The 72,089-nt window shown below is 36.9% G+C and overlaps 1 protein-coding gene and 3 pseudogenes across 1 annotated transcript; 3 read left to right on the plus strand and 1 right to left on the minus strand.

The window, feature by feature from the left end:
• The first annotated feature begins 9,930 nt into the window (after positions 1-9,930).
• On the plus strand, positions 9,931-11,018 carry LOC126973751 (uncharacterized; annotated as a pseudogene).
• A 16,986-nt stretch (positions 11,019-28,004) lies between these two features.
• Positions 28,005-29,725, plus strand: LOC126978070 (uncharacterized; annotated as a pseudogene).
• A 132-nt stretch (positions 29,726-29,857) lies between these two features.
• LOC126971561 (uncharacterized) lies at positions 29,858-31,489 on the minus strand (annotated as a pseudogene).
• A 713-nt stretch (positions 31,490-32,202) lies between these two features.
• Positions 32,203-35,051, plus strand: LOC126971567 (uncharacterized). Its single transcript, XM_050817876.1, is given in 1 exon segment — positions 32,203-35,051. A coding segment is annotated over 1 exon segment (630 nt). The 5' UTR covers positions 32,203-34,337; the 3' UTR covers positions 34,968-35,051.
• Positions 35,052-72,089: the final 37,038 nt, after the last annotated feature.

Below are 72,089 nucleotides of genomic sequence, written 5' to 3' on the forward strand. Positions count from 1 at the left end.
AATTGCATCATGAAGTTAAAAATAAGAGCGACCATATCATTATTAAGAAAAATATTATGTCATTCAATTCATTATTAAAAATTATGTTCAAAATACGCAGTTACTAAATACTTATTTGTCAATGTTACTTCAAGGCTTCAAAGTCATTTTCTATTAAAAATTCACTGATATTATAATAACATTTATGCGCTAAATATATTTTAAGTTTATGTTTAAATTCCCTTTTAGGCCAGTTTCTCACATGCTCTGGTAATTTATTATAAATTTGTTGTGCCATGCAGATTATACTTGAGTGTTTTAAAGTGGTGTTTAATTTCTCCAGACATAAGCGATTTTCAAAACGTAAATTTCTCGTTCGGCCTTCGGATCTCGTTTTGTAAAGGTGGGGGTTGTCTTTTACGAAGACAGCTACTTCTAGAATATGTAGCGCAGGTACCGTTAAAATACTGTGTTATTTAAAGTAGGGTACGCAACTTTCTGTCCTTTTTAATTAAAACATAGCTCTTATACAGCTTTTTTGTGAAAGAAGTACTGAATGGATCTCATTGAGAATTCTTGTCCGAGAGCGCGGTGTAAGATGCCAATGACCGCGGTATAGGTGGTCGTGAGCATGGCTCGGTCAAAGGTTTGATGAAGCGGGGGACCACGAAATGATAAATTTTCGTGGGCGAAGATTATCTGGAGCATCAACCTCTCCTCGTAAAATTCGACACATAATTTTTAGCTGGTCGCAAGTCCGCCTGACCTCCAGGGAATTGAAACCTAAACAACCTAAGAGAAATTTGGTTGGTTACATGAAAGGTTTGTACCGGTATCTTAGAAGGGGCTTCTGCACTTTTTCTAATAATAGTTCGTACTTTTTCTCGTAAGGATCCCAGACACAGGTGCTTGTTTCCAGTTTGCTGCGGACTAGGGCATAATATAGTAATCGTATAACGAATGAATTATGGAAGTCTCGAGAGTTTCGCAGTACGAATCCTAATGTTATGAATTAAATGATATTATAGAAATAAGTTATCGCTGAATAATGCACATTACGAGGAGCACACTGAAATGATCGGGAATAGAATATTTCTGATTGAGTTATAATTAAACCTTTTTTAGAATTCGAATACTGGCCTCTTAGAGCCATAATAACATTCATACAATTAAAAAAAAGTTCAAAAACAAAAACTATGTTGGTTTAAAGTTGACACGTCGTTGACAGAAATAGAGCTCACGCGTGAACATTTCCGTGCCATAATTTATCACAATTTTCGTCGCGGCTTATCTCAAGATAAATGTCTCAGCGAACTTGTTTCAATTTATGATGTTGAAGCACCGAGTCAAACGACAATATACCGCTGGTATGCCGAGTTCCGACGCGGTCGTGTTTCGCTCAGCACTGTTTCTTCTGCAGGTCGACCAAGAACAGCGGTCACGCCTGAAAACATCGCAGCTGTGAACTATTGTATTAGTTGACCGTCATGTGACATACGAGCAGATTCAGGCTATTATCAGTATAGGAATGAGTGCAATTCAGTCGATATTACATAATGAACTTTGTGTAAGAAAGCTAGTTTCCCGATGCTACCCCACAATTTGTCCGAAGAGCAAAAGGCGGCTCGTGTAGATTGGTGCCGGAATACTCTGCAACGCTTCACTGGAGGGAAGTCAAATGCCGTTTATAATATTGTCTCAGGTGACGAATTAGGAATTTATTCATACGAACCTGAAAGAACACATCAGTCAAAAGTTTGGGTCTTCGAAGACGAGGTCTAACGAAAGTGGTTCGCTCCCGCAGCGTGTCAAAGAAAGTGGTCGCTATGTTTGTCTCGAAAAAGGGGCATGTTGCTACAATTCCTTTACAGGATTGCAGAACGGTTACCGCTGAGTGGTATATCACGGTTTGTTGGCCAATAATTATAGCCGAACTCCGAAAAAATAACCCAAAACGTCGCATGATCTTACATCACGAAAATGCGAGCTCATACGGCTCGGAATACAAATGATTTTTTGAAGCAGGAAAACGTGGAGCTGATTTTCTTTACATTCGCTAGAATGAAAGATTTATTACGCGGTCAACGGTTTGAAGACCCCGAAGCAGCTGTGGAAGCGTACAAATCAGCAATTTTGTCAATATCAACTTCAGACTGGAATTACTGTTTTACTGATTGGTTTGCATGAATGGAAAAGTGAATTAAGTTGAACGGAGAATACTTCGAAAAATAATAAAATACAATTAAGCTATACCGTGCATGTGGTTTTTCTTATACCCGATCATTTCAGTGTGCCCCTCCCTAGTTGTAGCTAAAACACCATCCCAAGACACCGATGACATTAGAGTTACGAGTTGTTCTTGGTTATATTTCCCAAAGTTCCAGTCTCTGGAGGAACATATGTTACTAGGCTCTAATCGTTCAAAGTGTTTGGCTGTACGAATATCTATTCTGACGTTAAGAGGAGGATGATACAGATCAGGTTGATCCATGCCCTCCGTGTCAGATACTATACCTTCTACACGGTCTTGGACAATTACTATATCTAGAATACTCCCGTGAGAGTTTACAATATTATTTCTTTCGGAGAGGCCGAAAAGTGATAAAAAATATGAGTAATAACGAAGTATGTTAGAGGATGTACTATTTAAGGTTAAATCTCCTAAAACTACCACTAATCCCTTTAATTCAAGAATATAACTTTCTATTATAGAATAATCTATATATACAGAATAAATTCTTGTAGTCTTCATCACAGGCACTGGGTTTTATATAAACGACAAGTGTAAGTATAGAACGACCCTGTATGGTACATGAAACCAATAAATCTTCTCCCGTGCTCGTTTCTAGTTCACGTCGTCGCTGAATGAGTATACCTGAACGAGCTAAAATCATGACTCCACCACACGGCGACCCTCTGTCACCTCGCAATACGCCCTAGTTGCCACTATGCTGCTATGTCACAGTTTTGTAACAATAGATTAATAGTCCAAATTTTTGTTTTTCTTCTAAGGCCGCGAACGTTTTGGTACCATGATATTGAGGGCAGCATGATCTTTTGAACTATTGCAACTGTTAGTTCGGGTTCCGAAAGGTCTGACGTCTGGCTTCCGAGTTGTCTGAGTTTCCTGATGATTTACGAAAATTAATCCAGGTCTTGATTCTCGCATTGATTGGCCAGACATCTTCTGAAAGACATTTTTCGTAGTCAGCCACTGGAAGTTGCACCTCGAGCAACCGGTTGGTATGCCATTCACGACTCGTGGTCACACCAGTATGACTACGAGTATTTTTTTTCCTCGTGGTCACACCAAGGGTTTTACTACACCCTGTTGGTAATTGATATAAGTGATGTGTCAATTTCTATTCTTACATCGACATTCTCGTTAGTTTAGATAACGAAAGATCAAGGATGGAAATTGTTTTTTCCTCGTCTTCACACCACGGGTTTAACTACACTATTTTATTAAGATATAAAATTAGTTAAAACGTTAGTGGTGTAATAAGTTCCATATGTCGAAATAGGCAAAGATGTATAACTTTTGTAAAATTAGGTATAGTGTGACAGTTTATCTCCTAACTAGACCAATAAAGTTCTGAAATCAATACTTCCGCTTTTGACCACTCCGTCCACATAATATCCCATGTGAGGGATATCCACATATTCACCCAAATACTAAATAACGACACTTATAAATCCTCTTAGGTCATTTTAAATCTATTTAATATGACCTATTTGTTTTTTTAAGTGTCAGTCATTGTCGATGTCACGTTTTGCAGTGCAATCTTGTTGCAATATTTTATGCTGTTGGGATAATTGGGTGGTTGGGTTTTGTTGTATAATGAACGTCAATATTACAAACAAAAAATTTATAAAAACCTGTCACAAATCTGGTATTGTCGTAACCGCCGTACTAAAATGAAATGTAGTGGTACTATAACGATTCAAGTACGTATATAATTGAAATTCTAGTTATTTGACTAGAAATAAATTTTTAGTTATTTTTGGTGATCTCTTACATGCATTCTGTTAAAGAAGTTGAGCATAAGTCTGACTGCAAACAAGATAAATCTAAAAATAAATCTGCTTTATCAGTAAATGAACTGAAAGAGGTGGCAGCTACTATGCCAACAATCTACAGAGAACAAAAAAAAGAGCAGAAAAGCAGGGCATAACACTACCATCGTTTGACAGCATTAAATGTAGTCTTTATACTATTTTTACATACTACACGTAAAACGAAACTCAATGTTAAGAAAACTATCTATAAAGAAGTGGCTGAAGTGGACATACCCGCCACTTTTGAAGAGTTTTTGCTAGCAGATTATCAAAATGGCGATAGTAGGATAATCATATTTGCAACAAATGATGCCAAATCAAAAATGGAAACTATAAACAAGTATTTTTGCGATGCTACTTTTAAGAGTGTCCCAGATCCTTTCGCTCAATTATTTTCAATCCACGGTGATTTCGGGACCACATCCAAAAAGACTCACGTAGTGTCGTTGATTCATGTTCTTATGAGTAACAAAAGTGAAGAGTCTTATATAACGTTGTTCGACATCATAAAAAGCATTTTTCCCACTTGGTGTCCTAAAAAGTTCCACGCAGATTTTGAGATTAGCGTCACCAATGCTATATCAACGAATACGTTGATACTTAGAAAATACTTTGTGACTAATAAGTCACAAAGTATTTTCTCTGATGTAGTTATAAAAAAATGCTACTTTCATCTCTGCAACAGTTTGTGGCCCAAAGCAAAATCGATTGGTATAAATGGAAAGTTACATAGACGAATTGTTGGTTTATGCACAGTGTTACAAGAGACAAATTGAAAAATTTATCATTAATCAACTGAAACTTATTAATAATAATATTTCTTTAGGCCATTTTATGGAAATACTTCGTTAATTAATATACCTATATACAAAAGTTATTACACCACTACCGTTTTAACTAATTTTATAGCTTAACAAAATAGTGTAGTTAATTAAACCCGTGGTGTGAAGACGAGGAAAAATCAATTTCCATCCTTGATCATTTGTTCTAAACTATTGAGAATGTCGATATCATGAGAATAGAAATGACACATCACTTATATCAATTACCAACAGGGTGTAGTAAAACCCTTGATGTGACCACGAGGAAAAAAATTACTCGTAAGTCACTGGTGTGACCACGAGTCGTGAATGGAAGCCATAGACGACCGAGAGGGGCGCGAGGGGTGCTGCCCGGCGATTTGCTTATAGCTTCGAGATTCACGGGGATTTGGCTTGAGATTGATTGGCGAGGGCAGCACGACGGGTTGCAAGTCCGCCTCTGGCGTAATGAGAATCTCCGCTTTCTTGGATTCTGTTTGTCCGTCTTTGCTGGTTACCATATAACACGTTTTAGTCAATTCCACGGCGTTCTTAAGAGTTGGGCATCGCCAAGACCACTTTATGGCGAACTTTGCGTAAGAATCTTACTTTAAACCCATACAAGATCAGGCTCACTCAAGAATTGAAGCCGATGGACCATTCGAAACGACATACATTCTCCGATAGGGCTCTGGAAAAGATGCGCCAAGATGATCAATTTCATCGCAAAATCAACTTCAGTGACGAAGCTTATTTCTGGCTCAATGGGTTTGTTAATACACAAAATATGCGGTATTGGGCGTGTAAAAATCCACATGTGCTTATGAAAAACCAGTTCATCCACAAAAGATAACTGTTTGGTGCGGTTTGCATGCCGGCGGCGTCATAGGGCCATATTTTTTCGTCGACGATAGTTGTCGCCACGTTCCTGTGAATGGTGATCGTTATCGCGCCATGATTATCGATATTTTTGGCCCGAATTTTAATATTTGGAATTGGACAGCATGTGGTTTCAACCGGATGGCGCCACAAGCCACACAGCACAACACCATTGTTACAAGTCAAAAAAATAAGTAAATTAAATATTATAATTATTATTTTAGATAGTATTAATACAACATTATGTAATTGTTATAATATATAAAAAAAATACGTATTAAAAATAAGTGTACCTTTGTAAGTGTACCTTTGTAAGTGTTACTTAGTCAAATAACTGGTAAAATCTTGTAAAACTTCTCCACTGAGCAAAACGTATTTTTCGAGATGCCACTTTCGAAGTTGTGTCTTAAATACCATTAAGGAAGCTGCATCGTTCTTGATCAAGTTTGGCAGGCTGTTATAGACAGATGGACCCATTGTATAAACTGATCTCTCCGATTTTCGCAGCTTATGGTCTGGCGTGACCAGTTAGTGTGTGAGATTGTTGCTGCGTAGAGATCTAGATGTATTAACGCCTTTCCGCCGGAAGAGGCTTATATCGTAATATAGATCTCTACGTATCGTAATACGTGTACAGTGCTATTTGATAAATCAGCTCTTGAGAGCTAGACGCATGATTTATAGTTCTCTGTTCCAGCGAGCAATTATGACTGTTGAGAAATTTCAGCTAATGCTAATGCACTTACACTTTGCATCTCATTTACGCCAGCAGAGTCGATCATTGATGCAACTGGTTCAGATCCATCTATACCAATAGTTTTGTCAATCGGTGATTGTGGCTTATCTGTAACATGTTCACTCTCCGATACTAGTGGATTTTCATCGTTAATATTAATGACTTTTTTATTAATAGGTAGGTTGTGGTTCATCCAGTGGCTGAAGCTCCGTATCCTCACAGAAAGTCTGGTGTGAATCATAATCATCACTGTGATGTGCGGGTACGGCTGGTGACAAATTGACAGTCTTTTCGTGAATAGGATCGATATGATTGACTGATTAATGTCATAATCAATAAAGTCATGGTCTTGAAAAACATGTTTCTCCTCTAGCCAAATTCCATTCACACGAAAGCCGTTGATTACTTGTTCTTCAAATGTTCGATCATTGGCTGAATCTTGTGGCTTGAAAATGGAGGCAATGATAATCATTGATTCATAATAACATGATTCTCTCGCGCCAAATCAATAAGTCCAATATTTCGAGTGTGACTAGCGTAATCATCGAATACCGAGTAAAAATATTAGTTTGGTGGATCCACCCAGATGGGCGGCATGCGTTTACTGAGCCAATAGGTGCTGCTCCCATTAGAAGTTGGTGATCACGTTTACGGGGAAAAATCATAAATATGTAACAAACGACCCGCTAGCATTGATGCACAATACACATGTTACTGTCGAACCTCTTTCAGCTGAAGTTAAATCCTTGATTTGTCGCTTTCCGTTCTCGGCGAGGATTTTGTGCATTTTAGAGGTTACCACCGTTATACTTGTCTCGACAGCATTGTATATGTTGTTAGGCATATATTTGTACTTGTCCATAACTTCTTCCAACAAGGTGATAAATCTGTTGACATTTTCTTTATTATATCCTTTCAGTCTTGCAATGGAAATTCCAGTGTGTTGGCGAATAGAAAGATTTGGGTGGCGTTTCAAGAACAATCGCAACCAAGTTTTGCCAGCTGACTGATTATCATGTGAAAAGTTTGTGAAAAAATATTATTTTATACCAATTGAAATGCCAGAGACATTATATCGCGTCGAGTTAATCCTGCTTCTCCCATTCGAAGAACATATTCAGCTAGATCATTTTCTAACTGTGTGGGAAGTGTTGCTTTTCTCCCAAGTTTCATATTGGTTATTTCCTGCAAAGACCCTTTTTTTGTCATAAACGAATCAGAGTAAATTGAGGCACACCGTAGGTTTTGGAAGCTTTTGATTAATCATTTTTTTTTCTTTGATTACAAGTATTGTCATTGTCATGGAATGTCCCATTGTTGTCTTTTCCATTTTTCATTTGTTGATAATGTCACACTTATATTCCAGTTTAATTTTGAATGTATTCCATGGGCGCATCCTTATCCACATTATAAATATAAAACGTGATCTCAATAATGGCAGCTTTGCAACGACATTCCGGCCGACTAATTGCCGTGCCCTTTTTACCTACAAAACGATTTCTTAAGCGCTTTTTGTTTTGCAGTAAGGCCCAATCATCCGATCGATCGCTGCTTTGTCGCTTTGTACTCGTCGTCGACGACGGCCAGTACAAAGACTTTCGTGAATCTCCATTTTGTAATTTCGCCGCTGCTGCGTAAGTAGACGCGTTGTTTTCGTCATGCTTTGACACCGCAGTAACTATTCAAGGTCTAGTGGTGTCCTTTAATCCGCTTGAATATAGGCCGGTATATAAGCTCTGGGATAGTAATAATAACTTCTTCTGGTCCTGAATATACCAAACACTAAACAATCTTTTTAAATAATACCATTCAAAAACACCATATTTTTATATTATAAAAGTATCTTTTCAAACACATTCCTTTAAAACTTCTATCATAAAAATCTTGCAATTTGTGACCATTGATTTAATAGACGTTGGTATCTTTCTATTAGGCTGCCAGTCCACCAGAGCGGAGCGAGGCAGCGGAGCCGAGAAACGGAGAAATATTAACCAATAGGATTGCACAAAATCTCCGCTCCTCTTAAGTGGACAGGGACTTGCGAGCTAGTTTAAAATTTCATATAAAACCGGTATGCGGAGCGGGGAAACGGAGCGGGGAAACGTGCGGGGATGCGGAGCGGGGAAACGGAGCGGGGAAACGTGCGGGGATGCGGAGCGGGGAAGCGAGTGCGGGCGCGGGCGCACTTTGCGCCAGCAGTGTGCCGCCGTATTCCGACCAGTGCGTATGTGACCGAAGATAATGGATGAAAAACTTATTGAAAGTGTGAAAAAGTTTCCGTGCATTTGGAACACATCTTCAGAATTTTACAAATGCAACGAAACAAAAGATGCTGCGTGGGACCAAATTATCATTGAAACAAACATATCGGATGGTAAATAATATGTATCTTTATTCTATAATACCTTCTAGTAGGTACATATTGATATCTTTTTTTTTATTTAACAAAATAGCCTATATAATGTAATAGCCTAAATAGTTAAATAATGTCCGCAGCTGGCCAAATTATCTATATCTGTCTCACATCACTGACTATTATAGATTCTTTTCAAAATTCGAGTATCTTGCCATGGTACCTTCCCCTGATTATTAAAGTATGAACAATACATTTCACGAACTTGATAACCATCGTTACTAGAATGTTGTGTTTCTATAATATCACCAACTGATAATAATGATTGCTCCATGTTATTTTCAATATTGTTTATATAATTAGGTTGTCTTTGAATTAAATAATTGTGCAAAACACATGTTGCTTTTATTACCTTATCAACTGTTTCTATTTTGCATTCAAAATCTTTATGATACACGTACCACTTTCTCGTCAATACACCGAAAGTTGCCTCAACAATACGACGTGCTCTTGATAATCGGTAATTAAAAATTTTTTTTTCTGCGTTAAGTCCATCACGTGGGTAAGGCCTCATAAAATTTTCCATTAATGGAAAAGCTTCGTCTCCTATAAATACGAACGGCATTTTTGCTCCACCTTGATAAAATGGTACCGGCTGAGGTAAATTCAATCTCTTTTCTTTTAGACTCTTTCCGAAAATGCTGTTATCAAAAATTCCTGCATCAGAAAATCTTCCCATAGATCCCACATCAGCCATTATGATTTTCCTTTTGGCATCAGCTAAACACATCAATACTACAGAAAATCTCTTTTTGTAGTTGAAAAACGAGGACCCGGTTTTCGAGGGAGCCTTGATATATACGTGCTTGCCATCAAGAGCACCTATACAATTTTTAAATTGCCATAGTTCATCAAAATCTTTTGCGATTTCTTTCCAGTCGTTTTCTGTTGGTTGTGACATGACAAGAGGTTGCAATATATTCCATAAAGCATCACAAACCTCCTCAACAATTCTTGATACACTTTTCAATCCAATTCTAAAATTCTCTCCCATCGTTGTAAATGACTGGCCGGTTGCTAAATACCTAAAAAAAAACGTATTTAATTGTACTTCGCGTAAGTGATGTAATATTTTTGTCATAAATAGACCATGTAATACATTTTTGTGTTTGTTGATTGTTTCAGTTACAACTGCCAAGTCGCGATGGAAACAACTGAGAGATAACCATCGGGATGCCTTAAAAAGACAAAATGCAACAAGGAGTGGACAGGCTAGAAAACAACGAAAAGAATGGAAATATCAAAAAGCCATGTCATTTTTATTGCCTTACATGAGTAACAGAGACCGGTCAACAAATTTTACGCCCCTGGACCACTCAGTAAGCGAAACTTCAAATCCGCCAAATACCATTGAAGAGAGTTCACGGGAATCATGCAATTTTTTGCCATCAAATTCAAATAATCTTCCTTCTGCCGATGATCCTAAGAATCCTTCAGCTTCGGAATCTCTTCCATCAACATCCAAAAAAAGAAAGAACGATGAAATTCTAGATTATTAAAAAAAAAATCAAGAACGCCGCGAAGTGTTGGAACGAGAACGGATAGAACTTAAAAACATGATGTCAGCCAGTGATAAATACGATGAAATAGACTTATTTTTTTTAAATTTGGCTGCATCGACAAAAAAGCTGCCGTATTATTTTCAACTTCAAATTAAAAAAACCTGCTTTAATGCGGTAATGTCAGCTGAAGAAATTAATCTTCAACATAGTTGGTATTCTCCGAATAATTATGGTTATTCTACAGGCTCAACACCTACATCAGATAACATCAACACTAGTATCGATACTCCTAGTGCTTCAGATAATATCAACACTAGTATCAATATTCCTAGTGCTTCAGATAATATCAACACTAGTATCAATATTCCTAGTGCTTCAGATAATATCAACACTAGTCTTAATATTCCTAGTGCTTCAGATAATACCAACACTAGTGTCAATATTCCTAGTGCTTCAGATAATATTAACACTAGTATCATTAATCCTAGCGCTTTACAAATTCCAACAACCCAGGATATTGAAACATCTGCAGCAGAGCCAACAGAACCCAATGAAAATGCGGTCAATTTTGAGACAGATTACGATTTTTAAATTAATATAACATGGCTTCTATAACTGTATGCAAAAATAAAAGTTACTTTGATTTAAAATGTGTACTTACTTTAAACACACCGCTAATCTTTCACGGCTACTAATTGAATTTCTGTAATTTGTGTCTTGTTTCCGAATATATGGTTCAATCAGGGAGTGAAGTTCATAAAAAGTACATCTTGAAACTCTATAAGAATTTTCGAAAGTTTCTTCATCAGCTGTTTGGAAAAAAGTAAAATATTCACTGTGTTCTGAACGATGTTTGATATGATTTCTTAACCAAAATCTATGTTTCCTCATAGAATTGTTCAAATGGTATATGGTAAGTATTTCGGCTTCTTCTGACTCCAACTCTTCTTCCTCAAGCAATGTAAGGTAATAATGTATCAACTTTTTCGATGGCATGTCTGCTATCACTGACATTTCGCGTAGAATTAAACCAATCGCCCCACGCCGGGAGCTCGAAATCACTCGTCGCGTACTTGCTGCCTAGCTCCGCATATTGAAAAACACAGCAACTCCGCTCCGCATTACTTCCTCACTCCGCTCCGCAGCCTCGCTCCGCTCCGGTGGACAGTCACAGTACGCAACTCCACTCCGCATTAGTCCGTTTCTCGGCTCCGCTGCCTCGCTCCGCTCTGGTGGACTGGCAGCCTTAATATAATACAAATGTCACATTATTGTGTACAAACAAAACTAGGCTTTCTTTCTTTGTGTGCACAATAACTGACCCTGAACTTGAAAATAATAATTGTGAGTTTTATCAAGTCTTAATGCCCTGTGTTTTCACATAGATAAATATACTTGATAGTTTCTGGTATTGTGCAGAAAATGGACATTTTAGTTCCAGTAATACATCTTCTCCAATCAGCCTGGTGTGCTTGCTAGGTACTGGATTTCTTTTAAAACAATAATACTAGAGGGTCCGTAGCTACTACGTAAGTCGGCACTTGTTAGGAGCCGATCTAATTCCTAGCCAACAGATATATTTGAAGCGTTTAAGCAAAAAGCAATCCATATATCGTAACTTATAATACCACACTTTTGTGAATGAAAACCAATTATGACTCCGAATGGTTTAATTGCTTGCTGCTCATATTTGAGCCCGTCCTTTATTGCTTCTGTCATCACATCACAATTTTTGCGGAGCAGCTAAACTAGTTACAGTTTCTTTTTGGTGTCATTATTAGTGCCATAAAATATTTTGCCAAAATTTTAGCATTGAAGGCGTAATAAACGTTTTTTCCAATATTTCTCATTCATTTTAGTTTTTTTTCAAGTTCCTCAATACAATTATTGGCCTAGAGGCCAAAAGGAGTTGAGGACCTGTATGCAATGCTCCCTAGTCTGCCTCCAACACGAATTAGTCCGTTCTCATCAATAAATGGTGACAATGGATGAAGTTTATTTTTATGGAGCAATTTTTTCCATGACAGAAGTAACTGTCGTTCTTCAGCAAACGATTCGTCTTGTGCAATTTTTAATAGAAAATTGTTGGAATTATTGAATTCAGTTGCTGTCAAATTACCGATAACCTTTTCAGAGGTACAGGGTGCGGCAGAAAGAACTCCCCTATTTTAGAAGGCAATAAAAACAAAACCTTATTAGATACAAAAAAATACATTTTATTAAAATAAAGTGTACAAAATGCCATTTACATTTCTATATTTACATTAAATTAAAGCCGTCGGGTACGGGTTTTAAATAATACATTACTTAAATGCCGACCTTCGTTGTTGATGCATTTATTAAGTCTCTCTCGGAATGTGTCCATTACTCGGCGAGTCATTTCGGGCGGAATGGCAGCAATCTCGTTTGTTATTGCTTCCTTTAGAGCATCTATGGTTCTGGGGCGATTCTGAAACACTTTGGATTTGAGATATCCCCATAGGAAGAGATCGCAAGGTGTCAAATCTGGTGAGCGTGGAGGCCACCCGATAACACCTCGTAGCGATAAAATGTGTCCAGGAAACATGCCTCTGAGGCTGTCAAGAGATCGCCGAGATGTGTGCGAAGTTGTGCCATCTTGCTGAAACCAAACATTGCCAGCTTATATAAAAAGTCCAGCAAAATATCGTCCAACTTTGGCCGAAGAAAGTTTTCCAACATTGCACAATAACGATCACTGTTAACCGTAACCACCACCCTGATGAACCGCACACCAAACAGTTACTTTTGGGCTATGAAGTGGACGTTCATGAAGTTCTTGGGGGTTATGATCAGACCAATATCTAAAATTTTGTTTATTTACAGCACCTGACAGATGAAAATGGGCTTCGTTCGAAAAATGGATGAAATTTGTGCGGCACACGTTTGTAAGAATGTCTTGACACAATCTTGTTCGGGTTTCAAAGTCTCTATTACTCAATTCTTGAGTCATCACAACCTTATATGGATGCATCTTCAGATCTCGATGGAGAATTCTGCGAACGCTGCGGTCCGACAAGTGTAGGGCCGTAGCGTGTTTTCGCGCTGAGCACCGTGGTGACTGCTGAATTGAATCTCTCACCAACGCAACATTTTCAGGCCCTGTTGCAGTGCGAGGACGGCCAGGAGATATTCTTTTTAACGCAGAACTTGTTTCTCTAAAATTCTGAGTCCATGTATAAATCGTTTTTTTATCAGGAACAGGGTCATGCGTCAAGTGAACGCGGAACGATCGCTGCGTAGTTATCGGCGAACCGCCATTTTTAATGAACTCTTCAACAACGAATGCACGATGCGCACCCGACCAAGCCATGGCTAGCACTGACAATGGCACGTACACAGCAGTCGAATAACACTACCCCCACCACTCTGCACCATTTCCACTCGTAGCAGCGCAGCTTTAAAATCGGGGAGTTCTTTCTGCCGCACCCTGTATCTCGACAATTTGGTACCAATCTAAGAACGAGTGCCGTAATGCGTTGTACTTTTGAGAGTGAAGAACAGTTTTTGATTCGATTGAGACGCAGCATTCCCCTTAAGTGAGGCACACAAATAATGAAATTTACTGATAGGGTCAATGCTTTCGTCAGAATGAATGAGCGAAGTGTGAGTGAACCCAAAAGAGTGAGTGAAAAGTGAACCCAAGCCAGTGATGATATTCGCAATTAAAATGTGGCAAGTCTATCTTAGGTAGTTTAACAACCTTACGTTTGTGTGAGTCTGGGGAATCTTCAGAGACTGCTGCAACTATGGGTTCTTGGGATGGGATTGACAGCTTACGATGGCTAGCGATCAAAGCCCGACCAGCTGACACGAGCGAATCGTAAAGCATCTCAAACGTGTGACGCTCGTTTGATTCATCGTCGGATGAATCGCACAGCTCCTCTATCTCATTCTGAAAACCGTCAAATTCATCGTATAAAGCTTCTATCTTATCTAGCCGCATTTGAAGCTCGATTTGAATTTGCGCAGGGTCTGCAGTTTCATCACCACTCTTTAAAGATTTTAAGTAATTACTGAAGTTAGTAAGCTTCCCTTTAATGGTAGTTCTTATCTTTATCAATTGCTTGAATTGTTTTTTAAACAAATTTCAAAATATTTGCACACTATGAAAAAAATGACGCCCTTAAAAAAGCTCATAGCAATTATAGTTTTATAAGATTTTTCTGCCGAAAAATTGAATCTGACGATGAAATTAAGAATTGCTATTAAATTAAGTAAGGCGTTAAATATTTGCTTAGATGGCTGAGGTATCGGCAAAATGATTATAATAGAAAGAAAGATAATAAGAATGAATAAGAAGGATGATAAAGAACGATCTCACGATTTCCGGGAATCCTCTTGACAATTCCTTAACTATTGGCTGTTTTGATGTCCGATTATGTCAGCTGTTATTATTATAATGATTCAGCAATGTTCACACCGGGAAACCAAGTCTAAGCACAACACAATAATCATTACTAAATAAAAATAAAAATTACTTTAAAGTTGAACTGGGTTGTCGGAGTCTTGATACCGGTACACCATTATCCATAAGAATCCACTATCCTTCGGTATTATTTCAATGGCCGAGAATTTCTGCTGGTGTTCTCGATTGGATACACAGCAATAGTTACTTAAGAACTTCAAAAATCAAAGTTTGGAAGTCTGTCGGTTGTCAATTTATGACGGATATCCAACAACTTTGAGCGGGAAGCTGTTTGTCACATTATTTAACGAACAGCTGATCGATGTCGGCCATGTTTTTTGCATTCGAGTGCTTAAAATAGGTTTATAGAAGGGTTCTAGCTACTATAAGTCACGTCAGCTTTATTGAAGAGATAATGAGCGTTTTAGCTCTAATATGCGATTATGAATACCTTTTTTTAACATGCGTATATAAGCGATGTTTTAAATGGAGATTTGTGAATTGTGAATAAGATAGTAAATTACTACAAAATGAAGCGAATAGACAAAATTATAAATACAGTAGAATTCATGTATAACGACTTCGCTTATAACAACTAATCGGTTTTAGCGACGATAATCTTTACTCATGTTTGGTTTCGTAGATAGGTACTAAGAAAATATAACCGTATAGTGCGACTCCGGTTTAAGCGATCAACTGCTTATAGCGACCAGTATTTATGATAATACGTCCGGTTAAAACGACACACGCGAAATGTTTTGTTTACCTACGCACTTCACTTCCTTATTGGCTCACAGTTCGTGTTTGTCACCTGTTATCACAAGTTCATAAAGCTCGACAAAATGAGTTCAGTGAAGCGAAAGTGTTTTACAATTGAAGAAAAAAGTGCAATATTACACCGATTGGAAGCCGGTGAATCAAATGCAACCCTCGCAAAGGAGTTTGGCGTAACTCATTCTACATTATCCACAATAAAAAAGAATAAAGATAAGATTGAGCCGCTATTTAATGCCAATGTTTTGAAATGCAAACGTGTAAGGACGTGTACTCATGATCAGGTGGATAAGGCATTGTTACAGTGGTTCAAACTTCAGCGCGGCCGGGGAATACCTGTTAATGGGCCCTTGCTACAAGAGAAAGCAAACTTTTTTGTTAGACAGTTAGACATGAAATGTGTTCCATCAGTTGGATAAACCGTTTTAAAGTAAGACACAACATTGTTAAAGGAAAGATTAAGATTGCTGGCGACTCTTTGTCAGTTCAACAAAGTGATGTAACCGAGTGGCTAGAAAAAGTTTGGCCAATGAATTGGCCAACAGATGATGAAATTTTTAATGCAGATGAGAGCGGGCTGTTTTATAAATTAACCCCGGACAAAACGTTGAAATTTAGAAATGAAAAATGTAAAGGAGGAAAATTATCAAAGGAGAGAATAACTGTGATGGTAGCAGCTAACATGAGTGGTACAGTTAAAAAAAAACTTCTCGTAATCGGAAAATCTCAACGCCCCAGATGTTTTAAAAATGTACGGCATTTGCCAGTGGATTATGAAAGCAATCGAAGAGCCTGGATGACTGCTGACATTTTTACTAAATGGGTTCGCGCTTGGGATTGTGAACTTACAAAAAGGAACAAGAAAATCCTGCTGTTAGTTGACAACTGTCCTGCACATTCCCACATAGCAGACTTGAAAAGCATAACTCTGGTGTTTCTGCCTCCAAACACGACATCAGTGTTGCAACCCATGGATCAAGGGATTATTCGAGTTATGAAAACACATTTTCGTAAAAACCTTGTCCTGAAAAAAAATCCAGCTTCTAGATGGCTGCCAAAGCACTAGTTTTGAGTACCCAAAGATTACTGTTCTTGATGGTATTCTAATGATTCAAGATGCCTGGACCCAACTCAAGCCGAGCACGATTTTTAACTGTTACAAACACGCTGGTTTTGTCCGAAGCAACGTAGAATGTAACCATAACTTCAAACGCAGATGATTTTAACGAAGAAGACGACGTACCGCTGAGTGTTTGGGCAAGGGCTATTGGTAGGCATCACTTACCCATAACAAATGAGGACTTTGAACAATACGTGTTTGTCGATGATGCTGTCGCCACTTGTCTGTTCTCTCAACCGTCTGATGAAAACATTGTGGAAAGTATCATCGCCAACGACGCGAATAGCAAAGATAGCGACGATGATGATGGCGAACCAGAGGAGATTCATCCGACTTTGAGTGTGTCTGAGGCGTTGAAAGCTGCAGAAACACTCAGTGTATATGTTCAGACAAACTTAGATGATGATCTTATGAAAACAATGATGTCACGGATTCACAATGCCGTACGAAGTTCTTACTACCGAACAAAAGTTTGTCAAAAACAAACTCAAATAACAGACTTTCTACGTTAGTAACACAGATCTTTGTCTGAAGTGATTGTGGACATATGTATTTTATTTCTTTGTATTACAGTACATTATGTACCTATGTTTGTAATTTGTAATGTTTAAGAACTATCTAAATAAAGCATTTGTGATTTCTATGAAATATTTTATTTAATTTCGCGTAATTAATACATATGTTTGTATGCGTAAGTTATATATGTATGTACATATGTACAAGTTAAGTTATGTATGTACTTATGAGATAATCCGTCCGTTTTGTGCGTCGTCCGGCTAGTACGACATAGTATCGCCGGTCCCTTGAAGGTCGTTTTATCCGGATTCTACTGAAATTCTACCAAAAATCGAAATGAATTTACCATAAACATGAATCAATCAGCGAAGCGTACATCAAAATTTCGCAAGAATTCTGAAAATCAAAAAGTAAATACTAATAATATAAAAATACCCAGGAGTGGCGATAGCAAAATAGAGGAATGTACAATGGCTGAATTGTGGGCTGTCCAATTAGATTACAAAGACTTTCAGGCGATACGACCATTATATGTAGAACTAGGGTCGTCTTTATGAGTTCTAAAAACGAAATAAATCAAATATTGCTGTTAAAAGAAGCAATATTAAACCCGATTATAGATCAACCTATACCTAATGTGCTATGTGAAAATACAATATCAACAGCCGCGCCAAGTGTTGCTGCCTTGGGAAGCACTGAATCTGTACCCAACTTATTTTGTCAGGAAACAATATTAAAGACATCCCGTTGAAAATAATAAACCTACGCTTAACTTAGCCTGCGACAAATCAATGCCAGATTCAGAAAATGACATCAGCTTTTATGAGGATTCCGATGACTCGGTCTTTTATAAAGACTACGTGCCGCCTCTATCCTCTCCATTGACCGATTGTAGCATTAATACAGTTAATAGAGAACATATACCAATAGTATCAAGACAAGATGATAGTGACAAAAATAAACAACATAGTGATGATAATATAGAATATTATCAAGAAATCAACAGATCAATAATCCGGAAAATAGAGATTAAATGCAACCAGACAGGACGAAATGAAAGCAGTGTAGTACAAGATTTTTGCACAGAAGAAAATACAAACAATTAAAATATTGACATTCAGTACACTAAACAGAAAATGAAGAAAAATGAACACTAGTCTAAATGAAAGTAAAAAGGCCAAGCTTGAAGAAAAAGAATTAAAAGAGAATATTAAAAGCCTCAGTACTCAGAAATGCCCAAAAAAAATGTAACGATAAATTCACTCATGATATGCGGTTGAAGATCCACAGAAGACACAACCCGATTTGGTTGAAGAGAGCAGTAATAGCAGTTCAAGCGTGCAAGCTGGGAACGTCCGTTCGGAAGCTCAAAACGAGGAGGACGTCCCTTCTAACTCCTCACAGCAGAATCCAATTGTTCCAACACCAAAACGTTGTGCCATGAACCACATTAAATAAAAATAAAGTATTGGTCAACAAAGAAAATCAGAAAGAAGAACACGAATGAGACTTATTTCGTAAAGTGTTAGCAAAACAAATCAACGGATATCCTAAACTTGAAAGAGAAGAAATAATGTATGAAATTCATAGTGTTTTGATGAACAAACGTCGTCGGTATCAACGGGAACGAGTGATGCAGGGCAGATCATACTCTGTTTCTTCTCCTGCGCAAGTTATACTCAGTTGTCCTACGAGTAGCAACACTGTATATTTAAACAATCACCGTCACCAAGTTATGTAATTGACTCCCCCGATTCTCTGCCGCAAAATAACCAACAATCGGAAAGGAATTAACATTATATCAGAAGAAATTATTCAACCAGAAACAAGTAGAGGATGTTATGAAAGCTTTGGAAATGTGATAAATGACGATTTTCTTCCATCTAATTTTATACCTGATTCTCACTGGTTTGTATAAGTAAGTTGTTGAAGCGATAATAATATTGGTAAGTAATAAAATAATGAAGTTTACTTACCTTTACTAAATCCTTCAATATTATGTTGAGTGCCAAACATACTTCAGGGATAATAGTCGATATAAGTTGGCTTGAAATTTTAAATAGGTAATGCAAACTTCTATAGCTGTACTCTGTAAGCTAAATATCTCAATGTTACTGCTAAGCGCACTTTCGTGGAACTGCATCCCTCCAATAGGTATCTTGTTTTGCAACAGTAGGACATCCGAACAAAAATAGAAAATTCTCCAGATGGTTCAGCGTTTCCATGCTCGCCCTAAACAAAATTAAATAAATGTTATTAACAGGTATATAATAATAAGTTAATATTCCCAAAATATTTATTTCGAATATATCTTCAATTACTTTGTTCTGTTTCTGTCTATACACAGCATCCACCACCTTCTTTTGCTCCATTTTTTTTAATAACTCTACTGCGATGCACTCTTAGGTAATAATTATAGGTGCTAATTAAGTATATAGCAGCAGCCGCTACTGTCTCTATATCCATCTTTTTTGCGGCACAAGTTACTCCTTTCACGATTGAGCACAGACTGAAGACAACAGATGTGTGGACGGATCGCAATTTATCCGAAGATATGGTTGCGGATCCATCTCCCGACACATCCGTCGATATGTAGAGGAGGCAACAGACGAAAAAGTTTGAGACGATGTAATAAATTGGACGATGAATTTTGTGTATGTTCTTCTAAGTGAACTTGGATCTGATCATACGGAATGCTATTTATGGCATGAAGGAGAAGCTAACAGAGGCGCAGACAAAATCGGATCTTGCATACTTGATTTTATAGATAAGAAAATTGTACATTATGATGGACCAGGGATTAAAATAGTATATTTTTCAGACAATTGCTGTGGCCAGAAGAAGAATAAATTTATTTTTTCAGTGTACATTTTCGCTTTGTTAAAGTATCCCAAGATAAAATCATAAGTACCTCATCACCGGCCACACACAAAATGAAGGTGATTCTGTACATTCCACACCATAGAAAAGGCTATTAAGAAAAACCTTCAGTCTGGCCCCATTTATGTCCCCAGCCAATATACACAAATTATCAGAACCGCAAAAAAAAAGGTGAACCATGCCACGTGAACGAAATGAGCTTTTAAAATTTTTTTTCAATGAAGAGTCTATCAGAAGACATCGGCTTTAATGCGAAGAATTTGAAAACTGCTGATATGAAAGTTTTTAAGGTGACCCAAGGCGAACCTAACAAAGTTTATTATAAACATTCATATAAAGATGGTCATTTTCAAGGAAGCTGAAATCAGCCGAAAATAAATCAACTCCGATAATATTAACATTAAAAGGGCGTATAGATGTGGCCCTAAAATAAAGGGGAATAAAAAGAAAGATCTCTTAAGTTTATTAGAGAATAATCACATTCCCAATTTCTATTCTTCTTTTTATTCCCAACTTCAACGAAACTAATCAAGTTATTAGTTATGTGTTGCACAGAAGATATTGTATATAATACGTTTTAAAACAATTATTAGTTTGAATATATATATAATGAAATCAGAAGGAACCGTAAAACGGCGCGGCACCGTCGCACGGCGCCGTGGACGGTGCACCGCGCGGTGCAAAAAATGGCTGATAATATCGATATAGACTTTTTTAATTCGTTAGTAGAGGGACAAAACAAGTGACAATTTTAAGGACAAACATCTAAAAGCAGAAGGGTGGAAAGATGTTTTCCGGAACATTTTTGAATCATTTGATGACAAAGACAATTCAGAAAAAACAAAACTGAGTGAGTAAGTACTAACTATTTATTTATCTTTAATGATTTCGTAGGTATATTTCCGTGAGTGATAACCGTAGGTATGTACCGTAGTCTCATCAAGCTATACGCACCTTTTTTTTGCGATATAGCCCTTTCGCTTTTGAAATAAGATCTATAGCATTGGTCAGGTTGATGAGACCACTGTATTTACTAAGGGCTCTTACTAACTAATTTACTAAGCGCGGTGGGTCGCAGATGCAAAACAAAGAGAACCATGTCGTACAATGCTCGTCTTTACTTGTTAGTATTTTATTATTGACGTCGTCGCTTTACACACAGAAAAATAACAAATTTGTTGTTTTTATTTAATTCTCAACATATTTTCCTATTTATTTACCTTTTAAACCTTCTCTAGACTTCCACAAATAATTCAAGACCTAAATTTTCTAAATCGGTCTAGCCGTTCTCGAGTTTTAGCAAGACTAACGAACATAACGACATCAATTCATTCTTATATATATATTGGATTGTATTTTTTTTATTTGTTTTCTTTTTTCCTTTCTCATATACTTTCTTATATTTTTTTTCTTTTCCTTTTATTATCAATAATATAAACGATTTAAATAACAATGGATCAAGAAAATATTACATTTAGAAAAACTAAAACTCTTCTGAGTTCATCCTTTCATACAATTGATGAATCGGAAAACCTGGATGAATCCAACTCCATCGTCAACAATAGCCTACTGAATGTATCTTCAATGAACAGTAAAGAATATCACTTCCACGAAGAAATAAAAAACTTATCACTGAAGCTGGAAAGTGCAGTTAGGGAAATAGAGATTTTAATCTCTGAAAATGGAAACCTTCAAAAAAAGATAAATGAATAGGAAAAAAAATTAAAGAATTATTGAACGTTATATATACACCAAGAAATCAAGAAAAAACTACGATGAATAAAAAGCTGCATAAAGAAACATTAAATTATTCTTTTTTTGAACGAAAACGAACAACATACTTCATTGCCAATACCTACAGAGAAAAAGGGCGGGAAACTTAAGATCGGTCGCACGTAATTTTGTTAATTTTTCATTTTATTTTTAAATTTCATGTAAATATTTTGATATTTTGATCAGATAAGTTGTAGATTGTATATATTTTAGTAGTTAGTTTTTATTAAAGTGTTAATTTGTGTAAATTTCATCCTATTGGTAAGTCTTCTTTTCTTCACTTTTCTATGATATGATGGACCCCCCGGATGATCCTGGGGGGACAGCCCCTGATATAGGTCATGTAGTGACAATTTCTAATAATGACGAAGGTAGCACGATGGATACAGATGGTTCTGTGTCTCAGACATCTAGTGGCCGTAAAAGAGTGTCAGCTCGACCCAGAATATGCAGACACTGTAGTAAAAGACGCCGAAAACACCGTGGTGATAAGAAGGATATTAAGGAAAGTGATTGCAAATGTGTAGACATTAGTGACAAACAAATTCTTTCCAAAGTCGTATCCTGCAATAATTCTTCTATAGTAGTAGAGACCATACAAAAAAATAACACAGACACTCCACAACAGCCACAGCCCCCTGTTGCAAGGCTGTTATATAACTCATTAGATGCTGCTCCTTTTGTTGTACACATTCAGAAACAGTATTCATCTCCCGATGATAATGTTACTTTACATCCAGTTACATTTGGTCGTTTTCTCAAAAGAAATTCTATTAAAAATATTGTAAATGGAAGTTTAAAAAGGATTGGCCGGAATAGGTTATCTATTTCTTTTTCTAAGTACCAAGATGCAAATGACTTTGTTGAAAACAAAACTTTAGAAAATGAAAAATATAAGGCTTTTATTCCATCATTTTCCGTGAGTAGAATAGGAATAGTCAGAGGAGTACCAGCTGAGTGATCTGAAGAGGAAATAAAAGATAATGTTTCTGTTCCTATTGGCTGTGGCCCAATCATAAAAATTAGGAGAATAAAACGAAAGATGATGATTGATGGACAAAACCATCTTAAATGTACTGAGTCTGTGGTATTTACTTTTGATGGGCAGTTTTTGCCTAAACGAGTATATATGTTCACTTCTCTTACTGTAGACTTGTATATATATCCTACTATTCAATGCTACAATTGTTGTCGATTTGGTCATGTGAAATCTCAATGCAGATCTAAACCAAGATGTTTTAGATGTGGTCAAGGACATAGTGGTGACAACTGCTCTGTTCAAGATGATTTTATATCTTGTTGTTTATGTAAAGGTTCCCATATTGCAACTGATAAAAAATGTTTAGAATATGAAAGACAAAGAGCTATAAAGGAATCAATGGCTAAAAACTGTATTTCCTATTCAGAAGCTTCAAAGATACATCCATCTGTCTCTCGAATTTCATATGCAGATACATTACTCTCATCACCTAACATCACTCCTAATACTTTTCCAACCCAGCATCAACATTCAACACCTAAAGCTATAAACAATACTTCATATAAAAAAACTGTTTTTGTTAAACCAAAGCCTCCACCTACACTTAGCAAAGGATATGACAAATCTGCTCACTAAGAAATTTTAAGGGATTTTAATATTCCCAAACCCTCTAATGGATGTGCATTAATTAACAAAGTAAATGAAAATCCTTTGGAATCCTCAGTAATTGATTTAATTATTTCTCTTATAAAATCTCTTAGTCAATCGAATGAATTTTCACCGTCCAACGCTGCCTTATTAGTTTCTGCAATTACTCAAATTTATAAACCAAATAATGGACAAAGTTCTTCAATGGAATTGTCAAAGCATCACTCCAAAAAAAAGTGATCTTATTTATTTATTAAATAAATATAAACCTTATATCTGTGCTCTTCAACAGACATGGTTGAAACCAGGATCTTTATTTAAGATTCGTGGTTATTCATGTCTCAGAGAAGATCGTGTGGATGGGCATGGCGGAGTAGCCATGCTTGTGAAGCACCCTCTTTCCTTTTCTCTCTTCTCTATTCCTTCTCACAGTAATGATTTTTCTATTATTGCTGCTTTAGTTGAAAATATCTGTTATGTATCTATTTATATACCTCATCCTTCTTCTGCAATCTTAAATGAAATTAAAGATATTATTTCCATTGTTCCGAAGCCTTTTATGATCCTTGGTGATTTTAACTGTCGCCATGAATCCTGGGGTTACTTATCTTCTAATAGTTATGGTAACACATTAATAGATATATTTGATTCAGTGAATTTGTGTATATTAAATGATGGTCGTCCTACACGACGTTCTCATCCTGACGAGGGCCCAAGTGCTCCAGATTTAACAGTCACTACACCTAATCTTGCTTCTTCTTTGTCCTGGGATCCATTACGATCTACAAAAGTAGATCACTACCAAAAGATAGTGATCACTTCCCACTATTATTATCATTTCCAACCTGCAATAATAACAATAAAGTATTACGTAAAACTTATTCTCCTCGTTTAAAATATAAGCTTAATGATGTTGATTGGGATTTATATAAAGATCTAATAAAAAACAAAATTATTACACTTCCAAAAATTAATCCAGGTACAGAATCGCAGTGTGCAGATTCTTTAGCAAGAATCTTTATTGAGGTTGCCAATGAGATATTTCCAAGTAAAAATAGCTCTTTGGGTTTTATTCCTTCTCCTCCTTGGTGGGATGACGAATGTACTGAGGCAGTAAAGAGAAGAAAATATGCTGAAATTACATACTGTCAATGTTCCACTGATGAGAATTTTGAAAATCTTACAAAGAGTATGTCAGAAACTTCAAAATTTCTAACGAAAAAGAAATTTGATGGCTGGAAAAATTTCTGCTATTCAATATCACCTGATGTCAAACCATCTCTTGTATGGCAAAATATAAGAAGGTTTAGATCTGCATACAAAGATTCATCTCCAAAATCAATCCCTTTTCATTTAGTTAATAGCTTTTTAGATAAATTGGCTCCACCTTTCGTTCCTGAAGACTTAATAATTGGTTACCCTGTAATAAATATAAATAATGATAACTGTTTTGGTTTAAACAGTATATTTTCTCTCACTGAACTAAAAGGTGTATTGTCTCATGTTAAGGATTCTGCTCCAGGACTGGACGGTATTCCGTATTCCTTTATCTCTCATTTAGATGATGATGCTTTATTTTATTATTTATCTCTTATAAATTCCATAGTGACATCTGGTAACATCCCCTCCACGTGGAAACGTCAAGAAATAATTCCCGTACTGAAACCTAATAGGTGTTCTTCAGACCATTCTGCCTATCGCCCAATCGCACTTTCTTCTGTTTTGATGAAAATTACAGAACATCTTATAAAAAATCGTTTAGAATGGTTTGTTGAGCATAACGGTCTATTATGTGAATCCCAATTCGGTTTCAGACGTGGGAAAAGTACTATTGATAGCTTAAGTATATTCATTTCTGATATTCAATTATCATTTTCAAATAATAAATCAATAATAGCTGCGTTCTTAGATATAAATTGTGCCTATGATAATGTCGTAGTAAGTATTTTAAAGAGTAAGCTTTTACAACTTAATATACCTCTGCTATTAACAAATTTTATCATAAACATGCTTTCCGAAAGATACATAATCCTGAAACTAGATGATAGGAAGTCAATTACTCGACTTGTTTCAAAGGGCCTCCCCCAGGGATCAGTACTTAGCCCAATATTGTATAATATTTATACACACGATTTAAAATCATCACTTAATTGTGTAAATGTTCTTCAGTATGCTGATGATCTATTAATTTACTGTCGTGATATTTCTATTGAAAAAAACAAGTTCTTCTATAACACAACCGCTGATAAATTTAAAAACTTGGCTGGACTTAAATGGCCTTGATCTATCACCTGAAAAAAGTACAATAGTTTTATTCACGAGATCAAGAACTCCTCCTCCTATTTCTATATTTTATGTGGGTTATCAGATTCCAGTTAAAGATAATGTTAAGTTTTTGGGAATTGTCTTAGATTCGAAACTAACTGGTATCCCACATTGTGATTACCTAAATGCTAAATGTGAGCGTACTCTTAATATTTTAAGATGTCTGTCAGGTGTTTGGTGGGGTGCGCACCCTTTTTGCATGAAATTGTTATATAATGCTCTTATAAGAAGTATATTAGATTATGGTACATTCTTGCTGGAGCCTGGTAGTGTTAAGGCATTTAAAAAACTAGATCTCATACAGTCCAAAGCTTTACGAGTAGTTTCTGGTGCTATGCGGTCAAGTCCTATCAATGCTCTTCAAGTAGAATGTGGTGATCCTCCACTACATCTACGTCGTCAATATTTAGCAGACAAATTTATATTCCGATCTTTTCAGTTTCTTAACCACTCTCTTTATAACAAACTTCAGAAACTTTCTCATTATATAGATTCATCTGCATATTGGTCAAATAAAAAACCACCTTGTCTAATCAATAGTTTTAAGAAATTTATCAACATAAAAGCTCCTATTCATCGATCCATTAATTATCCTCTTTTCAGTACTAGCTTTGAAGCATTAATGTTGCTTCCAGAAATTAATTTTGACTCAGAATTAAATAAGCACGATATTAGTACAAATTTTTCGTTTAATCTTCTTAAAAATACTGTTTGGGTTGATTACCATCATATTTACACAGACGCGTCTAAACATTCCTCCTCGGATCCCGTTGGTGTAGGTGTCTATCACGCTCAATTTAAAATATCACAGAAAATTAAACTACCTCCGGAAACATCGGTGTTTACTGGGGAATGTTATGGTATTTTTAAGGCTATTGAATATATTATTCTATTTAAACTTCCAAAAACAATAATTTTCTCTGATTGAAAAAGTGCCTTACAGTCTCTCAATAGGTTCCCATTTAAATCAAAAAACATTTCTTCTGTTGTCATAGAATTAAGAAATCTATTAAATAAATGCAATCACTTTGGTCTTTCTGTGTTGTTTGTATGGATCCCCAGCCATAGCGACATTCCTGGTAATATAAAAGCAGACCAACTAGCTAATGAAGCCGTGGTCGATGGCGACATTTTCCCTTATAAAGTTTTTTGCCAGGATCTAGGTGCTCTTCCTATAGTTCACCTTCAGGATTGTTGGAATAGACTTTGGACTGAAACTGGTCAATTAAAAGGCAGGAAATATTTTAACCTTCAGCCACTTATTTCATTTAAACCATGGTTTTTCCGTGCCAAATGCAATAAGTTAGTATGTTCTTCTATCATAAGAATGCGTTTGGGTCATGTTTGCACTCCTGTTCATCTTAATAGATTAGGCATTGTATCTACTGACATGTGTGAATGTGAATCCGATCAATGTGATCTAGATCACATTTTCTTTTCATGTTCTCTATACGACCGCTCCTCATTCCTGAATGATCTAATATCTCTTAATGTTCCTTTTCCTACCTGTATATCCTGTCTTATTATGTATCCATGTAAATTTTATAAAATATTGTCATCTTTCATTCTTCAGAATCATATTAAAGTTTAAATATTTGTAATGTTGTGTAAGTAGCAAGTATATATGTATATTTATGAAATTTTTAATATCCGTTTCAATCCTCTTTCTACTTATCTGATCCTTTCCCGTGTTCCGTATCCTTTTTTAACTTAGTTTCCCAATCTTTTAATTTACGTTATTGGCAAAAAGTAAACGCTATTGCCAAAAGAAGAAAAAAAAAATATCTTCAGAGAACGAACATAAGTCAATTACCAGGTGCACCTTCCAGCGTTTATTACAAACAACAGATTTCTAAAGAAATACCGCGAACCATGGAAGTACCCGAAAAAATCTGGATTTTTTGTCATGAAAAATGCATTGACCTAGCATCAAAATACAGTCAAGACAACGCAATTCAATAACTACACTATTTTTTCTCAGATAAAACCATATGGAACTACTGAACAAATTTAAAGGACCTGTAGGAATATAACGATAGGTGTTAAAGACAAGATTGTATTTTCTATTGGTGAGAATGATAATAATCCTATAAAAGTTACCTCGGAATAGGCATGATGACAACAAGTAAATTTCATTGAAATAATTTGTGTGTATATTATTACAAAATTCCTAATTCTAAAACTCTAGATTCTTTTCATAATTAAAAGCAAGATGAATATAATAATCGATAAAATAAAATCGCTAAATACGGCAATCCGCCATGAAATGTTGAACGCCAATCAGAGCGCATGACGTCACGTTAGAGTTCTTTCTCTTTGTTTACATTTGAATTACTCAAGATAATACACACTCGCTCGCTTTTTTAATTGAATATGCCGTTATTGTTTTGTTATTAACTTCAATTTCTTTTGTGTAAATTGATTGCGCTAAATTGAGTCATGGAACAAGGATTTACAAAGGCTTCCAGCGCAAATTTACCAAGAATCGACTTGATAATGCTAGGAACGTTTCTGGCATCAAACAAAGACTTCTATTCAGCAGAATTTAGAATGTTAAAACTTCCATGTAAGTATTGTGTATTAAACAGTTAATTAATTATTTAAACCATAAAAATAATTCGTTGAAAGCATAGCTATTGTACCTATTTCAGTATAACATTCAATATTACAATTTGAGGTTATGTTTATGTTAAATATTTCTTTTTGCAATTAAATATTTACCATTGCTTTAATTATTTCAGGTCTGCTAGGGCATATTATGGTGATGATGCTGTAAGCTATGTTCAGGTCAAACGTGAAGGAAATTTGTGCACAATAAAAGCTAAAATCTGCCCAGAACATAAAGTGCATGCCAAGTTGTATGGAGTGTCTTTGGTAGTCGACGAACAAGAAGAAACAGTTAAGTCAGTAGAATGTCATGATTGTGTGGCTTCTCAAGGAGGCTGCAAACATGCCATGGCATTCTTAATGTGGGTTCATCGCAGAAGTGAAGATCCATCTTGCACATCCATAGAATGCTATTGGAGGAAATCCAAACTTTCTAGAGTTGGGAGTACCCTTAAATACATAACTGCTACGGAATTATCTAAGGGTAGCCCTAGCTTACCATCTGATACCGAAGTATTCGAAAAGTTTGTGGAAGAAGGGAAGAGAAGAAGGTTAACCGACTGTGAATTAATGAAATACCAAAAGGACTATGTTTTTGATAGACTTTTAAGTCTATCAATGGACAATTTAGTGTTGAAATATAAAGAAAACTGTTGTAATAAATTATAGAAGAAGAAACAAGGGAGCAACATAAAAGTAAGCTTTGGTATGAATTAAGGTATGGCAGTGACCGCTTCAAGAGCATATGAATTCAGTAGGTGTAAAACCAGTGACGGCACTCTGATGGCAGTAATAATGGGTGGAAAAATTCCAGACACAACAGCTATGAAACGTGGTAGAATTTTGGAGGATGAAGTGTGGAAAACTGTAAGTGCCAACCTGGAAAAGAAAATTAGAAAATGTGGGTTATTCTTATCTAAAAATTATCCCATGCTAGCGGGTTCACCTGATGGGATCTGTGAAAATAGTATAATAGAAATTAAGTGTCCTATGAGTCAAAAAACAGTTAAAGCATATGTAAAGAATGGGAAGCCAACCCAAAAGTTTTATGTGCAAATGCAACTTCAAATGTTACTAACAGGACATAAAAAAGGCTACTTCTGTGTAGCTGACTGCAACTACAGTGCCAATAAGAAAGTAGATATAATGGAAATTATGTATGATGAAAAATATGTATCAGATTTTCTTAAGGTAATAGTCCCTTTGTGGAAGGATAATGTATATCCAGTGTTATATAAAAGTGTAATGTTATAAATAAAAACCAGTTAATGTAAAAATGTTTTTATTTGTAGGATAAACCTCTGATGATCTTCACACATTATATACTAATTTACAACACTATATAAATATTCATTTACATTCACTTATATCAATGTTTTATGTTAGACTAGCTCATATTAAACAAGCGAGTTTAAGCAAAGTAACAATGAACTTTGAAATAATACTGATTCTTTGTTTAATTATCTGCATAATACAATAACTTGCACTCAAAATTGTACAGTCAAACAGGATTTCAGAAACTGAATCTAACATTATTCTGAAACTGAACTGGCATATATTCTTGATCAAGCTGATTGATTTGATCTTACAAGATTCTTTGATCAAACAAACATGTATATTTATTTGATCAAAGAATCTTGTAAGTTAATCAATCCACAGGCAATGGTTATAACATCATCTAGCAATTTGACTAAATTAACATTTACACATGCATGCGGCTCTCCACATGAATCCTTAAGCTTGCAATTTGTTTTGTTTCCCTTGCCTCATGTTTTGATAGCTTTGTACCAGTTGCAACACTTGGAGGTCGTACTAAGTTCACTCCCTGTTTTCTTAAATATTGTTGTACATGTTTGAAACCTCTGTCAGCCATCACACGCATACCTGGTTGCAAACACTTTATAAAATCACAAGATTCGACCGACAATGTGTCAGTAATTCTTCCTCCATATCCTGGAGAAATGTAATTGATTAGTCCATTAGGAGTACAAGACACAAGATACTTTATCGTATTAGCTTTTTTGTATTCTGACCAGGAGAGAGCCTGGTTCACTGCTTTTGAAGGCTTTTCTATCTCAATTTCTAAGCAGTCTATAATACAAGTTACATTGTAATATTTATGCCTAAAGGCCATAGGCAAATTTTTTCTTATGGAATCTTTATCTAAGACAACAAGAAAAGGTCGCATCAAACTAGCTATTAGTGGTATATTTTTCAGAAATATCTTGCTGGCATATGTCGGATCAATAGAAAAATCATCAGAAAGCTCTCTGAAACTACTATTTAATTTAATTTTTTTCAAGCACATTATTATATGGTGTGTGGGAATATTTAACTTTTTTTCAATTAAATCTATAAGGTAGTAACATCTGTTAGGAACTCCAATGTAAGACCGTGGGTTCTTTTTTATTTTCTGCAATGTATATGCCAAGATTCTTGATGCCTCTTGTTTCTTATCGTCTTCAATTAATTCACTGCAGTCTGAAGACGATTTAATTTTTAAAGATGTCACTGATGGTGATTCACTATGTGCTACAGATGGTGTGTATGAATTATCACTGTCAGAATCTGCCTGAAATCCTATTTTCTTGGAACATTATTGTATGGTGGATATGGATGGCTTGGTACTTGTGATTTTAAATGGTGAAGTAAAAGCAGAACGACAAAAGGGTTTCGATGGTGAAGTCATCTGATCTACTGATTTTACTTCTGTTTGAACAGCTTTACTTCTGAACTTATTTGTTATATACACTTGAATGGATTTATTTACCATCTTAGGTGCATCTTTTGTAGTACTTTCCTGCATGGCTGATGTTCCGGGGGTTGGGTCTTCAAGTTCTAGCTGTTCTGTTGCAACAGAACAAGTTGTAGTTGTTTTATTTTGTAATTCTTGCTCAGCTTCTGCAACGACTTCTCTTCTTTGCTTTTTCGCACTATATTTCCTTTCGTTTGAGTCGGAAGTTCGTTTTCTTCTGTCAGGTTGGCATTCAAATTTTGAGGGAACGCACCCAGGTTTCATGCGAATCTGCGACACTGACCCCATCACATGATACTCCATATAATTTGGTAACTGAAAATGAAATAAAATACCTTTTTAATAGCTCATTCATTGAGGATTTGATTATAATATACTTATTATAATCAAATCCTCAATGAATGAGCTATTAAACATGAATGAACTACAGTGAGTAAGAGAATCATAACCTCCAAAAAGTTTGTATATCAATGTTTACTTCTTCCCATAAAATTAGCTTATAATGAATTTAGCAACAAAATTCTACAAAATAAAAAAGGAAATACTTACGTCAGAGTGATCTTCACCAAAATAAAGCTGTGTAGTGAGTAATATTCCTTCCAAATCACGTCTTGCAAGGTCAAGCCACTTCTTTCTTAATTTCTTATCGAAAGGAACGAAAATAAATAACTTCTCAGGAGTTTTTATGGACGTATTAGTACTCAGAGGGACGGAACACCACCGATATGCTTTCGAAGTCATTTTAATGTAAAAACTAGTAAAATGTCCAAATTAAATATGAATTAGATAATGTTTACATATACCGAATGTTCCTTGTACTCTAAAGTGACGTAAGCAAGCGACGCCATGACACTTTGACGCGTTTTGGTGCAAATTTTAAATTTATGAATCAAAAATTATTTTTTAAGTACTAAACCTAAATTTTCCGCAGAAATATTATGTTTATTATAATTCATATATATTTCCAAATATTATAGGACAGTTTCTCAAAATTTGTCATCATGCCTATTGTATAACGTGCTTAAACTGAGTAAGAGTAACAACGTATTTGTAATTCAAGTTGTGAACAATCCTCATACGAATACTTTTAAACTAAATTATAATTTAAAACTCATTTGTTCACAATTCCAAAACTGTAAATTTGTTGAATTTAATAATTATTTACAATATTTTCGCAATATCAAAAACTTTTTGTGTAATAAGTTGAATTATTATATTAATTTTTGTGATTACAATGATATGTTTATCAAAAATAGACAAAATCTAAGGAATCAATTTGAAGCAAAGAATGCTTGTGGTTTATGAAAGCAGCAGCCCGTTATTTATAAAAAAGGAACAATAGAATACTGTTTCCATAAAATGCAAACAAGAAAACCTAAATCACTTGAGATAAAAAACATCACATCGGAGAAAAAAGGTACCATCCCATTTTATTTTAGAAAACAAAAAAAAAACTCGATGATAAACAACACCCACAAGACAATTGGACGAACAGTTTTTTCGATCATAAAATTAAGCAAAATTATGCTAGCTTATCATCTAAACGTGATCCAGAAACTGCTTCACATAATCTGCAAGCCCACCTACACCATATAGAGCGGTGGTTTAAAAGATGGTGAATAAAAGTAAATGAAACTAAATCAGCTCACGTAACATTCACCCTCAGGAGAGAGACTTGCCCCCCTGTTATGCCGGTTGTACACACTCGGGGAGACACCACGAGGCAGGCCGAGAGCGAGTGTGTACATGGAGCTCTTCTCTCGTCTCGGTCTCCCTCGCCTCGCCTCGTTCGTCTCGGTCGCTTGTCGGTTTTTGCGCTCGAGTCAAAGGGTCTCGTTGGCCCTCGCGAGAAAAACGAGAGCGAACGTGTACACACTCGTTTCACGCAGTTGCCGGCTGACTGTGTTTAGGTGAAGACGCGTTAAAATGTGGTCTGGTGGTAACGAACGTGAATTGGAATTTTTGGAGTGTTTTCAAAGGGAGCCTGTATTATGGAACTTAAAAGATACCAAACACAAGGACAAGCAATATGTGCACGATGCTTGGATGCGCATAAGCGAGGATATGGGAATACCAGTGGTAGATTTAAAAAGAAAGCGAGATTCACTTATGGCCACATACCGTGGCCATAAAAGAAAGATTGTTGTATCTACACTATCTGGAGCTGGAGCTGAAACAGTCTATAAACCAATATGGTTTGCTTTTGATTTAATGGATTCGTTCTTAAATGATATTGTTCAGTGTAGAAAAACTATGAACACGGATGCACCAGTAAGTAAGACATTAATTATTTTTCATTTATGAATTTATTAATTAGCGTAGATAATAGTAACAATAGTGTGGCAAGTATTGTACTATAACCTACGTAGAAATTATAGTTAAATAGCTAAATTTTACATATTGTAATTGTTAAAGAAATATGTTTTAAATTCTTCTCGAATCTGACTTGCGTCTAGTGTTGGTCTTCGTGGTATTGGTTGCAAAGGTCTAATGGCACACGTGTCTTCAATGTCATTCCTCCATGAACCTGGCACTACCAGTTCATCGTTACTGTTGTAAACATCTATTGTTCCTGGAGGTGTATATATTGCCGATGATGTACTACTTTTTCTTAAGAAATTATGCAGCAGTACACATGTCATTGTAATAACTGTGGTTTTTTCTGGGTTCAGTAGTATTGGTTTCCGCAATATTCTAAATTTTGAAGCTAATATCCCAAATACATTTTCAACGACTACGCGTGAGGATGAAAGTTTCTTATTAAATATACGTTTCGGCGATCCTTCATTATGACTTCCTGGGTACGGTTTCATCACATGTGATGACAATGCAAATGTTCCATCTCCCAGTAAAATATATGGAACTTCTCTTGTACTCCCCGGTAGAGGTCGTGGCGTAGGAAAATTTAGATTATTTGAGCATATTCTTCTCCAAAGCTGACTATTACGAAACACATCGCCGTCACTTATTCTTCCCTGACTTCCAATTTCAACAAAAATAAAATTGTAATTGCTGTCGACTAAAGCAAGAAGTACAATACTAAAACTCCTTTTGTAATTGTAGTATTCGGAACCACTATTTATAGGCCATTGCATTACAATGTGCTTTCCATCCATGGCACCTAAACATTTTGGAAAGTTTTTGAACCCCTTTTCCAGTTGTAACCATGTCTGTGGAGACTCTTGACATCTGTAAAAAAAAATTACATTATAATTTTTTTTTGTTACAGTCTCCAGCTACACCAGAAAGTGTTATTTCCAATGAAGATGTGGATAGCAATCACTCAGATCCTACGACTTCTTCTCAGTTGCCATCAATACCGAGAATCCGTAAGAATCCAATAGAACTGCAAGAAGCTGGGAAGACGATGAAAGATGCAATGACTTCACTGAATAAAGTTTTGAATAAACCACAAGCGGTGGAAGATGATTTTGATCGTTACGGCAAGATTCTGGCTAATAAGTTGCGTAAACTATCTGAATCAGACAGTATAAAAATGATGTACGAAATAGATGGATTATTCATCAGGCGAATGAATAACACACCTCCACACTTCACAGGTCCTTCACCAACGTATACTGTATATTCAGAGCCAACCTAACGCCAATAAATACAACATCCAGCCGCATCACCTACATACTACGTACGGCCTGAATCGTCATCTACTTCCTATTCGGATCCAGGGGTTCAAACTTCTTCCGTGGCTTTTTCTGATACTAATACAATACAAATTATTTCTGATGAGATCTTGAGGTCACCAAACCCAGAGTACAATTATACGCAATTACAATTATAAGCCACGGAAGAAGTTTGAACCCCTGGATCCGAATAGGAAGTAGATGACGATTCAGGATTTTGTATTTAGGACTTTATATTTAGACCAGGGTAGATAATTTTTGAAAATAAAAAAAAATATAGTAGAATGAAACCCATTGGAAATGTAAGAGTATATAACAAAAATGGAAGGAAAAATAAATTACGGGCGATCTAAGGTTGGAAGTGGAAAAGGGGTGTTTAAGGGTAAAAATCGGTTTATTTTGATTTCCGGCAAAACTAAAAGTCCTTTCGAAAAAAGTCAAATGGCAAAGTTGTAGGTAATAAAAAGTTCTACAACGATTGAATTCCCACATACTTAACCTCAAAATTTTGTGAAAAATGCAAATAAAACAAGTTTTTTTTTTATCTTTTACAAAAAAAAAACTTATTTTTCCATAAAATTTGGTGAAAAGTTAAATTTTTATGTCTCTAGTACACTGCAATTTATTTGAAATGAAATATTTGTTATTAACCTTATTTTGACTCAAACACAATTTACACTCAAGAATAATTATTGATTACCGGAAAATAAAGCCTAACTCAATAAAAAAAAGTGTTTGTTGCAGACTATGTCGACAACGTCTTGGGCTACAGGTTCGCGTACTGCAGCAGCGGCAAAAGTGACTCCACTTGTTTCCTTGGTGAGCTTCTGGCGTATGACCTGGCAGAAGTGACTCCATACTCCACTGATTAGGCCCGCAGTGGCCATTCCGAACACACATCACTATTACACCTTGTATTGCAGATCTAGAACACCAATAATTCGATTAGACCGACCTTTCAATTTGATCCCCCTTACACGCTTTCCCTTGTAATAAAAAAATCTGACGAAAATATATGACTGTCTCCAGCGGAGCTGCTACATACCACGACAATATTATTATTATTATTATTTTAGATTATTTAACGTATTTTCCATGGAATTGTTCCAATCGTTGATTTCCGGACAATAAAGCCTAATTCAATAAAAAAAAGTGTTTGTTGCAGACTATGTCGACAATGCCTTGGGCTACAGGTTCGCGTACTGCAGCAGCGGGAAAAGTGACTCCACTTGTCTCCTTGGTGAGCGTCGGGCGTATGACCTGGCAGAAGTGACTCCATACTCCACTGGGTAGGACCGCAGGTGGCCATTCCCAACACACATGACAACTATTACATCTTGTATTGCAGATCTAGAACACCAATAATTCGATTAGACCGACCTTTCAATTGGACCCACTTACCCGCTTTCCCCTGTAATAAAAAAATCAGACGAAAATATATGATCGTCTCCAACGGAGCTGCTACATACCAAGACAATATTATTATTATTATTTTAGATAATTCAACGTATTTTCCATGGAACTGTTCCAATTGTTGATTGCCGGACAATAAAGCCTATTTCAATAAAAAAAGTGTTTGTTGCAGACTATGTCGACAACGCCTTGGGCTACAGGTTCGCGTACTGCAGCAGCGGCAAAAGTGACTCCGCTTGTTTCCTTGGTGAGCGTCTGGCGTATGACCTGGCAGAAGTGACTCCATACTCCACTGGGTAGGACCGCAGGTGGCCATTCCCAACACACATGACAACTATTACTTAGGCCCGCAGGTGGCCATTCCCAACACACATGACAACTATTACATCTTGTATTGCAGATCTAGAACAGCAATAATTCGATTAGACCGACCTTTCAATTAGATCCCCCTTATCCGCTTTCCCCTGTAATAAAAAAATCTGACGAAAAAATATGACCGTCTCCGACGGAGCTGCTACATACCACGACAATATTATTATTATTATTTTAGATTATTTAACGTATTTTCCATGGAACTGTTCTAATTGTTAATTTCCGGACAATAAAGCCTAATTCAATAAAAAAAGTGTTTGTTGCAGACTATGTCGACAACGCCTTGGGCTACAGGTTCGCGTACTGCAGCAGCGGCAAAAGTGACTCCGCTTGTTTCCTTGGTGAGCGTCTGGCGTATGACCTGGCAGAAGTGACTCCATACTCCACTGGGTAGGACCGCAGGTGGCCATTCCCAACACACATGACAACTATTACTTAGGCCCGCAGGTGGCCATTCCCAACACACATGACAACTATTACATCTTGTATTGCAGATCTAGAACAGCAATAATTCGATTAGACCGACCTTTCAATTAGATCCCCCTTATCCGCTTTCCCCTGTAATAAAAAAATCTGACGAAAAAATATGACCGTCTCCGACGGAGCTGCTACATACCACGACAATATTATTATTATTATTTTAGATTATTTAACGTATTTTCCATGGAACTGTTCAAATTGTTAATTTCCGGACAATAAAGCCTAATTCAATAAAAAAAGTGTTTGTTGCAGACTATGTCGACAACGCCTTGGGCTACAGGTTCGCGTACTGCAGCAGCGGCAAAAGTGACTCCGCTTGTTTCCTTGGTGAGCGTCTGGCGTATGACCTGGCAGAAGTGACTCCATACTCCACTGGGTAGGACCGCAGGTGGCCATTCCCAACACACATGACAACTATTACATCTTGTATTGCAGATCTAGAACACCAATAATTCGATTAGACCCACTTACCCGCTTTCCCTTGTAATAAAAAAATCAGACGAAAATATATGATCGTCTCCAACGGAGCTGCTACATACCACGACATTATTATTATTTTTATTTTAGATTATTTAACGTATTTTTCATGGAATTGTTCCATTGTGCACGTAGGTGTTCCGTTTAGAATACGAGACTGACCAAAGAACTTCGAAGAGATACAAACTGCTAATATTGTGACAAGTGAGTCGTAATTGAATGAGTGGTATGGGCCTGCCACACACTCGACGAGTGGCATGGCAAGTAGTGAGGAATAGATACAAACAGTGAGGCAACTTTACTGATGAAAGAGTCGTTGAAATTATGAATGAAAGTTGATTTTTCTGAGGGATAAACTTTTTAATGTAAAATAATTGTAATAGTTCTGAAGTGTTGAATTTATTATGTAATTTAAATTGTTATTTTTGTGTACGATAGCGCAATATTAATGTTATACTTATAAGCAAAATAAAGCAATTCGTGCGAAATTAATTCCTAACCAATCCCAAATATTCAAAAATCTACACTCAGCGGCACAATTAACCGCCCACCCTTTTAAAGTGGCAAATTATGATGTTATCGCAGTTGTAAGTTATTGGGCATAAATAAGTCAAGTGTGAAAGAAATGTAGTGACGAAAAAATTACAAAAACTACCCACTTAACTTTGTTTTTTTTACGCATAAGTTGTGAATAGGATAAATATCGAACTTCGTCCTATTATCGTTATCGTTGCCATACTGCTTACATTGCTTCAGTGGCATTAAAAGTAAACAATTTGAGTTTGTTTTGGTTTCGTAACTTAAAGCTAGTGTTTTGACATCACAAACATGCCATTTGATGCTAATTATCGCACGTACCACCTTAAGGGATGCAGTGAAACGGTTTCGGGAAACTGGCTCTTATGAGCGAAGACCAGGACAGGGCCGAAAAAGATGCACCTCCGCTCGTGACGACCGATTTCTTGTGACCAATGTTCTAAGATATCGGTTCACTACAGCTGTTGAGGCACGAAACTAACTTCGTGAGGTTCGCAATGTTCAAGTGAGTGAAAGAACAGTGAGAAGAAGACTAGGAGCGAATGCCCTTGCAGCTTTTCGACCATCTCGAATGCCACAATTGCTCGTAGGCCACCGGAGAGAAAGACTTCGTTTTTCCCGAGAGCACGCCGAATGGAATATGGAAGAATGTTATGTTTACTGACGAGACAAGAATATGCTTGCACGGTCCTGACGGTCGCCAGCGTGTAAACAGACGCAAGAATGAAAGGTTTGCACCATGTACTGTTGTGGAAACAGTAAGTTACCAAGGCTCTATCATGATATAGGGCGGCATTACTTACGAAGCACGCACCGACTTGGTTATCTTCGAAAGAGGTGTAATAAATGCTCAGAGGTATGTAACAGAAGTGTTGGAACCTCATGTAATGCCATTTGCTCTATTTATTGGCGAAGATTTTTTATTAATGCAGGACCACGCTCGCCCCCACGTTGCTAGAGTTGTTACCGCGTACCTGGATACCGTCGGCATTCGAAAATTAACATGGCACAAATATGGGACAATTTAAAAAGACGTGTTCGAAGCCGCATACCAGCTCCAACCACCATAGATGAATTAAAACAATCCGTGATTGACGAGTGGCAGAACATTCCACAACAACAGATCAAAGATGTCATCGATAGCATGCCAAACCGTTTGACGGAAGTCATGAGGGCTAGAGGTGGAAATACGCACTATTAGGATTCATTTATTCAGCAGATTTTTAATTTTTTCCATTTCATCACATTTGTTAATTTAAGGTCAAAATGTTTTTCAGACTTTTCTATAAATAAACGTAATAATTAAAAACAATATTATCTTTCATTTTACTTCAATATACCTACGTTATAAAATAACATTCACAAGGCCACAATTTTTTTTTAACCAAAATCGTAAAAAATCAAGGTGGGCGGTTAATTGTGCCGCTGAGTGTACAACGGTAACCTTCAAGTTTTCACTTCTACCTGCACTCCTGGAGTGCAACCCGTTTTTTTCCATATAATTATATCTCGTTCATGAATCTTCGGAAAGTGTGTACATATTGCTATGGTTACTTTGGGTTTCCTTGTCCAATTTCGTTTTTAATTGATCTGCTCGGATGATGAGTCTAGTTTAGCACTCGTCCTCGACCGTGGGCCACTTCTTCAGTCTAATTTCCACAACTCCCTCAGGATGCTCTCCATCTCCTGTCTTCATCGGTGCCAGATACATCTAAAGCACTCTTTAATTGAGTAGTAGAACTGTCAGTTCTCGTCTCGAGTCACAAGTTGTAGAGGCAGAAATGTCTCAAGTAATGCCGTGCTACAGAGCGCCGGGCTGGGGCCATAACTCAGCACCAGGTATACAGCAAGAAGAAGCAGACTCCTGTACTTCCAGTCTATTCCCTCATTTGTTTGTTCTCCGGGAGCTGTTCATGCTTTTTCCCCGGCTTAAAGGTGTTCCTTGCCGTTTTGAGAGAGAGCTGGATGGCATTTATTAAGTTCCTAGTCTTGTTTTTCCCATTGTTATTATCTGGAAGTTAAAAAACTCAAGAGTATCCTTAAGCTACTCAGGAACTAAGCTGATTGTCAACTGCTTAATTTGATTGCCCTATGTCAGTCAGTTATTATGTATTCCATAACAGTGTGGGGATGGGCGTATCTTATAAGAGAGAGCTCAACGAGCCTTTGTCACGGTCATGTGAGCAGCAGAGCGCCATTACTCAGCACCAGGTATACAGCAAGTACTTACAGACAGATATTACTGCAGCATGCTTACCATAAGGGAAAGTGCACGACGGCTTGCTTCCAGGGCGCTGGGGTTCACCCTCCGAAGCAGACACTCTGAAGCTAGACAGCCCCACCTCTGGCTAGTAGGTTACATCACAAATTCAAACTCAAAATATCTTAATCGCTATTCCTTTCCTTATGTCAATTCCTTAAGTAATAATACAAGTAATATAAATTATAATAAGTAATCCAAACATCATAAGTATATACAACCTTGCTTATTATTAACATGCGTGTACTTTGTGTCTCAATCCAGAAAAGTCTCTTTATTTTTTTTATTACTTTAGTGTGCGCCACAAGATCTCTTACACTCGCGATTTGTATGTCACACTGTGTTAGTATCTGTGCAATGTACATAATAGAGGTTAACTGTCAATCTCAATTGTTTATGACGTTTTCACAGCTGACACTGTCTATCCAGACGTACGAGGGGCGGTCAAAAAGTTCGCGGAATGGCGGGGTTGGCGGGGGTGAGGTCGCTCCTCCAGGTAGCCGCTACTTGAGTAACTCATAATTACTATATATGCCAATTTCTAGCCTAATTGGGTCATTAGCTTTCGAGTTACAAACGAGTGAACAAGTAAATCGGGAACAAACTAGCCACTATGGAGAAAATTGAACATCGCGCCGTCGTAAAGTTCCTCACCAAACAAGGAAAAACGCCTCAAACTATTTTGCAAGAGATGTTAGCTGTTTACGGAGACTCTGCTCCTGGTAAAACCATGATTTACAAATGGCACGGCCTTTTCAAGCAAGGAAGGGAGTCAATTGAAGATGATCCTCGACCTGGACGGCCCATTGAGGCCACTACGCCGGAAATCATTGAAAAAGTTGAAAAACTTGTATTGGAAGACGGAAGGTTGAAGAAGAAACAACTTGCAGCATCAGTTGGAGTATCAGAAACCACAATTTTAAATATTCTTCATCAACATCTTGGCATGAGTAAAGTGTGTTCAAGGTGGGTCCCGAGAATGCTCACGCCGCTGCAAAAACGTGAGCGCGTCAACTGTTCCCGCGAGTATTTGGACCGCTGTGGAGAAGTTAGGGAAGAAATTATGGCCCGAATTGTAACCGGTGATGAAACTTGGGTTCACCACTATGAGCCTGAGTCAAAGCAGGAGTCGATGCAGTGGCACAAAAAAGGCACACCACCCCCAAAAAAATTTAAAGTGTCGCAATCGGCCGGAAAGATCATGGCGACTATTTTTTGGGATACTGAAGGTATTCTTTTGATCGATTATAAAGAACGTGGTGTTTCTATAACGGGAGAGTACTACGCTTCCCTATTGGACCGATTAAAAGAAGCTATTAAAGAAAAAAGAAGAGGAAAACTGACAAAAGGTGTACTCCTTTTGCACGACAACGCGCCCGTTCACACGAGTCATGTTGCGACGGCTGCCATTCATCGATGCGGTTTTGAACAACTACGCCATCCACCCTACAGTCCAGACCTGGCCCCTAGCGATTTTTATTTATTCCCAAAGATGAAGAAAGAGCTGCGTGGAAAAAAATTTAGAGACGATGATGAAGTCAAGTCGGCGATTTCGGCGTATTTTGACGCCCAAGACAAAACCTATTTTTTCGACGGTATTAATAAGTTATATGCCAGATCCCAAAAATGTATTCGTGTTAAGGGGGAATATATTGAAAAGGAAAAATAACATAATGTATCATTTCATCTTTTTTCCCAGTCATTCCGCGAACTTTTTGACCTCCCCTCGTATAAGTGATCTAAGGAAAATAAAAAAACGTTTTAAAATATTTTGTAAGGATGACAGAAGCCACGTGGTAGTTTTGTTAGGAACTTGCCAACAGTGGAGTTGAGAGGAGAGGCTGAATATGAGGAGAGTGTTCGCGACTAAACTAGAGTCGTGGTCGGTAGCTGCTCCGTTGGAGACGGTCAGATATATTTTTTTATATCAAATCATCATCAATATCGTTAGGAGCGATTTGATTAAAAAAATAAATCCAAATGTATAAATAATATCACTATACACATACGTTGGCACCCCATACCCAGACGAAGTGTTGATTGTGCACCCATTGTCTTTTAGATTTCTTTAGTTTAATTATGATATTGTTATTGTTAAATAAAAGTGCTTTTTAAATACTTGATTCCCGACGCCCGATACATAACTGGCACAGTCGAGTAGTCTCGCGGTAGCTTCCTTTTAACATCGGTATAAAATCATCCGAGTGTAAAGTAGCTGTTGTTTTCGAGCCGCTAAACCACAAGGGTAAAAGAACCTCGTCGGTCGTTGGGACATCAATATTAACGCGCACGGAGACACGGAACATTGGGAATTAACGCGCTGGGCTAGACTCGACAGCAGATGCAGATGCTGATTTGGATCCTCGTCTCAGGAGCAATTGTGCTCACAAAAACACAGATAATAAAGAGTGGGACTGTTAAAGATTCCGGAGCCATTACAAACGCGATGAGTGTTGTCTATACAGGGCCGAACTAAGACCGGTTATCCAATATGATGTAAAGATACTGAAACAACCAATATATTTATTGAATCGACACACCTTTACACTTAGGCACATTAAGGAATTTTCTAGAAATTACGATGATAATAATGTTAACACCAGGAACGACCATAAGCTTTCTTGTGCCCGTTATTCTCGAGTCTGAGGCATACTTTTTTAAATGGGTTGTAGTTCTTGGCGTTCAATACGCGATTTCATGTCATATTTTGATGAATATATTCATGTCATATTCCTAATTATCACAATAAATCATTTGTTAATGTTTCTTATATTTGTAAATGTATCAATCTTTCCCGAAATAGACGTAATGCAACTAGGATTCGAAACATGGCGAATTGGACTGACGAAGAACAAGAAATTGCTGGTCAAAAGCACCGCGTAAGTATGGGCTCGACGTTGTGTTTCTGAATCACAAGAGCAAAGCGAGGCAGCCAGTAAACCTCAAAGATCAACAACTAGATAACTTTCGACGCACAAGAAGAAATTTACAAATGCATATAATCAAGCTGCAACAATGTGTACAGCAGTCATGGTCTTCCAAAAATATGGCATATGAAAAGTCATTGAAAAGTCAATCAGAATAACTTTACATATTCAGATTTTTTTTTGCTGCATCAACCACAGACATACCGCAAGCAATCAATGAGTCTGAAACAGGTCCTTTAAATGTCGGAATTCAGCAACAACCACCGCCGCCTATTCTTGAAGAACATCCTCTTGAAGCAGATTTGCCTGCTTTAACAACACCTCAACCACAGCCTGGACCATTACACTATAGAACATTCGAAAAGTATGTCGTAGATTGACAACTTCATTTGCATATGCATCGCCTCAAGAAATTCTCGCGATCCCGACAGTCGAAAGAAGAAACCAAACGAGAAAAAACTATCGCCGAGGGGAAAACTGTTGTTTTACCCCCTACAAAATTGAGTTAGAAGAACGAGAACAACTTAAGAGAACGAAGAAGTGTTCTAATCCAAATGACCCCAAGTTAAAGAAGAACTCTAAAAAACAGAAGACCCATAAAGCTCCCTCTGGTGTAGAGAATACCGATGAGGATACCATGTGCCTGTACTACTTTGACGTGAACCACACTTATTTAAAAGTCTTCGGAAGGTTGGGAGGCAAGCCTCCAAAACTATTGGGACGGTGGGCTCATACAGCTTGTGCTGGTGTGGACGACGACAATACAGAAAAAATCCACATCTGCTTGTACTGAGACGCAAAATAAAAAAGTGTGTGTATCAGCTCCGACGTACGACTGGAGTTTTCTCCTCAAGAACGTTTGTTTTAGCAATCATTGTCGCTGCTATTACGTCATCGTTGATTCTTGTGTTAGGATGTTCAAGAAGGTGTTGATAAGAATCAGGAACTTCCTCTACATTAACCAGATTTCGATGGTCCTGTGAATCGTTGAGCTCAATTTCTTGCCGACATGATCGCGCGCAAATTTCCATAGTTTTAGCAATATCTAGATCAGATTCGAATTCATTTCTTCGCTCCATTATAACTGCTTCATTTTCATCACAAAATACTGTTGCGTAGCAACCCTTCGAAGTATATGACGAGAGTTGTCAAACTTCAAGACATTGTTAATTTCAACAGCTCCGTCAGCAATACTTAATCAGCGGAAAAGTGTTTAATTTAGACGCTGTGGACCCGAGTTCGATACACCTACCAGTGTATGGATTTTTTTGGGTTTTGTTAAGTTAAAGGAAATTTCTAGTAAGTTCAGGATCAAATCGAACAGAAAAAAAGGGGTGCAAAATGTGTAAGCAGGATAAAAATAGTTAAAAGAATTTTCTAGTACAATTTAAATTTAAAGATGGAATGGGAGAATCATTTTGAAAATAGAACGGATCCGAGGGTATATAAGCCGTACTAAGCGTGGCCTACGGCAGTTCTAGTTCTGATCGAAAGTGTAAAGAAGAAGAAGAAGAAGAAGAAAAGAAAAAGTAGTGAAAAGTGGAAGTGTTCTAAGAAGAAGAAGACAGAAGAGAAGTAGTGTTCGGTGCAGTGTGACGCGTTGAAGGTACCGCCGCCCACAAGAGGAACAGCGGCAGACCGGCGAAGTGCAAGTTCAGAAAAAGTGAACGCGAATAAAGACTCGTTCCTATAAGCGGAGTATTATTTCCAATCCCTGACCCACTCCCGTGTCAATTGGTGTCAGAAGTGGGATTGGAAAGATGCCATTAGTGCCCAGGAACGAGAAGGGAGTGACCACGCGAGCGGGAGCAGCTGTGATGCAAGAGCAAGCGCGCCGACAGGAGGAGCAGCTGCGGGCCTTGCAAGAGGAATAAGCGCAATGACTGGAGGAGCAAGCGCGCCAACAGGAGGAACAAGCACGCCGACAGGAGGAGCAGCTGCGAGGCCTGCATGAAGGCCTCTCCAAAGACATTTTATCCGTTGTGCAGAAAAACTCCACCCGTATTGACGCTGTGGAAAAAGAGATCGCCCGGATTGACAGTGTGGAAAAGAAGATGGACAAAGTTGAAGAGAACTTTCAACGGAAGATGGGAGAGATGGAAGTTACCATTAATCAGCTCAGTGGGAGGGCCGTGTGTCCTTCAGCCAACACAGGAGTTTCCTGCGGAACCACATCGAGCAGAAATTTAAAAGTACCTCCCTACGACGGCAAGTCTTCCTGGGCTGCCTTTAAGCTACAATTGGAGACGGTCAGAAAAGCCTGCGGTTGGAGTGACCAAGAAGCGCACTCTGCCCTCACACTAGCGCTCCGTGACGAAGCACTCTCCGTATTGGAAGAACTCGGCGGTGGGAAGGAGGAAGTGACCTACACAGACCTTATTGACGCGTTGGAGGCACGCGTATGGTGTGTACACACCTCGAACATGTATGTTTACCGGGCGCAACTTAAGGACCGCAGTCAAAGGGCCAGCGAAACTCTACAGCAGTGGTCCGTGGAAGCCGAGAAACTAGTGCGTAAAGCATATCAGTCGTCGCCAGCTGCAATAGAAGAAATGTTGCTCCAAGTTTTCATCGATGGAATACGGGACGCCGAAGTTAGAGCAGCCGTACGATTGAGTCATCATACCAGCTTGAAGAAAGCGGTGGCGCATGCGTTGGAAGTGGAAGCGGTTCGCCACGATTCTCGGGCGTTGAGACTCCGCAGTATTGTACCAGCAGATTCCAGCCGAAGGCAAGCATATAACCCAGTATGCTATGGTTGTGGGGAGCGAGGACACATTAGGAGCACTTGCCCCAGGCGTGAGAGCATAACGCAAAGTAGGAAGGATGCGGCGGTCTCAACATCACCGCTGGAGCAGCAGGAAAACTAGAAAAGGCCAGGGCAGTGGGGTGAGCGCTGGTCAGTAGAAGCAAAGCCCCAAGGATCTTCGTTAAGCAGACATGTGACGGAAACACTTTAGTTATAGAAGGAATGATAAATGGAAAATCTTGCTGTTTCATTTGGATACGGGAGCCTCACGTTCCGTCGTTAGCCAAAAAAGACTAGAGAGCATCGGAAGACGACATATGCGAGAAAATGTAAACTTAACACTCACAACAGCTACCGGCTAGCGCATACCAGTCCAGGGAGAGAAGATCGTGGCTATGAAAATCGGGGATACGTTGTACTGGCAAAAAGTGATAATCGCGGATATCACAGATGACTGCATCATTGGGTTGGGTTTTCTTCGAAATCATCAGTGTACCATTGACATGAAACATGGTGTATTGAAGCATGGAGGTGAAGAAATTCCAATAAAAGGCGGAACTGTTGGGAAAGTGTTGTGCTTAAAAGACACTACTTTAAATCCGAGATCGCAGACCCAAGTCCCGGTAGTCCTGACAAGGGATGACAGAGGAAGACCTTGTAAATGCGCTATAATAGAAAGAGAGACATCGGACACGACATGGATCCCAGCCAGGACTGTTGTGGGTAACTCCCAGATTGCGATAGAACCCGTGTTTAATCCTCATGAGGACAAGAAAATCATTAGGAAGGGAACAGTGATCGGAGCTTGTGAGGAGATAGCTTGGTTAAGAAAGTGTGAAGAAGGGAGGAAGACCGAAGCTGCAAACCAGGATGTGAACATACAGAAACTTCTGGATGGCTGTAAGGACAATCTTACCAAGCTACAGTTAATAAAAGCGAGAAATTTCCTGCTACGCTACTCCGGGATTTTCTCAAAGAACGACGGGGACATCGGAAGAACTTCTCATTTTGACATATTATTTGGAATTCCTATTATGCAGCAGGTATCAGTAAACCATCTGAAAAGAATCCATGATACTACACGTGAGACCTTAAATGCCATTAAAAATCTTGGTGTTACTATCGGCACGTGGGACCCACTATTGGTCTATATTTTATGTCAAAAATTAGATTCTGAGACCCATAGTGAATATGTAGCATCAGTAAAGCAGCCGAGAGAAGTACCCAATATATCAGAATTTTTATCATTTATAGAAAATAAGTTTACAACAATGGAAAGTTCTAAACGCAAGCATGAGGCGCAGGGTAAATCTATTATACGAAACCCTTATTACAACGGTGAGTCGTGGTCGGTAGCTGCTCCGTTGGAGACGGTCAGATATATTTTTTATATCATCAATATTGTTAGGAGCGATTTGATTTAAAAAATAAATCCAAATGTATAAATAATATCACTATACACATACGTTGGCACCCCATACCCAGACGAAGTGTTGATTGTGCACCCATTGTCTTTTAGATTTCTTTAGTTTAATTATGATATTGTTATTGTTAAATACAAGTGCTTTTTAAAAACTTGATTCCCGACGCCCGATACATAACTGCCGCAGTCGAGTAGTCTCGCGGTAGCTTCTTTTTAACATCGGTATAAAATCTTCCGAGTGTAAAGTAGCTGTTGTTTTCGAGCCGCTAAACCACAAGGGTAAAAGAACCTCGTCGGTCGTTGGGACATCAATATTAACGTGCACGGAGACCCGGAAAATTCACGCGCTGGGCAAGACTCGACAGCAGATGCAGATGCTGATTTGGATCCTCATCTCAGGAGCAATTGTGCTCACAAAAACACAGATAATAAAGAGTGGGACTGTTAAAGATTCCGGAGCCATTACAAACGCGGTGAGTGTTGTCTATACAGGGCCGAACTAAGACCGGTTATCCAGTATGATGTAAAGATACTGAAACAACCAATATATTTATTGAATCGACACACCTTTACACTTAGGCACATTAAGGAATTTTCTAGAAATTACGATGATAATAATGTTAACACCAGGAACGACCATAAGCTTTCTTGTGCCCGTTCTTCTCGTATCTGAGGCATACTTTTTTAAATGGGTTGTAGTTCTTGGCGTTCAATACGCGATTTCATGTCATATTTTGAATATTTGAATCTGTGTTTAAATATAGCTTATCAATCGTAATATTGTAATCAATATCCTAATTATCACAATAAATCATTTGTTAATGTATCTTATATTTGTAAATGTATCAATCTTACCCGACATAGACGTAATGCAACTAGGATTCGAAACATTGCGAATTGGACTGACGAAGAACAACAAATTGCTGGTAAAAAGCACCGCGTAAGTATGGGCTCGACGTTGTGTTTCTGAATCACAAGAGCAAAGCGAGGCAGCCAGTAAACCTCAAAGATCAACAACTAGATAATTTTCGACGCACAAGAAGAAATTTGCAAATGCATATAATCAAGCTGCAACAATGTGTCATGGTCTTCCAAAAATGTACCATATGAAAAGTCATTGAAAAGTCAATCAGAATAACTTTACATATTCAGATTTTTTTTTTGCTGCATCAACCACAGACATACCGCAAGCAATCAATAAGTCTGAAACAGGTCCTTTAAATGTCGGAATTCAGCAACAACCACCGCCGCCTATTCTTGAAGAACATCCTCTTGAAGCAGATTTGCCTGCTTTAACAACACCTCAACCTGGACCATTACACTATAGAACATTCGAAAAGTATGTCGTAGTTTGACAACTTCATTTGCATATGCATCGCCTCAAGAAATTCTCGCGATCCCGACAGTCGAACAAAGAAACCAAACGAGAAAAAACTATCGCCGAGGGGAAAACTGTTGTTTTACCCCCTACAAAATTGAGTTAGAAGAACGAGAACTTAAGAGAACGAAGAAGTGTTCTAATCCAAATGACCCCAAGTTAAAGAAGAAATCTAAAAAACAGAAGACCCATAAAGCTCCCTCTGGTGTAGAGAATACCGATGAGGATACCACGTGCCTGTACTACTTTGACGTGAACCACACTTATTTAAATCTTCGGAAGGTTGGGAGGCAAGCCTCCAAAACTATGGGGACGGTGGGCTCATACAGCTTGTGCTGGTGTGGACGACGACAATACAGAAGTAATCCACATCTGCTTGTACTGAGACGCAAAATAATAAAGTGTGTGTGTCAGCTCCGACGCACGACTGGAGTTTACTCCTCAAGAACGTTTGTTTTAGCAATCATTGTCGCTACGTCATCGTCAAAAATTTTAGAAACTTTATTTTATTGTTAATTTTATTTTGTTATTAATTAAAACTCAAGTGTATATTTTCTTATTGGCTGTTTTTAGAAACTTATTTTCTAGGAGATATACAAATAAGATATTATACTTATATATTATTGGTCTAACAAAAGACTATTACATTGACGACTGCAGTTCAAAGCTGTTATGATTTAGTGACATATTATATTTACATTATTACTTCCTTTTAATAAATTTTTGTATAATTAAATTTTTTCCGTGTTTTAATTTTATACAATTTTGATTATTGTATTTTATAATAATATATTGTTAGAAAATGGTGACGCGACGGGCCACTGCAGAGGCACGTTATGAGGAGATAAATGATAGATACTTAGCAGTCCTAAAATACCAAAAAACCACAGAGATACGATATAGAGACTGGAATTCTAAATTATTATTAACTTTAAAAGAATTAAAAGAATATAAAATATTGAGTGAACATTTAAAGAAAGAACAAGTAGATAATGAATTGGAGGTACTATCCCACATTAAAAAAAATTCACTTCTAAAATCGGAGATGGCAGAAATTAGCTAAGAATTGGAAAATATGACCAATGAGCGTAATAAACTAAAATCAGTAGTGTCTAGCTTTGACCAGTGCAGCGTTGAGTTTGAGACAATTCTCAAATACAATGTTGAACTGAAAAATAAGCTAAAAGAAGCATATGATACAATAGATCAGTTAGAGCGCGAGAGTCAGGACTCTAGGTCTGTACACTCACAGTCACTATTTGAGGAACTTAGAGGTAGCTCTCCTGATCTTGTAACTCTTTCTACCATCTCGACCTTAAACGAACATAGTAATACACTGGCCGTCAAAAGTATCACACTTTTAAAATTGGGATAACGTTTTAAGTTCACAAGATATACTTGCGAAATAAACAGGACTCCAAAGAGAATTTAATTGTGTACATAAAAACTTTATAGTCGGTAACCTTCTTTTAAGAAGTGGCTGAAAAAAAAACTTCAAAAACAAAACCATCCCTTTTTCAAAGTGGATGTTTCCGAATTACAATTTTACCATTCACATTTTTCTTTCTGTTTTAAATTTTTTTCAAGATCGATGGGTCTTGTTTTAAAAAATTATGCTAAAAAGCACATAACATTTATTTATCATGCCTCTTTCGGTTGAAGAATGTGCTAGGATCATGGCTTCATGATCATGATCATGGACTAGGCATCAGTATGCGTCGCAATGCAAGAATGGTGGGTGTGACGGTACGAACGGTCCAGAAGGTAAAGCGAAGGTACAAAGAGACTGGACACCATCTGAGGAGACCTTGTAATGGCAGACCCAGGTGTACCAGTGCCCGAGAAGATCGTTATATTATTTCCACTGTGTTAAGAAATCGCCACCGAAATGCAGTTGAAGTCCAGCAACAGCTACTTCAGACCCGGAGGGACTACATTAGTGACAGTACAGTGAGAAGAAGACTTCCTGAAGCAAATTTGAAACCCCGAAGACCAGCGAGTGGCCCAAAACTCAAGAGACAGCATCGAGTAACGAGACTGCGATACGCCCGTGAACACATGCAGTGGGATGAAGAAGAATGGTCAAGAACTTTGTTTGCAGATGAGTCTCGATTCTCCCTTTACACTTCTGATCGAAGGCGAAGTGTTTACAGGCGACCTGGTGAGCGATATCTTCAAGCCTGCATCTCAGAAAGAGTCCAATACGGTGGAAGCAGTGTACAAGTATGGGCTGGCATATCTTCAAAGGGTCGCACAGAGCTAGTAGCCATAGAAAATGGCACCCTCACTGGGCAAAGATATGCTCAAGAGTTTCTCAATGAGTATGCAGGGCCGTATTTAGCAAATATGGGTGATAGATCGATGCTGATGCATGATAATGCCCGGCCACACACGGCTTATATCGTACAAGAGTATATTCAGGAGGTCGGTATCAGCGTGATGGCTTGGCCATCAAGAAGTCCTGATCTCAACCCGATTGAACACGCCTGGGATGAGCTTGGGAGGCTGGTCAGAAATCGCAGACCACCACCTACTACCCTCAGGGCACTAAAGCAGGGCCTGGTAGAAGAATGGGAGAATATTCCCCAACATCGGCTCCGAAACCTAATGTTCAGTATGCCAAACCGGCTCGAAGCTGTAATCAGAGCTCGAGGAGGCAATACCAGTTATTAAAAATTAAATAACATGTAATACATTGTAAGTTCGTGTGTGAGCGGACGGAAATCGAAAGATAAATAGTACGATTTTCTTGACGATCGATCGAAACGACAAATTGTTTCGTGTAAGGGCACCTTTATAGTGATTGAAAGGATGAAAAATGTTATGAAGAATATTTTCCGTGTAAAAACGTTTGGTGAACTTCGGTGCTGCCACATAAAACACGGTATAGAACCATATATATCACATAATATTTTTACCATTATGTGGGTGGGTGTTTAAAAAGAAGCTTTTTCCAATCGGCGCTGCTAGTACGGAAGTAAAAAACAAATTAACACAAAAAAATTTAAAATTTCTTTATATCAATTTTTCAGAGGCTTGGGATATGCACTTACAGCAAATTATCACATGCGTAGGGTAATAAATATGAACTCGAAAGTATATATCTATCTATATATATAAAAATGAATTGCTGTTCGTTAGTCTCGTTAGAACTCGAGAATAGCTGGACCGATTTGGCTAATTTTGGTCTTGAATTATTTGTGGAAGTCAAGGGAAGGTTTAAAAGGTGAATAAATAGGAAAATGCTGCTAAATTAAATAAAAACAACAAATTTGTTTTTCCTTTGATGTGTCCATACATAATTTCTATGAGAGAATTTATTGACGCACGGTTTGACAGTTCTGCTGTGAAACAATTTCATTATAACAACAGGGTGCAAATATTACGAAATAATTCTTGATGTAATCAAATATTATTGACAAATTAATAAAAAACATTGTTTTATTTATTGTATACAGAACAACGTCTGTCGGGTCAACTAGTTAATAATAATAATATGTGAAACGTGCTGAGAAGAACAGGTGATTCTAATGTATAAAGATTCCTGAAGCACTGTTACATCTCTCATACAAGTGCAATGACAAGAAGAATTTATAAATCGAGTCGGACTTGCCGTACTTGTGTACCACAGCTTAATCACCCTAATGACGGCTATACAATACACCACACTAAAATCAGTGGCGATATCGGGGTGGTCCCTAGATCGTACTTTAAATCGGCACGTGTATAGACAAATCGTAACTGAAATTTTATTGTTTACCCTAATTCAAAAATCGGTTCAGGCGAACTCACGATTTAGGGACGATTATCGTCTAGGGAGCGTGGTCGGCACGTGTGTAGCGGAATCGGGACTGATTTTTATTAGTATGCGCGAGTTAAGGGTGCTAACCCTATAGATTTATGCTTTGTCAGCCAAAGTAGAGCATAGCAACAAGTCGTAGGTACATTTACTTTACACGTGTAGAACCTTCTGGAAACAATATTGCTGATGTACCAAATTACTTTCCCACAGAAATTATTGCTGATGTACCAAATTACTTTCCCACAGAAATATGACTCTCTTTGTTAGAATAAGCTATATAATGTAAGTTTCCGTAAAATTAAGTATTCTGTGTTTAGTCTTAGCTCCGTAAACATTGTAAATCGGGTTTATTGAATTAAGTTATTTTTTTATAAAGTAACCATTCAGTTATTCCTTGACTGGCGCAGCCGGTAAGTGACCTTGTCGTTTGGGTCCTCTGTGCCATCGCGAATAAAAATTTTCGGGCAATAAAGCAGACTCCTAACGTTCGTTTTAACGATTAATCGGGTCAACGAACCAAAAATAAATTTGTCAAGAGAAGACACGGCGCGGAGCAAGCTGACCAGAATCACTGATCACAGAAGGAGAGCGGAGAAGCGGGTTATGTGAGTAAATCTTTTCACTATCCTGTCAAATTTCCTTTTATATTTTCCTGGTGATCTTTATATGTGTTTCGTGTAATAATAGGGTATAGAAAAAGACCGTCCAGCACGTTGCATATATAATTTAGTTAGTAAAGTGATTAAAATCTCACGTTAGTTACTTATTTTGTATTTGAATTTATTTAATAAATAAAAATGGAAGGAATCGTAGTTGTACCTTCGGAAGTTTTGAAAATAATTCCAGTATTCAGTGGAGAGACAAGACTCTTATCGTTGTTCATCCGCAAAACAGAATACATTATTAGTTTATATAGAGGAACTGAAGTACAAAATGAATATCTTTTTAATGCAATTACTAGTAGATTAGGCGGGGAAGCAGCTAACTTAATTGGTGAAAGAGAATCAATACAGACTTGGGTTGAATTAAAACAAATATTACAGGATCATTTTGGGGATCCAAGGACGGAGGATTGCCTTGTCCTTGAGTTAGAAAGTTTGAAAATAAATAGAGGCGAAAGTTATTTAGATTTTTGTAACCGAATACAACAAATAAGGAGTATTTTAATAGCCAAAATTAATGAAACTGTCGATGATGCAGCTGTTAGGTTATCTAAACAAAATATATACACGGATCTTTCTATGAAAGTTTTCTTGTTTCATTTGCCGAAATATTTAGTAAGGTTAGTGCGATTAAAAAATATCTCAACATTAGAAGACGCATTAAAAGCTGTTTTAGAGGAACAATATTTTCAAGAAGTTTATGATCAAAAACAAACAAGGTCCACTCAAATTAATCAAAACTTTCAACGGCGAAACATCACCAATATAATTTTAATCAACAAGCATCGACAAGTACATGCAATAACTTGCCGAAATTGCAACGGTCTATTAATAATTTCACCTCTCATCGTAATAATTCACCACATTATGCATTTCAAACAGAAAATGGGAATAGGCCCCGTAATAACTTTTCTCCGCATAATTCATTACAATTAAGAAACAATAATAGGAACCAGAATAATCCTTTGAATCAAAATAATCCATCCTATAATAATTATAATACATTGGAACAAGCGAGGCCGCAGTTCCCACATCGGCAAAATGCTGACAACGCTCGTCGCGGCTCGCAACACGTACAGCCAACGCCGGCGACGGGATCAGGTTGCAATACCGATGTAACCATGAGAACAGCTAGTTCGAGACGTGTAAACTATACCGATTATAACGATAATGAAAATAATGTGTTACCAAGTACTTTTAATGATAATGAACAAGTAGGAAATTTTTACATAAGGGCTCCTACACACGAGAACGGATAAAATTAAATTGTAATATATTAAATCTCCCGCATATACGTATACCAGAAATTAATGCTATCTTTATGATTGATACCGGTAGTCAACGCTCGTTTATAAGCCCAAAGTTAGCGAATCAATATTTTTGCGACTTCAAGCGAAACGAAAATTTTGAAGTAGTTAGTACTCATGCTAGTAGTAAGCATAATGAAGTAGTGTTTATACCTTTACCTAGATTATTTAAAAGTGATGAATGGCACAAATTTTATATTTACTGTGTTGATGATAGGTATGACGGCTTAATTGGTGAGTGATTTATTGACTCAACTTCACGCAAATATCGATATGAAAAATAAAAAAATATTTACAAAGGGCACTTGCATACCGATTATTTATAGTCCGCCAATACGTGAAATTTATGTATTACCTCCACGTAGCGAATTAAGGGTCAAACTTCCAGTAAATTTGTTACATGGTGAGGGCATATTAAACTTCACAGAATTTACTGAAGGTGTTAGAATGCCAACAGCTTTAGTAAACTGTATACATGGTTACGCGACAACTGTTATTTAAAATTCCAGATCCGAGCAAATGGAATTAACAGTGACTTTTTCTTTTAAAGTCGAACAGTACTCAGGAACGAATTTAGAATTTGATAGGGTAAATTTTAATTTTACTGATAAGTTTAATTATAACATAGATCAACTGTTAACAGATAATCTCTCAAAGTTAAGAGTAGATCATATGAATGAGGAGGAAAAGCAATCAGTAATTAATATTTGCAAAGAATTTAAAGATATTTTTTATTGTGAGGACGTACCTCTTTCTTTTACTAATGAGGTAAAGCACAAAATTAGGACTAAAAATGAAGATCCAATACATATTAAAGCCCATAGGCTACCGCCTACACAAACAGCAGAAATTAGGAACCAAGTAGAGAAAATGCTCAAAGATAACGTGATTCAAAAGTCTTTTTCACCTTGGAGTGCACCGGTTCATCTGGTACCCAAGAAAGTAGATACTTCAGGCATTAAGAAATGGAGGATGGTCATAGACTACAGACGCCTTAATGAAATAACTATTGACGATAAATACCCTCTTCCGAATATCAATGATCTTTTTGATATGTTAGGCAAGAGTACATATTTCACAACTTTAAATTTAGCGAGTGGACACCATCAAATAGAGGTGGAAAATGAGGATAAAGCCAAGACAGGATTTAGCACCCCTTTTGGTCACTACGAATTTAATAGAATGCCATTTGGCCTAAAAACGGCACCGGCTACATTCCAGCGAGCAATGGACAACGTTCTAAGGGGATTACAAGGTATCCATTGTCTCGTATACCTTGATGACGTAATAATCTTTGCTAAAAGCATTCAAGAGCATAACGAAAAACTTAGGGCTGTATTTGAAAGATTTCGCGAAACCAACTTAAAAGTGCAACTAGATAAATCTAATTTTTTACGTAAGGAAGTGTTGTATTTAGGGCACACGATAACTAGCGAAGGCTTAAAACCTAATAATGATAAAATAGAAGCCGTACTAAAATATCCTATAACGAAAACCACAATGGAAATCAAAAGTTTTCTTGGCCTTATAGGATATTATAGGAAATTTATTAAAGACTTTGCGAAAATTGCAAGGCCGCTTACAGTCTGTTTGAAAAAAGGTAAAAGTATTGTTTTAAATGCTGATTATATAGAAAGCTTTGAAACTTGTAAAAAACTTCTCACAAATGCTCCATTATTACAATTCCCAGATTTCAATAAGCCTTTTATTTTGACCACCGATGCATCAAACTATGCAATCGGGGCAGTACTTTCACAAGGCACTACAGGCTCAGACAAACCTGTGGCATATGCTAGCCGAACTTTGAGTGATACAGAGTCTAGGTATAGCACCATAGAGAAGGAACTTTTAGCAGTCATCTGGGCAGTAAAGCATTTCAGACCGTATTTGTGGGGTAAAAAGTTCTACATTTATACAGACCATAGGCCCTTAGCCTGGCTTTATTCACTTAACGAACCAAATAGTAAACTCACTAGATGGCGCCTTAGACTTGAGGAATATGATTTTGAAATTAATTATAAAAAAGGGTCACAGAACTCAAATGCAGATGCTTTATCTCGTGTAAAAATAAACAGCTTAAGAGCGGATAGTAATAATATCGTAGTTAGTTTAAATGGTAGACAAATTAGGGAAATAAAGGTTAATATGTTAGATAATGACAGCGAATCAATGCAAGTTAATATAGATGATAAAGAAACTACTAGAACTTTAGAAGATAAAAATGAAAGTGAAGTAACAATTTGCTTATCAGAATCGGACTCAGATAGGATGAGTATAGATAGAAAAGAGATTCCTGTCATAGACATATCGGAATCAGATGACGGAGCTACTGTTCACTCAATAACGAATAGGGAACATGAAGGCATACCAATTTTAAATGAAGCCATTGATACCAAACCTAGACAGTACTTATCTACATTTGGTATAAAAATGACATCAGTGTAAAAGACATTTCTAATAATAGCCAAAAAATAATTGAGGTTCACATGCCTGCTATTAATAATGAACATTTAGTTAAACAGTTATTAAAAGAGTATATAGACTTTAAACGAAAGTATTTCATTTATTTCGAAGAGGAAATATTTAGGAAAATCTTTAATAAAGTAGTAACAGCTTTATATAAAAAAGGCTCTCAAAATTTAATAGAATGTACAGAGAGAGTAGTTAATGTAACAAATGAAGAAGAGCAAAGAGAGATTGTTATTAAATATCATGAGGGCAAAACTGTTCATCGGGGTATACGAGAAACATTCACAAAGCTTAGAAGACACTATTGGTGGTCTAACATGAAAGTTATGATTTCTGCCATAATAAATGCATGCGAGCAGTGTAGGAAAATGAAATATGATAGAAAACCCATTAAGCCCCCAATACAACTCACTCAAACACAGTGTATGCCATTTGAAGAAGTTTTTATGGATCTTTTGTATATAGAAAATAATTATTATTTAACTATAGTGGACGCGTTTAGCAAGATAGCGCAAGCATTTAATGTACCCAATAGAAGTACGCCGGAAATTGTTAAAGCATTAATTAAGTACTTTAGTATCTATGGAGTCCCAAAAAAGATAAATAGCGACCGCAGTACTGAATTCAATAATAATCTAATTAAAGAATTACTGAACTTGTACAAAATTGAAATGCATGTAGGAACACCAAACAACCCCAATTCAATGGGTATTGTTGAACGTTTTCATTCGACAATTCTTTAAATTTATAGGTTAGCAAAATATGAAAAAAGCGACCAAGATGCAGCATCAGTAATGACATATGCTATTATGGCATATAACAACACTATTCATAGCGTAACGAATTTCACACCTTTTGAAATAGTATTTGGACATACAGAATCAGGAAATGCGTTTGATATAGATAGAGATAAAAATTTATTACAGAAATTAGTTCAGGATCATAGGAAAAGACTCAAGGTATTATATGAATATGTAAGCGAAAAGATTATAGAGAATAAAAGTAAAGTGGTAGAGAAAAAAGGCGGTGAAAACCCTCCAGAGATACAGGAAGGAAACGAAGTTTTCATGAAAACAACTAGGAATCGAAAAGGCAAGGAAATGCCACGGTACGAAAAAGCCAAAGTTATAGGGAAAATTGATAGGAATATTGTACCGGTAAAATTAGGGAAAAGGAATACAAAAGTAGCAATAAAAAACGTAAAACGCCCTCCACGGGTGGTGGCAAGCAGTCTTGACGCTCCTGGTCCTAGTGGAATCAGCAAGCAGCGTAAACCTGCAAGATATGAATCAGAATCAGGGAATAGCGCCGTTACAGATAAGTACAGCAGTGATTCAGAATAGCCAGTGGACTATTTTTAAGACGTTAGATGTAGAAACTTTAGCTAAATACTTAGAAACTAATATAAACCAGTATTTTAGATTAAAAGATATGATTTACTCGCAAAATGAGTATAATAATGAACTTGTAGGATTAGCTTCACAGATTGAATCTTTTATGCAACTTACAAAAGATAGATTTAAACAAATTATGCCCAGTAAAAGGCTAAAAAGAGGCTTAATAAACCCGTTAGGTTCTATTATTAAATTAATTTCAGGCAATTTAGACAATGATGATGCTATTAGATATAATTCCGAGATTACTCATCTCAAGGACAGAGAACATTCGGTAGAAAGAAAACTGTCACTTATGCAAAAGGCTTTCGATAAGCTTGTTAATGTTTCAGATGATTTAAAACATAACTTACTTCGACTGAATTTTAAACTTCGCCATTGCAGTATAATCAGTCAACAATATAGTCAGTCAAATGAATACTCTTTATCAAATGTCAAATAACTTTCGAACTATCTATAATGTAATACAAGAGATAGAAACAGCAATAACCTTTAGTAAAATACATATACTTCACCAATCTATAATCAATTCTACAGAATTATTTAATATATTATTAGAAATAGAAAAATATCATAGATTAGTGTATACTGTAGGTAAAGACAACCTAATGAAATTAGAAAGTACTATAGTTCTTAAATCGTATTCTGATAATAATAAGTTAGTTTTTGTGTTGGAAGTTCCCCTGTTAGACACGATCACATATAATTATTACAAAATTATCCCGATACCTATATATAATCCTATTTCTTTAAAAACATCTGTTATAATTCCCGAGTATCCTTACCTCATAGTGAATGGATTGAAATACAGACCCGTATCAACTCCATGCCAGCAAATAGAGAATGATCGAGTACTTTGTAAGGAAGATAACATCGTGCAATACGCTGACACTACGTGCATAGAACAAATAATGCTTCTTAAAAACTATTCTTCATGTCATAAGAATGTTGTACAAATAGAGGACCTTAGAAGTCACCTAGTAGCAAATAGAATATGGTTACTTTTCACAAAGAAAAACGTAATTCTTACTGAGACCTGCAAAGAGGAAGCCAGGAAATACAAACTAAAAGGAACATTTTTGGTAATTCCCAATGAAAGCTGTGAAACACAAATCGGCGACAAGATTATCAGTAAAGTAGCTGAAACAAGGACACCCGAGGTGAAATTGCTGCTCAATCCTGTAACGATGCCAGAGCTGCAACAAGAAATCAGAATAGAAGACAGCCAGGTCGGCCTTCGCGGTGTAGACCTTAACGATATCAAAGATATTCTCAATAGTGCAAAATACAATACTGAAAGTGGTGATAAAAATAAAATTTCAGTGACCCAGGATATAAGTGTATGGACAATAAGTATCATAGTAATAATGTTTGTGTTTTTAATAGCCTTTGTAATTGTTAAATTAAAGTTGTTTAAGAAAATCCTTCAGATACGTCGAAATCATCTGGAACCAAAAGATTCGTCTCCAGCTGATTTCTCTCTTAAGGGGGGAGGAGTTAAGGGTGCTAACCCTATAGATTTATGCTTTGTCAGCCAAAGTAGAGCATAGCAACAAGTCGTAGGTACATTTACTTTACACGTGTAGAACCTTCTGGAAACAATATTGCTGATGTACCAAATTACTTTCCCACAGAAATTATTGCTGATGTACCAAATTACTTTCCCACAGAAATATGACTCTCTTTGTTAGAATTAACTATATAATGTTAGTTTTCGTAAAATTAAGTATTCTGTGTTTAGTCTTAGCTCCGTAAACATTGTAAATCGGGTAGCGCGAGTGCTACGGCAATACGACGTGCTTGCGTTGGTCCGACTTATTTCGCGCCATTTATTTTATTTCCTGTAGCAGGTTATACTCTTTGTTTCGCGCGAAAACATGGCGAAGGAGCGAGAAGCGTGGACAATTGATCTCATCAGGGAATTATCTTATTTGTGGGATAAAAAACACAAAGAATACTTCAACCGCGACATGAGACGGGAGGCATTCAAAATGCTATTGCAACTTTTTAATGAAGAGACCGGCAAGAACACAACACTGGCGGACTTCAAGAAAAAGCTTGACAATATGCGTACTACGTATGGAAGAGAGCTGAAAAAGGTAAGATTATGTAGAATCTGTGCAAAGACTATAAGAGATTCGCCACTTATAGCTAATATTTACAGCTACAAGAGGGCTATATTTTCATATGGTATGCAGCAAAAGGAGATTATCAAAATCTATAGATGTCATTTGTATCCATTCAGCAAAATATAAGTAGGTACCTATATGGGTACTTACACGTTAAAATAAAATATAATTTATAAAAGAATTTTGATAAATTTGTATCAATTCACTTGTTTCAGGTGAATGCTTCCAAGCAAACTGGATCAGGGTCTAATGACATCTATGTACCATCGTTTTGGTATTATCGTCTCTTCGAATTCCTAGAGGGGACGACGGAGCCATGCCGACCTGGTACGGATACTTTGGATGAGGTACGATAAAATACTACTTAAGTAATTCATAAACCTATATTTTATTTATAACATACACAATACACACGACATTTATGTAGGAACTACCCTCAACATATCCTCCTGAAAAGAAACTCTGTCCTGTCCATTAAAATAAGTTGTAAATTTATTGCGTACATTGTTGCCTTCATTATTGCGCTCTTTTTCACTTATTTGCGACAGTGACACTAGTCCTGTTGTTTGTTCCCGCCAATCACCTAAACGAAAAGTAGAATTGTGGATATTCTCAGCATCGACACATGTTTTGGTGATGTAACTTTTGGACTTTGTTCTTAAATAATTATGTAAGGCACAACAAGCTAGCACAATTTTGTCGACATTATCAATTTTCAAACTTATTCTTTGACGAAAGATCCTAAAACGTGCTGCTAAGATTCCAAACGCATTTTCAACTACTCTCCTTGCTCGTGATAATCTGTAGTTGAAAATTCTTTTCTCGTGAGTTATATTCTTAAATGGGCATGGCTTCATAATGTGTCTATTAATGCTGAATGCTGAGTCTCCCAAAAATGTGTATGGTACTGAAATATTTGTTCCCTGTAACGTGCACGGTGGTGGTAGATTTAACCCATTTGTCATTAACTTATTGTACAGTGATGTGTGTTGTATGACGCCACCATCAGAAACGCTTCCATTAATGGCAGTGTGTACATACATAAATTTATAATTTGCATTTACTACGCCGAATAGAACTATACTAAAAAAACCTTTATAATTTTAGAATGACGAGCCACTCTCAGGTGGCTTTTCTATGGATATATGTTTTCCATCTATCGCACCCACACAGTGATCGAAGTTCCACTTGTTTTCAAACATTTTAGCATTGTCTTTCCATTCACTTTGCGTTGTAGGCATCTGAAACAGAAAGTAAAGTGAAAGTTTTATTACATTCAAAAGCGCGCGAAACCTGGCTCTAGCTTCTTGCCGCGGCCGACTCCATTTTGGTTTCATAGCGTCGCTGGTGGCGTGGCGTGACCATGCGCGCGTCATTGTTGTCGCTCCGATGTCACACACACTCCGACATTGACATCCATGATACTGAATCAATACCACGGACAAAAATAATCGTCGTTGGCAACTATTATCCGATAGCAAAGACGAATCAATTCCAGTATCGCATGATTCTAGATCTACACATGTATGGTTTGATCCATTGGGTAAGCAAATAAACATTATTCCATTTACTGAATGTCCAGGGCTAAAGCCATTTCCATTGCGATCTAGCATTAGTTCAGCTAAGCCACAAGATTTTTATTCATTGATTGTACCTTATGAAATATTTGATTACATAGCTGAAGAGACAAATCGTTTTGCTTCACAAATCTTGAACAAGAGTGCAGCGCAGTCATACAGATTGGATGGGCTTATTAAAACTACTTCAACTGTCTATGTATTGGAGCACTAATAAATCAATCAATCAATGTATGTTACGATGGTATAATGTTACAGTTTCACATGTTGCGCCAGGCTTAACTAGGCATGCAAATTAATTTAATACAGTAAATAGTAAGGTAAATAACACATGACAAGATTAGATGATATAATATGTCTACATGTCAGAAACAATAAATATTAATTATCATAATACTGAAAAATAATACAGAACTACAGACACTATCTACAGATGAGGAAATTGAGCGTCTGGTCAACGCCCAATAGTGAAAAACAAGGAAACACTGTGCAGATGAACAAGAAGGCTAGGAATTTAGGGGAAGCTTAATAAACCGTGTGTTCAAAGACCTAAAAGAACTTCACCAGCCTGTCCGACCTACTGACTTATTATAAGGCAGGGTATGAGTCAGCTGCAACATCAGACTGGTCACGCTATGAGGTGATGAGGAAAGGTTGGTCTAATCAACTTGGCCAACAATGATATCTGTGCTGAAGTTCTGGGTCTCTCTCAAAGCTTTTATCAGGCACTCAAGGCCATGGGGGTAGAGGACCCTTACCAGCCCCTCATGTTAGAAGCAGCCAGGACTGGAATGCTCCCAGAGTGAGGACCTCTTGGCCAATAATAACTCCCCAATAGCTATATCCCATTCCATCATTTGCTCCTCACTATTCTTCAACTAACACATGCAAACCAGCACTCGAGGCCATATATGATATGGAATAAAACTGTTCAAACTGTGCTTAAATCCAGGAAACACCGTAAAAGTCCAAGTTTATGCCGGCAAAAATTACGATAATTTCAACACTACACCAACTAATGTCGTGCTTGCTTTGTGTGGCGATTATCTTAACAAAGGGCATACGGTTTGCACCGACAACTGGTATACCAGCTTGGAACTAGCACGGAAGCTGATAGCAGGACAAACACATTTCTTAGGCACACTTAGAAAAAACAGGCGAGGTCTACCTCAGACAGTCGTTAAAGCGAAGCTGAAAGTAGACGAATTCTCAGCTCAAGAAAATGGCGAAGGAATTACGGTTATGAAATGGAAGGTCAAAAGAGATGTGCTGCTTCTGTCTATCAAGCACTCCGTGAGCTTCCGAAGATTCGGTAAAAAAGAAAAAATAAAGCCCAAAATCATACAGCTGTGGTAAATTCATATATATTATTTAAATTAACAACTAAAAAAAGCTCACAGATGTTCAGTTCAGAGCTGCATTGATTGAGTATTGATTGATCGATTGAGATTGTTTCAGATGCTACAGAGAAAATTGTGCCCAATTCGGAAGAATGCATGCGAGAAACAAGACCAATAGAGTAGTAACATACTGCGAAGATTGTCGAAATGAGCCGCATTACTGTATCAACTACTTCGATATATTTAAGCGCAGAAATATTTGGACATGATGATCGATAAAGATTTGATTTGCAAAGTAACTAATACGCATATGAAAATTTATTGAATTAGGCGTTACTTTGCGGAAATCCATCATTATACAAATGATTTAAGTTTTCTTTAGTGTTAATTCCTCCAATATTTGTTTATAAAACAATTCGACACGTGTTTCGCCTCTACACGAGGCATCCTCAGGACGTGATGTCTCACCAAAATCTGGCACGAGACCTAAGTACGTCAGTTTAAAGAGGAAAATAGAAGACATAATCGTAGACCCAGACACCCAACAGCCCATAGAAGATGCGAAAAAACCCAGAATATATTTGGACGCCGACAGGAAATACAAATGTATAAAATCAATAGTTGACATGTATGGGAAAGTACTGGCTGCAGCTTTCAAGCAAAAACCTGTAGTTAAAGGAAGCATGGAAGTGGATGAAGATGACACTGCAAGTTATTCCGAGGCCTCCATAAATATCAAAGTGGGGAACCATATCGTAAGTATTATATTTACAGCACACCACATTTGTAGGCAAGAGACTAAGAAAGTCACTACAAATATGATGAAGAAAACTTCCGGGACCTCCTATAAGCTGTATTTTAAGGGGAAAGAATATTCCTTGGATAACAAGAAAATAAAAGATGAATGCGTCAATGTTTTGAAAAGAAATGGCCTAGAGTACAAGGATTTCCTTCCCACCGACACAGATAACTGGTTTGGAACAATGGGCCCGTATTTGGATATGTTCTCAGCATTTTCCCTACGCACAAACGAGCTGAGGCTAGGACACAACAACATGCCGATAACTAAGGTAGATGGTGTGCACAAGTTTTCCCGTCTCAAAATACGGCTTGTCTGGGGCACACCACGTACTACTCGAAGGCACCTTATTTCCGCTAGAAAGAAGACCTTCAATTGTGCAGAGTGTAGGCCCAATGACTGCATGGCTTTGTATGCTCAGGAGTGATGGAATATATCGCAAAAAGTATGCATCAGCAGTGAAAAGAGCGATGTCCCACATCCCTTGCATTGATGACCTGATAGAGCTCACTAAAGGGCCCTGTAAACGGTCAAATTATTTGTCAAATATTTGTTTGACAAACGTGTTTGTCAAACAATGGAAATGTTTGACCTGTTTGATGGAAATTTTGATTGACGGTGTGTTTGGCAAACCTGTTTGATAGTGTGCAACGGTGTTTGTCAAATAATATCTCAGTTATCGCCTAGAAACCATGGAGAACACAACTGCGACAATCAATAACGGCAACATGTCTGAAAAAGAATTTCTTTTGGAATTTATCTCCGTATATCGCGACATGCCGATGCTGTGGAGAATAAAATCAAAAGATTATATGGATAAACACAAGAGAATGAATGCGATCAAAAAAATGACGGAGTTATTGAAAGTGTCTCGCGGGAACATCACTGAAGAAGATGTTAAAAATAAAAAATATTTTACGAACAACTTTCAAGCGTGAAAATAATAAGGTGAAAAAATCTATGCTTTCTGGATCTGGTACTGATGAACTCTATGTACCTTCATTATGGTACTACAAAGAGCTTGAATTTCTACAAGACCAAGTGGAGGAAGATTCGGGGATCAGTTCAATAACAGGACAAACGGTAAATAGTAGCAATGTTTATTTTATTTTAATTCTACAAGTACAACATATACAGTTACCTACTCTAAACATTTGTAATTTTTTCATTTTCAAATAAGAATTCATTTTCAAAAGAATATTTTTATAAACAATTGTTACAAATAGGTACAACATAATATTTTAACCTAACCAAATAATAATATTTTAACTTAACCAATTAATAAATATTTTTTATTTTCACAAGTACAGCAAATACGATTACCTATTCTAAACATTTGTTTTGCCATGGAATAGCACCCGTTGAATTAAAATATTCACAAAAATCATCTCTCACTTCTTTTGCTAATGTAGCGCTATTTCCAGCCCGTGTACGTTCGATATTCAACAATTGATTTGACTCATTTCTCCAAGATCCTTGTATGACAGTCCCTGTAACACAATCTTCCATGTCTCATTCTCCATTCCTAATGTAGTTTTTTTGTTTCATTAGTAAATTGTGTAAATGACAACACGCCATTACTACAATTTTAGCTTTTGTAGGAGATAATTTGATGGGTTTTTGGAGAATCTTAAAACGACTCGCAAGAATGCCGAATACATTTTCAATTATTCGCCGAGCACGGGATAAACGATAATTGAAAATCCTTCTGTTATCATTTAAAACCTGTTTATTGTAGGGCTTCATAAAATTTGGAAGAAGCTGGAAAGCTTCATCGCCTACAAATACAAATGGCATTTTTTTATTAAAGTTTGGCAATTCCTGTGGCTCTGGAATCTGCAACTGGTTGTTCTCAAACATATTCCAAAATTTTGTATTTTTAAGTACTCCTCCATCTGACACTCTATCATTTGTACCGACATCAATCATGATAAATTCATAATTTGCATTAGCTATGGCCATAAGCACTGTGCTGTGTGTTCCCTTATAATTATAATAATAGGAACCGGAATGCTCAGGTTTTTGTAAAGTGATATGCTTTCCGTCTACAGCTCCAATGCAATTATCAAAGTTCCATGAATTTCCAAATTGTCGTGCCAATATTTTCCAACTTTCTTGTGTTTTGGGTATCTGAAACATAAAAATACTTGTTATTATTATGTAATATGTTTATTATTATGTATTATTATTATTATGTAATATGTTTATATTTATTGTTTTGGTTTCTAGGAATCATCATCAAAACTACCAACATCAACATCAACACAATCACCTTTGCCACCTTCAGCATCTATTAGTCCTGTACAAATAAAAAAGAAGAAAAAGGAGGACTTGCAACATGACTTAATGACATTAGCCAGGGATCATTTCAAAAAACTTGAAAATGAATATCAAGTGATGGCAAGAAACTGGGCCTTTAAACTAGAGCGCATGTCTGGAGAACAAAGAAGACTGGCAGAAAAATTCATAAACGAAATACTCTTTGAAGGAGAAGAAGGAAACCTTCATAGACATTCAGTAGTTATTAATCCGTCTCAGCCAGCACTCGCTTGGAACACTCCATCACCTATTCCGTACACCCCATCTCCTATTTCACACACTTCATCTGAACAATCATATCTGTACAATACGGAGCAACCTGTGATAATTCATATTTCAGACTCGCAAACAAATGAAAATAATCCAACCGAACCTGAAGATGATACAGCAGCCAAATTTATAAACAATTTTTATTCTCTTTAATTTATATATTTTGTAATTTTGAAATAAAAATCTTACCTGAATATTGCTTAATTTTTCATTTATTGCCTCACAAGTTTCAATGATAATGCCGCTGAGTGTACGAGGCTTGAAATTTTAGGTCTTCAAAATCGGCGCCACTAGCCAGGTACCTCAAAGTTATAATAATCTTTGAGAAGCTGGTATAGATTTACGCATAACGGTATCCTGTTTTGCTATGCAAGGACTTAGCAATGTTAATAAATCTTCAAATGTTTTATGGTCCATGCGCAGGAAGTTTGCATAGTCATTTGGTTCTGTGAGCACTATTTCTCGTAACAAATTTTCGTGCGTATAGTTATCCCGTAATTTCAACCACTCTCTAGACCATCGACGACCTTTTTTCTTTTTCTTCATACATCAATGCCAAAAACGCCTTATCTGTATTATTACTCATTGTTATATACGACAGAAGATGATAACAACACACGAACGTCAAGGAGAAAACTGAAATATGGGCAAATTTATTTGATCTATTGGTTTGATCGTATGCGCTTTTGTTTGATGAAAACATGAAGTTTGACAAACAAATTTGACCGTCTACAGGGCCCTTAAGAATACGAAGCAGGCATCTGAGCTCCCAACAGTTACTACCTTACTGGCGGAAACATTATTGGTGACTACTGCCAGACAGGCAACAAGGATGTTCTTCCCAATTGCTATTTTTGCAGCTGTCTGGCAAAAGGAATTAGATAGAGAGAAATTTTGTGCCTTCTTCAGCACCACTGGAGCAGGGGGCTGGTACACCTATAAGAAAGCATCAGTAGTAGTGAAAAAATTGCTTGAGTCGTCGACTTTCCTTTCTGGAATCCATACTGATCAGTATTAATTACATTAAATTTGAGACAAAATTCCATCAATCTTTTGTGAATGCATTTTTCAAAAACCTGTGAGAAGTTTGAGATTAATGTTATTGGACGATAGTTGCTAATATCAGACTTATTATTACCTTTCTTAAATATAGGCTTTATCACTGATAGTTTAAGTAAATCTGGGAATGTACCACCGGCGAAAGATAAGTTTATTAAAAATGTCAGAACAGTTAATAGACCACCACAACTTGCCTTCAAAACCTTTGTACACACCTCGTCATACCCTTCGGAGTTAGTATTTTTTAATGACATAATCTCGTTTAAAACCTCAACTTCCAACATAGGTCTTAAGAAAATAGTTCGCAAAAAACTTTGATTGGTAGGTGCTTGTTGATGTCCATTTGTAGTCAAAACGTCGTCAGTCAATTCGATAAAGTAATCATTAAATTCATTTGCTATTCTGTAGGGGTTAGATACGGAATTATTTTTAATATTAATGTTCTCTATAATCTTATATTTGTTTGCAGTACTTATTTCATTGTCAATTACAGCCCATGAAGCTTTACACTTATTTTTACTATTCATTATATATCTAATGTTGACATTTCTTTTTGAATTATAGAGGGTGTTTTTTTAACCTAGATAGAACTTTAAATTGTAAAAAGTAACACAAAAAATTAAATTTTGATAAAACATTTTTTTTTTATTTGTTTCAGTATACTCTGACAAATCATCATGAATAGACTCACGCTTGAACAACGCTACGAAATTATCCAAATTTACTTTGAAAATCAGTCGTCGATTCGCGCAACTTATAGACGACATCGTCATTTTTATGGCATACATAATCGTCCATCTGAACAAGCCATTCGTCGAATTCTGGATAGATTTCGTACCACATACTCTCTAGAGGATGCAATAACACCAACACGTCGAAGGAATGTGCGTAGTGAAGAGAATATCGCCGCTGTAAACGAAAGTGTGGAAGAAGATCCAAATTTATCGATTCGTCGTCGGTCGCAGCAATTGGGGCTCTGTCCGTCCACTACGTGGAAAATTTTGCGCAAAGATCTCGGCCTACACCCGTATAAGATCCAGCTGGTGCAGGAATTGAAGCCACGAGACCATTATATGCGTCGTTCTTTCGCCGATTGGGCTCCAGAGCAGTTGGCAACTGACCCGTTGTTTTATCGCAAAATTGTGTTCAGCGATGAGGCGCATTTTTGGCTTAACGGGTTTGTTAATAAGCAAAATTGCCGCATATGGAGTGAGACCAATCCACAAGAGACCATACAGACTCCATTACATCCAGAAAAATGCACCGTTTGGTGCGGTTTTCACCGTGATTTATTAAATAGTATTCAAAGTAGATTAGTGCCTTTACAAGATAATCCTTTTTTGGCCAAAGCAACTATCTTAGATCCCCGCTTCAAGAAATTACATTTCATGTCAGCATTGGCTGGTGCTAATGCAATATCCGATCTATCAAAAGAAATAATTGCAGAACACAAAATAAGAGGAAATCGTTCACCTACAGTAGGCGCTTCTCCATTTGGAGAAAAAGAAATAACTTCATCATTATGGGATCGACATGAAGATATGCTCTTGAAAAATATGGCTAATGCCAATGAAGTTTCTGGCAGAAGTTTTGGTACAATACCTGCTGAATTAAAGCAGTATTTAGATCAGCCAAATATTTCAAGGTCATCAAACGCCCTGAAATTTTGGATTGATAGTAGGCATTTTACTCCCGTCCTACCAGAAATAGCAATTAAATATTTAATTTCTTCTGCTACATCTGTAGCATTTGAACGAGTTGCTTCTACAATCAATCTTTTAGTGCCTAACAATCGTAGTAGCCAAACAGCTGAACATATAAAACAAAGAGTATTTTAAAAAAACTCTTACTGAAAAATATTGGTATACATAATTGTTTTATTTAAATTTAAAAAATAATTACTAAGAACTATAACCTAATACTTATGTACATTCATAATTTAATTTGTTTAATAAATCTACTGGACTATAAATTGTGTAATCATTTTTGAGCTGACTTACGATTTTTTTTTTAAATAAAGCCGATATATCGAAATATCGATATTTTTTTCGATTTATCGAACTCCGATATTGATATATTTAAAAATATCGATATATCGAAAATCCGATATTTTAAAAAATATCAACAGTCCTAATTAAATAAAGTGAAATTAAATTTCACGCTGGTGGCATCATCGGACCTTATTTCTTCAAAAATGAGGCCGGAGCTCGCGTTACGGTCAATGGAGATCGTTACCGCACCATGATCAATGATTTTTTGTTTGAAAATATGGATGACATTCATCCGGAGGAGATGTGGTTTCAACAGGATGGCGCTACGTGCCATACGGCGAACGCAACCATCGACTTATTGAAATCAAAATTTGGCGATAACTTGATTTCGAGAAATGGACCTGTCCATTGGCCTCCAAGGTCGTGCGATTTGACACCTCTCGATTATTTCCTGTGGGGCTACGTGAAGTCACTGGTTTATGCTGATAAACCAGCAACAATTGACGCCTTGGAGGCCAGCATTGTTCGTGTTATTCGTGACATACGGCCAGCAGTGCTCGAAAAAGTGGCCCAAAATTGGACGTCCAGAATGCGCTTCGTCAAGAACAGCCGCGGTGCCCATATGCCCGAAATCATTTTCAAATGTTAATGTCACGTATTGATCTTTCGAATAAAAAAAAAATTTTGATTACAATTTAATTTTTTGTGTTATTTTTTACAATTTCAAGTTATATCGAGCTTAAAAAAACACCCTTAAAATACAGTTTTTTTAAGATTTTTGAATATGTTAGGTATTTATTTTTGTCTCTCTTGGTTTTCAGTTTGTAGAAAATATAACGCAGTCTTATTTTTGTTTTACAGCTTTGCTTAAGACCTTTACTAATCCAGTTTTGCTTTGAAGATTTATCTCCGGAAATTTTAATTTTAATTTTGGGAAAGCATAACTTATATATGATGCAAAACAACTCGTGAAATTCGGTAAAACCAACATTAACATCAGTTGCTTTGTAGACTTCAGACCATGATAAGGAACCTAAATAGCTTATAAATCTCGAGATATTTTCGTTACTATAATCTCTTTTATAAATGTAGTAAAATTTATATTTTGTGATTTTATTTTTTATGGGAAATTTTAACATTTGTGCTGTATTGTGGTCAGACAGGTAAAGGGGCAATACTTCACACGATAAATTTTTAATGTTGCTCAGTATGTAGTCAATACAAGATTCTTTCCTGGTAGGTTCTTGGATGTGAATTGTTAGATTATGACTTTGCGCTAAATCCCGTAAATGATCGGTAATTTTATTTAGTTTTAAAGTATTTATGTTGAAATCTCCAGCGATGATAATATTTCTTTTAACTCTGTATTTTATGGATATATCGTGTAGTAGGCAATCAAGTTTAATATGTTTTGAGCAACAATTTGTAAGTCCATTTGAAGTAATTTTGAGGATGTTGCATTTTGCAAATAATGAAATGAATGACAATAAAAAAGACCGATTGTTCAAAGTTAGACATTTGATAGATATATACTGAATGATAATTTTAAATTTCATTACACACCATATGAAGAAGTGTGTGTCGATGAAAGCCTAACCCCATTTCGTGGACGCGTTATATTTAGTCAATATAACAAAAATAAGCGACAAGAATATGGAATAAAACTGTTCAAACTGTGCTTAAATCCAGGAAACACCGTAAAAGTCCAAGTTTATGCCGGCAAAAATTACGATAATGTCAACACTACACCAATTAATGTCGTGCTTGCTTTGTGTGGCGATTATCTTAACAAAGGACATACGGTTTGCACCGACAACTGGTATACCAGCTTGGAACTAGCACGGAAGCTGATAGCAGGACAAACACATTTCTTAGGCACACTTAGAAAAAACAGGCGAGGTCTACCTCAGACAGTCGTTAAAGCGAAGCTGAAAGTAGACGAATTCTCAGCTCAAGAAAATGGCGAAGGAATTACGGTTATGAAATGGAAGGTCAAAAGAGATGTGCTGCTTCTGTCTATCAATCACTCCGTGAGCTTCCGAAGATTCGGTAAAAAAGAAAAAATAAAGCCCAAAATCATACAGCTGTGGTAAATTCATATATATTATTTAAATTAACAACTAAAAAAAGCTCACAGATGTTCAGT

Source organism: Leptidea sinapis, chromosome 2 (assembly GCF_905404315.1).
Source record: "Leptidea sinapis chromosome 2, ilLepSina1.1, whole genome shotgun sequence".
NCBI lineage: Eukaryota > Metazoa > Arthropoda > Insecta > Lepidoptera > Pieridae > Leptidea > Leptidea sinapis.